Source organism: Cinclus cinclus, chromosome 29 (assembly GCF_963662255.1).
Source record: "Cinclus cinclus chromosome 29, bCinCin1.1, whole genome shotgun sequence".
Lineage (NCBI taxonomy): Eukaryota > Metazoa > Chordata > Aves > Passeriformes > Cinclidae > Cinclus > Cinclus cinclus.
The window spans coordinates 4,663,284-4,724,231 of record NC_085074.1 but is presented as its reverse complement, the minus strand read 5'-3'; the positions used below and the strand labels follow the sequence as shown (position 1 = coordinate 4,724,231).

Genomic DNA, 60,948 nt, shown 5'->3' with positions numbered 1-60,948 from the left:
GGAAAAAGTGATGATAGGCCTTCAAGAGTAAATCAGATAAGAGACCACAATTTTTTCTCTCCTCTTGACTGGAAAAAGCCAAGTTGATGAACTCTGTTTCCTATGGCACTCCCTGTTCTCTATTAGGCAATAGGAAAAGAGTGTGTACAGGAATTCCAGGGCATTTCCACCACTCTCCTGTGTGATAGGGACACATTCAGCATGTGACCCCACCTGGAGGGATTCAGCTGCTTGCAAAGCATTTCCTTAGGAGGTAATTTGGCTTTGCATATGTCTCTGGTGTCAGTTATGGGTTGCTATCCTCTAAAATTTAGTGCAGCATAGTTAGCACCTGTCTGGACATTGCCAAAATCTGGTGTCAGTCTGATCGAATTGATTTTTCATTGAGCTGTTACAGTCACTGAAACTGCTGAGAAGGATGGCAACCATATGGCACAAGGTATTGCAAACGAGGTCTCCTGTGACACAGTGAGCCATTCCTGGAGATGCAGAGGCCATGGATCTGGAGCAGGGAGGGGACTTGGCACTGCAGTGTGGCACCGGAGGCCATAATAAAATCCACTGAAGGACACAAAGCAGTTGTCATTTCTGGTAGAGGCCCCGTCATGTCCCCACCTGGGGAGGAGGACACCAGGATTTCAGGTGTTTATACCTCAATGTGCAGACCAGGTGCTTCTGCTCAGCATGACAGTGTGTGTCCAGGTGACAGGGTTATGAACCCCGTGTTAATTCTTCAGTCCTCACCAAGAAAAGTCTCTGAGAGCATTCAGGGACGTGTCCCACCCTGCTCAGCACCTGTGGCTGCCCTTGAGTGTCTCTCATAGCTGAGGACGTGCTGATGGCAGGGAAACCTCTCCCTTCTGTGCTGCATTTTGACAGATGGGCTGTGAGGTGAGATCTGCTGAGGGCTGGTCAGTCCTGGAGTAGTTAGGCATGTGTAGGCAGGGAGAGAGTCACAGTGGGATTAAGTGATTAGAAATACATAAATATTAATTGCTTATGAACTCCCTCTATCACACTTGCAGGCAGAAGAAGTTAATAAATCGCAGCTTGGATTAACCCACAGAAGGGTAGTGCAAAGCATATCTGAGATGAGACAAACAGGGAGGGAGCTTTTCTGGAGAGGGGGCAGTGCTGGTTTTAGGCTGGGCACCCGCTGCACAAAGCTGTGTTCCTTTCTTTTTCAGGGTTTGTGTCTGGAGTCTGCCTCTTGCTGCAGAGGGGAGCCCTTGCAGCGATGCAGAGGAGCCATCATCCAGCCTGGCTGTGGCATCTCTGCACCAGTCCCTTTGGAGGAAGCAGACGTTTGGTTCCTGCACAGATCCCCAGGGAAATTGCAGCCCTGGACCTTCCCTGAGGTCTGGTGCACGACCAGCCGGTGCCAGCCTGGGGACTGAGGCAGCTTTAAAAGCTTTGTGCTGGAGAGGGGCATTCATTTCACTGCATGTTAGCTGGGCATTCTTTGGCTTCTCTTGAGGAGGGGAAGAGACTTTTTGCTCCTCTGTTGCGTTTCTGTGGGACAGGTAATTATCTGTTTTCTCAAGTCGATGGCTGGTGCTTGAATTTAAACTTGTTCTGGGGCTGTCTTGGTTTCAGTGGCAAGTTTGCAAGGGTGATTTCTGTAAATGGGTGCTGGTAGAGGATTGCTTGTGTGGAAATCTTCCACGCTAAGGTGAATCTATTATTTTTTGTCAAAATTTAATTTTGCCTAGAGCAGTTATTGTTACCAGTGCTTTCTAATTATTTTAAGTAGCCAAGCTTACATATGCTCGAGTCCTCATAGCAGTTTAGCCTAATTTATTCATGCAAAAGCATGAAGGAGGTATTGCTTCCATTTGTTCTTTTGTTCTTCCTAATCCCCATTCCTCTCTGCTCTGCCTTGCTGTACTTCTCATCACCATGAAAAAGCAGTGCCTGGAAAAAGCAGCAGTGAAACCCTCTGCCAGAATCCCAAGCGTGAAGCCCCCCAGTTACACGTCTGCAGTGGACAAGGGGACCCTGCCATTCTGCAGGCTTGGCCAGTCTCGGGCTCGCTGGGCTGCCTGGGGGCACAGGGAGCTTTCAGGTAACCAGGATCTGCCACTGCTCACCTGTGCATCCAGACAAGGAGAGCTGGTCCCTGAGCTGCCCTGGGAGGGAAAGGGCCCCCCATCCTTCCACCAGTGCTTCCATGGGAGTGTGGACACAGCACTGGGATCCAAGGGGCTGCCTGGTGCCAGGCTGTCCTCTGCAGAGAGAGGGATGGAGCTGTGTCTCACTGAGCTGCTCAAGTGACACTAGGCAGAGCAGTGTGGTGCTGCCAGCGGGGAAGATGCACCAGGACTTGGGAGCAGGGCAGAAGAGTGGGAGCTTCTGTCACGAGTAACTGTGCTCTGGGTGTGCTATGTGAGGCTCTCCTGCTCCACAGACACTTTTGTTAGGTAACTCGACTATTTACACGTGGATTGTGGTGCACAACAGTCGCATCAGCAGCAGAACCACCGTGTTCTCCTGGTGCTGAACCTGTGATATCGAGGGGAACACATCCCACACCTGTATCAGAACTTACTGCTTAGAGAAAAAGCCTGAGATCCAGTTCCTGGATAAGCCTGTTCAGCCCCTGCTGCTACAAAGGAGGACAGACGATTCCATTCGAGGAAAATAGACTTGTGCTCTGTTATCAGAGCACAGAATGCTGAGCTAACGCTGAGAAGCTTTTGATTTACTCTGATTTTTGCAACGAAGGTTTGTACTAGCATTGCAGGCTGCATGCAGATGAAGGTGTTTTTACCTGTCTCTGGCTTGGTTGCTGGATTGAGGTTTAATGAGATTCTTTGGTTTGCTTTGTGTCAATCTGTTGGAGTTAAGTGCGATTACTTCCTCCCACTTTGTTTTGCCTTTGATGCAATTTTGCAACACTTCTTGTATTCCTAAAAGGGTCTTTTGGTGTCTTTGAAAGTTTTTCAATGCAACGTCTCTCTGGACAGAGTAAATGAAGATTAAAACTAGGCAGATAGCAAGAGAAAACAAGCAAACGTCTTTGCAGAATCAAACAGAGAGCAAGTGCAGCAGCAGAGGAGCTCTGAGATTTGTGTTTTTGTCTGGTAAACCAGAACACCTGAGCAGACCTTTTCCTGGAACTCAGGGCCGGCTGGCTGGTGTCTCCAGGCTGGCAGTCTCTGGTGTCTGCTCAGCTGCTTGTTTTCATAAAATATGCAGAGGCCACAATAACCATGGGATGGCAGGACCTTGGGGATTTGGCATAACCACCTCCAGCTCTGCTGCACAGCCCGGCAGTGACCAGCCTTTCTCCACCTGACTTTGTCTGCTAATGAGATCTTATAGCCTGGTCATTGCCATGTTATTTTTCTTCCCAGTCAGTGGAATGAACTCTACAAAACCTGTATTATCAGTCTTCACTGTGCTCAGGTTTGTTATGATTGTGAATTAATAGATTTTATCTTGGCATTAATGAAGGCACCAGACTTTCTTTCCCCCCTTACTTTGCATAGGGGTCGGTTTTAAATATTTTCTCTGTGTAGCTGTTTCTGCTGTTTTCTGGCTCTGCTTGGGTCCAGTCTGTTGTAAGCCTCAACCTTCCTGATATAACCATTGATTGTGAGTTCAGGTCTGTATACCTGCAGGGGCACAAGGAGAAGGCTGTGAGCAGAGGAGCAACATGTTCCTGTGAATCAGAGTGCTCAGCAAGCTGGTTTTAAAGGTGCAAGTGTCCTCGTAGAAAGTTCTGGGGAACTGATAAATATTTAAACAGCTTCTGGAGAACATCACAGCTCAGTAAATCATCCAAACAATTCTCTTCCACGTCCAAATTGAGAAATGCAACAGAGTGCTCTTTCAGCTTAAAACCACCTTCCTCCAGGTTGTGATGCTGTTTGTCTTCTCTATAAAAGCCTTTATAAGCTCTTTTATTGTTGTATAACAAATGGTCAAACATGTTTTGAGCCATGAGCGATCTCTGCCTCAGCTGGTTTTGTGTGTGGTGTTTCTGGATAGGAAAGGGGATGAAGAGCAGCCGTTCACAAGCAGCTCACACGTGGCAGGACAGCTGAGCCACGGCACGTGTGCCGTGTCTGTGGCATTCAGAGCATGGCTGTGCTCGGGCACACCTGGCTCCTTGTGTCCCCAGCAGTGCCTAGGGCAAGGAGCACTTGACATGGGCTGTTGGTGCATAAACCTGGGGACTCCGAATGGTAGGGCTTGGGGATGTGGTGTGTGTGTGTCACATTTGGCCCTGAATAACATTGGTTTCATTCCCTCATGGTGACAAGAGCTGCTGGGCTCAAGTGTTGCCTTGCCCTTGGCTCTGTAGGAGCCTTGTCAGACACATCTGCCTGCTTTCTGTAACTGATTCTGCTTCTTGTCTCTTCTCTCTATCATGCACAGATGAAATCCTCTGACATCGACCAGGAATTGTTCACTGAAAGTTACTGCAAGGTGTGCAGTGCTCAGCTGATCTCCGAGTCCCAGCGCGTTGCCCATTACGAGGTAGGCTGTTCTTGGTCTGTAACTCCACCACTGCAGTTCAGCTTGGAACGCTCAGCATTTGAAGAGCTGTTTTTACTGGTGGCATCTTACCCTGTCAGTGGTGTCACTGCAGTCGTGTCTGCTGCGTGTCTGGCTTTCTCTTCTGTTTCTGCCAAGTCAGCCTGCAATTTGATCGGGACTGAAGGAAACACAGTTAGCAAGGAGAGCAATTAAGAGTGCAGCAAAACAAGCTCAGGTTGTATTAAATGTGCTGCACTGTGGCTTGCTGAGTAGGAATCACTGATTGTGCAGAGAATAGATTAGAATTTGTGAATGTATTTAAGCACTTAAGAGGTAGTGAGCAATGAATAATTAGAAAGGATGGATTATTAGAGACATGTTAGAACAGCAATTAACAGCACTGCATATCTCCAAAACAAACTTAAGCACATTCCTATTAACCAAGGAGGAAATTATGGAGGGATATGATGCTGTAAAATCCTTCAGGGAAGGAAACCCACTGCCTGGGTGAGGGGCTCTTGGTGTTCACCTGATGGGAGAACAGAGATTCTCGGGTTGAAATGCAGGAGAGCTGCAGGGTCACTGCGTGGTGGCTGGGCATGAGGGTTCATCCTCCCCTGGAGGCATGGGAGATGGTCCAGCCTGTCCTGGGGGACTGCAGAAGTGATGCATGTCTGCATTATCTATATTACGTAGTTTGTGTATAGAGAATAAACTAACATTGACTCTGTATATTCATCATATATAATATAGAGATAATATAGATGTTTGGATAATATGGAATAATTTGGTTTGATTTGGTGGTCTTGGAGGTCTTCTCCAACTTAAACAGTTCTGTGATTATGTGTGATGAGCCAGGGGATGAGGGGCTTCACTCATGGAAGGTGTGTTTTGCTTCTGGTTTTGGTTACATGAAAACTGCCAGTGTCTGCAAAGTTCCAACAGATGCAGAATTTGTGCACGGGGATCTGGAGGATGAAGTTACCCCAAGCATTTGCTTGACTCGAGTGTTTTGCAGCTGATACGTGAGGGAGACAATTGTGAGACAGTGGAGAATGTGCAGGAGGCTTAATGTACATGATCTGAGGATGCTGTGCTGCATTAATTATCAATGGGAACAAGAATGTACGTTTGCTTGTAGGGCACTTTACGTGTCTGTTTTGGTGAATTTCTTAGGAGCTCTTCTGTAACTGCTCCTCTGTCTGCCCTCTGTATGCAGCAGAGGTCCCTGACAGCTCTGTGAAGCTGAAGGCTGCAGTTTTAGAGACACCTTCCAGATCTTGACACTGGGCACCTCAGATGCCCAATTTTGCCTACAGGAGGCAGGAGCACTGCTGCAGAAACAGGAGCAGCGCCGGGTGAGGCACAGGGTGCTCAGCCAGTGTCGTCTCCTCCGCGCCTGCCATTGTAGGTATGAGCTGAATCATTAATTCATAGCAGATGTTTTTGAAATGTGGAAAATAACACCGTTTTCTGTTGTATATTTTAGTGTGAGGTGTTGTGCTCGTTTGTCATCCGCTGTGAAATCCCAGCAGATGCTGTGGATGTTTGGCACAATAATGTCATTCCCGAACCTTGCTGGTGGGTTGCATAACGCAGAGCAGAGGTTTGGAGTGAGTGAGCTGTAAGGACGAGTCAGGGTCCCCTCGGGTGGCCCAGAGGCTGGGAGTGCCCCTGGCCCTGGCTGTGCCACACTTTGCTGCTCCCCACAGGGAGCAGTGTCCCTTTGGCGCATCTGTTCTGGTCACCACTCCCGAGTGTGGTGCTTGTCCTCCTGGTAACCCTCTGGCACCCTGGTCCCAAGAGGTGAGGGGGTGAAAACCTGCCCTGAGGTTTTCTGGGGAGGTGGAGCTGGGGGCTCCATCCTGCCTGAGGCTGCCAGCCTTTGCTGCAAGCCATTAGTTAATAGCAGGAACGTAAAATTCGCTGTTTCTTTGTAATTATCAAAGTAGTTGGTCACAATTTTTACACCTTCCTTTTTTTTTTTTTTTCTTTCTTTCTTTCTTTTAAAAAGTGCTGTGTAGTTAAAACCTGCCTATTTTCATAGGGGAAATACCAACTTCAGAAGACTAAATTTTCTGCAAATCAATTTTCAGGAGTCCTGGGGGTGGCCACCCCAGCTACCCATGGGTGCTGAGGACCCTTGGTGATGGTGCAGCCAGGGATGCTGGGTGCCAGGGCTCTGTCTGAGACAGGTTTGTCTTGGTCAGCAGCACCCTTCTCCTTCCTGAGTGAGCCTGGAGAGAAAGGGAATTGATCCACTGCCTCACTAGCGCAGTCAAGTGAGCTCTGCAGCCCTTGTGCCAGGGACTGGGATCTTGGCTCTCTGTGCATGCAAAATAAGACATTTCTCTGTAAGAAAATAGAGGGAAGCAGCCTATGAAAGGGGGACGTTTTTATCTTGCCAAACAGGAATAGTCAGTTCCAATCACTCTCATCTGCTTCTCCAAATCACCAACCAATAACTTTTCTTCTGTGCTACTTTGCCAGGAATAAAAAATGATTTTATGTCAGTCACGCAGTATTAAGCGATATTATTTCCAAGGGCGAGTGTAGTGAAAAAATGACAAAAGGATCAGAGTGTTTGCAGCAGTTTTTTGCTTCCAAGTTGACATGCAGCAAATACTGCCTTTATTACATGTGCTTCATGCAACAGTTTTTCTGGCTTTGTCTGATGCACCCTGGCTCTCCTTCCCATCCTGGTGAAATTGCCAGGTCCTGCCCTCCTCTCCAGGGGTCACCCCAGGACACCCCAGAGCTGAGCCCAGCAGCTGCCTTGGGATCGACTTGCAGTGAGTTGCCAAAGGAGAAAATGCCTTAACGAGCTCGATGCACGCTGTGGATGTGTGCATGTCCAGTGTCTCCAGGGGCTGATGCTGGGCAGCTTTTGTGCAGCCATGAGGAAGAGATGAGGCAGATCTTACTGCTGGGTGCTGGTACCTGGAAGAGCCCACATTTGCATATTTTAATTCTTAAAGCAAATTGGTATCTTAATTTGTCCCCTGAGGTATCAGAAAACTCTCTTCCCACTTCTGCTTGTGGAATAAAGCAGCGAGGTGCAGATGCCTGAGGCAGTTCCTGGGTGGCACTCACTGTGCTGCTGTGCCATGCCCAAGTGTCCCTGAGGTCCTTGGCTCTCCTTTCCTCCTTGGGAGGAGCAAAAGGGAACAGGGTGAACAATGCATAGCTGCAGGTGAGGGCTGGCTGTGCCAGACACGGGGTGATGGGGAGGCTAGGGGTGACAATGTACTGCACTTGCTGCAATGCCATTGAAAGTTCTGTGCCCCAGAAATTAATTTTTTGTTTTCTGTATCTCTGCATCTTTCCTTCTTCTGGAGCTGGAAGCCTCTTTGGTGCTGAATTCTCTGTGGATTTACCTGTAATTTAACACTTCCTTCCAGCTCTGTCTTTGAGAGAGGTTGTATTAATCGCTTTGGTGAGCTGCTTAGTAAGTTAAAAAGCTAAAGCAAAGAGAGCTAAGGTTTCTTAGTTAGATCTGAGTCTGCATCCCTATGTAGGAGTGTTCACAGCCATTAGGAAGATATTAACATTTATTTTCATGTTTCCCCTTGAAAATCCTGCAGGAAAATTACCTCATATGCAAAGTTGCTCTCAGATTTCACCCTGAGCTGCACATTCATCACCACATTTGCTCCTCAAGCTGCTGTAATGCTCTTCTCCATTTTCTCCATAATCTTTATTGCTTCAGGTGCTCAGAGAGTGCCTTGTTTTTCTGTTTGAAATGAAGGAAGATGCCAGGTCTGGAGTTAGAGCAGCCCAGGAGGGGGCCATGCAATGTCAGCTCACCTCATGGGATGAGGGAATGCTGCTTGAATGCTTGTGGTGGAGCAGCAGGGGAGGGCAAAGTGTGTTAAAATTCAAATGCAGAAGAAACTGGGGAGAACAGGTCAGGTGCCATGCCCTTTGGCTCCTCTCCGGAGCCGTGCTCTGTGGAATTTCTCTGGAGCAAGCAGGCGAGTGCCATCCACAGCCTCATCAATACTCCTTGTCTGCACGGGCTGCAGTGGTGCTGGGGTTAATCTGCTTCCACTGGGGCTTCCTTGGCTGGAAACAGCACGAAGCCATGGCTTGTCTGAAGGAATAATAAACATTGTTTACTATTGGCACATTAGTGCCTTAAGGATCAAGATGTGTGCGCTCGGAACGGCAGTCCTGTGTCTGAAATATTAATGTGCTGCAAGAGCACATACTCTATTTAACAAAATAAATGCTGTGCTAGAAAGCAAGCAGCTGGAATGCTGTGTTTCTGCTCCCAGTTCCCTGTGTGAGATGCTGCTAGCATTGCAGGATGGAGGAGTGCAAAGGATGTGCTTTAGCTGTGAATAAAGGCTGCCCAGGGCTCTCGGTGTCAGCTTCTGCTGCTGGCAGTGATCGTGGATGGGAAGGTGACATTTCCTGGCCATCATCTCTCTCGTATGTTCTGCCACTGTTGCTGCTCACCTGCCATGATGTGTTTTGCTTTGGTGGCAGTGACATGTAGATCCTTCAGAGGATGGAGGAGGAGGGGACACCCACCCGTTGTGTCCATGTCCTTCCCCCACCACTGCTGGAGTCTGCTCTGCTGTGGCTGCTCAACCATTACTGTTATCCTGCAGATCCTGCTGCTGTTTGACAGAAGAACCTTGGCTTGAGGAGAAAAAGCTAGAGGGAGCGTATTTGTGTTGCAGAGATGATGAGGGTGCTGCTCTGTTCTTTTTGTGTGCACATGAAGGCCTTCTGTGGATATTCCTGGGCACTTTGTGTCATGGTAGCAGCCCCAGTTAAAATACATGGAAGTAAATGTGGCCACCCATGGCATATGAGGTGGGTGGCAGGATTTTAGGGGACGAGGCTCGTGCTTCCTCTCTGTACACAGGGCAGCAGCAGCTGCTGCATCACAGTGGGCTGGGGGAACCAGTGGGGATGGGATGGGACTTCACAAGGCTCTGTGTTAGTGCTCTGTTGTCAACGTTAATGGCCGAACATTATTTTTAATGCACTTCCAGTGTCAAAATCTATTGCTAAACAGCAGTGACAGCAGAGCAGATGAAGCCCTGTGCGCAGCTCCTTTCCCAGGTACTTCTGCACAGAGGTCTACTGCTGTCTAAAAATAGCTGAAGTTAAAAGGTCCTTCAGAGCAGCGGTAAAACACCCTGGGGAAATGGGACCCCAGGGTTAGCAGTAATGGAGAGGCATAAGGGATGTCACATTAAAGCTACATGGAATGAAAGCAAAGCAAGGTTGCACTGGCCCAGCCTGGCCAGTGTCCCTGGGAGACAAGTTCTGCAGTTCTTACCCTTCTGCAGCATTCCTTCCTCATCCCGCTGCATGGGAGGCACCTCTTTGTTCCAGGTATTCACTCTTGCTTGCCTTCAGTATTTTAAACTTGCAACCCATGTTTGCATTGGGGTTCTGGGTGTTTGAAAGCAGTCTTTAGTGCTGGTGGTGTGTTGTGACAGACTCGCCCCCGTGCTCGGGGCTCCCAGCAGTGACTGGCGCTGGAGCAGGGATTTGTTTCACACAGGGAGGATGGAATGGGAACAGCAGCACTGCTGCCGTGCCGTGCAGCTGGTGCTGGGCAGCTCCTGTGCACAGCAGACACTGCATTTGTGTTAACCCTTCTGTTGCCTGTCTGGTGCTGGCATGGGGGGGCTGTACCAGCCCACACCTCGAGCATCAGTGCCCGGCAGCAGTGTGGCCCGAGATGAGGGACTTGAGCTGCAGGTGAGCAGCAAGGATTTAGCTTGCTGTGTGGAGCCCATTTCAGAAGTTCCCAGCCTGCTCGCTGTGTCCTTGCATCCCCCTTCCCTTGGCATGTTTACAGAATCATAGAGTGGGTTGGGTTGGAAGGGACCTTTAAAGGTCAAGTCCAACCCCTGCCAAGAGCAGGGACACCTTCAGCCCAGTCAGGCTGCTCGGGGACATACGTTGCCTGGAAAAATCCCACAAGACCAACAGAGAAGGAATTGCATGGTTGCATTTGTGTAGATGTTAAGATCCTCCTGCAGAAAGAATGTGAGGGATTGATTTAAGAAGGGGCTACCAGTGGGTTTGGAGAGGAGCAGTGCCTGTGGTGGCCCCAGGTGTGGGGGGCAGGTCTGTGGGTAGCAGCACCGTGTGAGCCAGGTGCTGAGCCTGGCTGCTCCTGCCATGCTGCTCCAAGGAGAGCTGTTCCCTCTCCACAGGGTACCCAGCAGTGTGTTGGACAAGACATACTTTAACTACAGTCAAAACCAATTTAGGAAGCAGTAAAGCTAAGGATCACAGCTGAAATGGTGATTCCTGAGACAGAAAATCCTGCTCAGGATCCTCACTTGGAATCAGCCCGTGAGCCAGGTGGAATGATCACAGATACAAGGAAGTGGAGCTAGTGGGTAAATACCCACTGAATAGATCCTCAGTAGTTGCCTTAATGTGTAAACAAATCAATGTCCAAAGCAGTGAGGTGCCTCTCTTTGCTTTGGAGCAGCCAGTTTGATGGGGGTGTGAATTCATCTGAGCACTTGGGAATTGCAGACACATCTGTGTGCCCAGGAAGGCAAAAGCATGAGTAGACACTTTTTAAAACATTAACTCATGGAGGAAAAAGGGTAAGTTGATAGAAATGACCATAAATTATAAATTAGGCTTTTCAAAAATTACAAAGGGAGAAAAAGGACATTGGCATCCAGCAGTGTCTGGAATAACAGCCGGGGAGTTCAGCTCTGCAGCGAACCACAGGGATCTTGACAATGTTTGTTGTGTGGGTAGTAGAGGCAGAAAAGGGAAGGCATTTGCTGAAAATACTTCTCCTGTCTATTTAAAAAGTGCAGAGGATGTTGTTACATCATAGAGGAAGAAATGGATTGGTTCCATTCCAGTAGAAATTTGGAGGGTTGTTAGGCAGCGATGACAAATTCCAGAACGATGTCGTTTGGGTCAGCAGGTCCAGTAATTCACAACCGGGTGCTTGAAGTGTGCTGGCCACGTGCAGTGCACTGTCCCTGCTGGCCTCCGTGGGTGTGGGCAAGTGGAAGAAGTTTCCAGGAGAAAGGGAGCACAGGGCCAGGCAGGGCAGTGCTGGGGAGCCAGGCACAGCTGATGGGCACGGCTGGGGAAAGGGGCTGGAGGGTGATGTGGCTGGGCTTCTGCACGAGGGTTGGAGAACGGGGCCAGCCAAAATAACTTTCTCTCTTTCCATGAGATTACAAGTAGGGCCAATACAGATAATAAAGTTGGTATAATCACGTGACTGCGTGTTGCATGGCAATTTAATTAAGAAACTGCCAGCACACAGAAAAATCAACACAGTGTGCGCTAAAAGGATTAAAACCCAACCAGTGGCCTTCTGAGAAAGAATTTAATACAGACTGAGAGAAGCTGCATCCATTTGAGCTGCCGTGGTGGTTCCTTCCTTCATCTCACGCCTGTGTGCTGTCTGCTGTGCTCCTCAGTGCGGGGTCCCTGGCCTTTGGCTGCAGAAGATCTCACAGAGGAGGAGGAGCAGGAGAGGAAAGCAAAACTGCCCAAAACCGTAAAGCTGCCAGCACAGGAGGGAGCAAGGACTGATGAAGGGATATATGGGGAATAGGGAAATGAGATTATATGCTAGCACAGCCTGGGGGAAGCTGCAGAGATAGTTGATTTGGACCTGACAGGAGATGATAAGAAGGCCCTCCCAAGCAAAGTGTTTCAGACTGCTGGGTCAGCTTGAATGGGTGGCAAAAAGGGGGAGCAGCTCTGGGGCTGTGGTGGGGCTGAGTGAGGGACTCCTCTCCCAGCCCCACGGCACACGCAGGGAAGGAAGATCTGTGTGTGTCTGTGTATCCTGGCCACCCTGGGCTGCAGTGGCTCAGCTGGCAGCTTCTGGCCGTGTGCAGGTGATGGTCAGTCCTCCCCGGAGCCACTGGCCCATCCACAGGGAAGGCAGGGATGAGAAGCCCCTCCATCAGACAGGGTGAGCGGGGCTGTGCGTCCCAAGCTCCCGCGGCGCTGCCAGCTGCCCCTGCTCCTGCGGAGACCTCGCCGCTCGCTCCAGGCAGAGCAGGCTGCAAAACCCAGTTCATGCAAAAGCAAATTGCGTTTCGTAGCACAGTTTAGCTCTGCTTTGCCCTTTTATGTTTTAGGGTTGAATTGCCAGAACTTTGCTGTCTCTGCCACGATCTTCAGTGTTAGAGTAGATTTGATAAAGATAGAAGTGATCCATTTGTTTACTTTTATTGATGAGCCTTACAGTAGCAAATGAGCTTGAAATGCAGAACTCTGCAGCAGCTATGTGAAAACAGACTCTGAGCTCCCTGCGTAGTCAGGGCTGGTTTTTAAGCCTGCAGTATTAAACCAGACTTAGTGCCTTTAAAAGGTGCTGTTCCCACTAGAGACAGGAAAGTGAAAATGCCTTTGGCATAACACTTCATACAGCTACAAAAGAAATATTCATGGGCACAGAAACACCCTTACTGCACCCAGAATGAGGTTGTGGTGGCTGTTGGAGGTGCCTCCACAAGGCAGTGTGCTCATTCTGCACTGTGGATTTACACGTGGGACAAGGTTTTGTCTTTCCTGAAGCTTGTGCATGCGGTGAGATGCACAGTTTATCCCAGTTTATCCCAGTTTTCTGACTCCTGTTCATGGTTCTTCCTTTGCCCCTTTGCTTTGTCTGGCACTTGCCCTCCTTGTGCCTTGAAGCTGCAGGTTTTCAGTGGGGAGGGGATAACCTGCAGTGCTGTTTGTGAGCAGCACACCAAGAATAATCACTGTGCTCCTGCCGTGCTCCTGCTGGGGTGTTGGGATGATAAATACACATGTAAATGTAGAAAATGCCAGAGATAAAATGGATGACAAATAGGCTGTGCTTCCTCTGCTCCACAGAGGGAAGGAGATGCTCACCACATACGCGCGGAGGCCAGGGATGATTTTAAGCTCTGCTTTTATGATCCTAAGATAATAAGGTTGCATAAGGAGCTGTGTAGTTTTGAATTATGCCAAACACAAGGAGTTTCTTTACCTTGGCTTTAACAAATCCAAACAAATGCTCCAAGGAAGGTGAGAGGTGTTTAACAGAAGGCTGAAGCTCTGCTGTCTTTTAACCCCGACATCTGGGCACCACTTCTGGTCCAGCTGAGTGCCACGGAGCGGAATCGTAAAAATGATTCCTCTTAACATCTTCGCAGCTTACACACACCCAGCAACCCCTCGCAAGCGTTTCTTGCCCTCTGAGCCGAGCGGGCTGTGGCTGCGTGCGCGTGGGCTCGGTGACGTGCTGGATGCAGTCAGCCCAGGGAAGGGAAGAGCTCGTGACTGTGGGCAGGATGACTCGAGGAGGATGACTGCTCTGCCGGGCGTCAGTGCCCAGGGGAGAAACCCAGCTGGGAAACTCTGGCCACAGAGGATGTTTGACTGGTCCTGTGTGGTGCGAGGCACCCGCTGAGCATCGCTTCAGGCAGGAAGGTGGGACTGCGGCCAAGCACCACGAGTGGCAGGTCACCTCTGTCCCGTGCCTTTCAAACATCTGTTTTGTCATTTTCTAATTATGCAGTCCTTCTCTGGGTTGCTCCTCTGATAGCTGGAGCTCTGGGGTTTCCTGCACTTTGCTCTCACCGTGGAAGGTCACATTTGCTATATGCAGCAGGAAGACAAACTGGGGACAGATATTTGACATTATTTATCTTGACTGATTTGCTCCGTGGAAAAAAATATTGCATAGTCACATTTCTGCATGTGAATACAAATATAGCTCCCTGCAAATTTAGCTCCAAGTTTATACCACAGGAAAAAGAATGTTCCAGAACATGCTAATGATAATTGAATATTTTTCAATTGCAGCTCTGTGATCTGAAATTATAACATTATGGTGCTGTTGTTCTTTGGGGCTGTTGGAAGGGGTGATACAAAGGAAACATTTGCATGGTAACAGCTCCCCATGTGTCTGCTGCCCATATGCTGAGTGCAGGTATTTTGTGGCTGCAGCCTTTTTCTCCCTGCATCTGGTGGAAGACAAGACCTGATGTAAGTCAGGGTTTTGAAGGTTTGTCCGTGCTCCTGCTTTAAAATCTTCCTTTAAGTCTTGCAAGTCCCAAAGATTTGCTTTGGCTGCTGCTGCTGGGCATCTCTTGTCTCTTGTGACCTCACCTGCCTGTGAGCTCCAGCTGTGCCCAAAGGCAGTGTGCAACCTGCTCCTGTCTCCCTCGTGGGGGATTTTTTACCCCCCTTGTGTTTTATCATTCTAGCAGCACTGGAGCTGTGGATTTGGTTTGTGGGTGTGCCTCTGGCTGAAGCTCAGTAACCCCCATCTTTTAATGTGCCCACCGTGGAAAGGGTCTAACAACAAGCACTGTCCTTGCCTTGCTGTCTGATCCCTGCTGTGTCTTGGAGGGCCTGCAGCCAGCAGGACTTGGAGAGGGGCCAGGGTGGACCATTTCTTCTGCTAATGGCAGGTTTCATCCCACAGCTCGTTTGAGCTGGGTGCAGAGCTCTCTGAAAGTTCTGAGAAGTGCAAATGCTCCTCACCTGGATCCTTCCCCCTTTTCTCCTCCGGTGCTGGATGTGAAATCCAAGGGGATGCGAAACCTGACTGTGGGCAGGTGTAGTGAGCACAGCAACAGAGCCTCCTGCTCCTTGTCACTTCAGTTCTCCTTCTTCTTCTCTTTTTGCCTTCCAGAGTCGGAAGCATGCCAGCAAAGTCCGTCTCTACTACATGCTGCACCCCATCGACGGAGGCTGCCCGGCGAAAAAGCTCCGGTCAGAAAATGTGGGTACAGTGCAAGTCCCTGTTTATCCAGCTGCTTTGTGAATCATTGACTCTGGGCTACAGCGTTCTCTCTTACAGCCACAGATGATCAGGTGCCCGGAGGTAACATTTAGATTAGCTGAAATGCAAAGTAACTGGAAATAATTTTCAATAAACTACACAAGAATTATTATGTGCATCAGCAACAGTAATTGCGTTTTTAGTTACTTGAATGTTCTTTCATAGGAAAAAATATGCTGACAGCAAGTGCTCAGGGCTTGCTCCATTTCAGTGTGATGGCTGGGTCTGCTGGTGAGCAGCTGGGGCAGGTGATGGGGCAATGGTTGTGGGAAGCTCGTGCCTCCACGTGTGGGGTGATGGCCAGTCTGGGCTGCTGGATGGCCACTCTGGGCTGCTGGATGGCCACTCTGGGGTGCTGCTGGCAGTGGAGCAGCGCTGGGGTCACTGGGCAGTGTCTGGGGACAGTGGGGTGGCAGTGGTGGGTGTGGAGCTGTGCATGTGCAGAGCTGCTGTGGGTACACCTGCCAGGCAGTGCTGTGTCCTCCTGTTAGCAGGAGAGCAGGGGGTGCCACGGTGCCACCACAGTGTCATAGCTGAAAACCCCTGGGCTGAGCAAGAGGTCCCCAAGAGCAGTGTCACCTCCCCAGGGCTCTGTGGCCTCCTTGTTCTGGGAGTTGATGTGCTTTATCTAAAGGCTTCTCGCCCATGTTTGCTCTCAGTCTGCCAACTTAAAGATTGGCCATTGGCTTCCTCAGCTGTGTTCAAATAAACAAGGGAAGGTGAGGAATTAGACCAGCTCACAGCCATTTGTCAGGCAACAGAAAGAAGGAGACTGAATTTTTAAGAGATGGCTTCATGGGGAATTATTCATTTGTCTCCTTCCCGCACTCTGGGGCTGTGTGAGAGCTGCAGCGAGGTTCCCAACACACAGCATCCAAACCAGTTCAGTGTGACTGGGGCTGAGTGCTATTGATATTCAGTGTGATATCTTGTAATTAAAGGGAGAAGCACACAAGTTTTGCCCAAGGAATCTGAAAACTCATTTACGTAGTAATTAAAACACTGGTGAATTTTCTGTTGCACGCAGGCCAATTGCAGGTGCAATCTGCCCCTCCACAAGAGAATCTTGCAGTGATTTTATTGAGTTATTAATGGCAGTGTGGGCAGTGCCATGGACAGGTGCATACACACAGGGAACAGGGTCCTCTGAGGAGTTTGATTGCAGAACAAGGAACCACATGCTGCATGTGCACCTGCGCATGGGATGTGGAGCACAGAGAACTAATCAGACCTCAAATAAGTCAAAGTTGAACTATTTCCCACTGCTTTCGTGAAAGGCAATACGGAGAAGGAATGAAATTCTGTGTTTGCTGATGCTTTTGCCAAGGGCAGCCCTAGTGGGGGTGGATTAACGCGTCCTCATGTTCTAGGTGAATGCTAGGCTAGGCCAGACCTAAATTCTAAAATTATTTGTGTTATAAAAATATAGCAGGGAAAATCTGCCAACGTTTACAGCTCAAAGTAGGCCTGTTGCTGATCAGATGTTATACAAGCCTTTGCATTTAGAGAGAGCAGAACTATTTAGGACATCTCTAATGCTGCACGAGAACATCCCTACCATGTACACGTGCAGGGCAGTGCCCGATCCTGGCAGTGTCACTCAGGCCACGGCACAGCGACTTTAATGAGTGTTAGAAACAACCCGTGAAAACCTATTAAATGCATGTTATCTGCAGCTAAAAGGGAATGCTAGCCTTTTCTTCATCAGAACTGTTACATGGCTCTGTGCCATTGGGTTTGTGTCCTGCTAACCACAGAACTAACACCTTGTCCTTCTGCCAGGTGGCAGCAGGAGGGAGAGGTGTCTGCAGCTGTGGATGCTCGGTGCAGTGGGATGGGAAACAGCATTTGCTTCCTGATCTTTCTGTCAGGTGAAGGGAGGGGTTGGCTGCTGTTTGAGGATTGCAAAAACTGCTTTTCCAAAACACCCCTTAGCCCTTTGGAGTGAGAAGTAGAAGTCTTATACAAGTAGTGTTCCAGTGCGTAACAACTCGATTGTTGTGCTCTTCATTATTGATTTAATTTGGTGTGGAGAAGGGGAAAAAGCTCATGTCTTGATCTTTCATGAACTGGTACTTGCTCGTTTGTGCTCATGACAAAAACAGGCTCCAGAATGGAAATGGACTGAATTTCCTATGGAGCAGCACAGAAAGCAGCTTTTTAACAGCAGCACCTTCATGCACCGAAAATTAATTCAAATTTAAAAGTTACTTTGCAGCACTTTAATGCTGTGGTTTATACCGCTGTGTTCTAGGGTTTGTATAATCTTTTCTTCTTAGCAAAAGTTGGGAAATGAAGTTAGCAGATTTGTATCTGTGGAATAAAAATCCTTGCTTTTCCTGTGGATTGCTTAAGGAACATCCAGTAAAGGATTGCAAGTGCCTTGCCCTGTGTGAGGATTGTGCCTTTTAGCAGCTTGTTAACAGGCAGCCAAATACCTGGAGTTAATTCTGTTGGATATAGGAGACTGAAGTTTCTAATATTACAAAAAGAAGCCCTATAAATTACCTGTGGAGTGGGGATGTCAGTGCTGGGAGATGGATGCTTTAACTCCAAGCCAGTGATGTGTTCTGTTGTGCTTCAGTTTATAAGAAGCCAGTGGCTTCTGTGCTGCAATGTAGTGAAGGTTTCAGAGGCAGGATCACCTGGAGAAAACTGCAGAAACAAAATGTAGAAATATTCCGTGGCTGGGTCTGGCAGCACGGGGTTAAGGAGCTGCCAGTGGATTTACAGAAGCTCAGAGGAGCTGTTAGTGCTGGACTGTGGTGAAGGAGGCACGGGTGGGTGCACAGGGTGCAGAACATCCCCAGGGAGCAGCTGCCTGCCCTGGGCAGAGCCCTGTGCCCCAGCTGGGTGAGCAGCCCTGTGATTTGAGCACAATCCCATCAGTGGTGTCATTCAGCAGGTGACAAAAGGCACCCGGATCAGCTTCCCCCTGCCTCTTGGGTTTCAGGTACAACAGCCCCTGACAAATGAGAAGGTATAATTACCCTTTAGGGCTGGATCAGCCTAGGACACCTTTAGCTCTGTGCAGGGGCTTGGTTGGTGGAGGAGGGAAGGGAGGAGATGCTGCTATGGGATGGTCCAGACCTGGGGAAATGTTTGATAATGGCAGAGCCCAAATACCTGGTGCATCCCACTTACAGCTCATGGCACTGGGTGTAGAAAAGTGGCTGTTACAGCAGAGCTCTGTCGTGTGTGCAGAGGGGCTCGCAGACCCACCAAGGTTTTGGGGACACCCCTCTGCTGCTGGTGGCTGAACTCCTACCCACACATCAAGGTTCTCACCCAGAGACTTGGGTGGCCCCAGGTGAGCTGCACAGTGAACTGTGGGTCGGTGTAAATGGGACCCTGAACTCTGCATGAGGTATTGCAGGGCTCTTTGAGGGGTTTTAATTTTTTTTTTTTATTTCTAATTGCAGTCTAGCTGAAAAAGTAGGTTGAAAAGGGAAAAAATGTCACTGAAGAGCAGTCCTGGCAGAGGAAGAGACCCTGGTGCATTAACACCGAAGTGTATCAGCTTTTCAAATGAGCTCTGTTGGAGGCTCTTTATATGTTGCCACTGATGATCAATAGATACTGGAAATTTTCTACTCTGCTCTTAACTTTCAAGTGACTTCCCTTTGAAGACATAAAATATCTTGAGAGAAAGCTATTTAAAAGAAGTGCAAATTGCACTCAGAACAGTACTAATCACCCCTTGAGATTCCTCCCTAAGGTTTGATTTACAGTTATCAACAACAAAAAAAGTGATGGAAATTGGTCTATTTTCTAAAAGTGCATTTTTTGGGAGAAAACATGACCTTCAGTGGTGGGTCAGGTGTCCAGTCTGTGTTAGGTTCACTCAGGCTGGTGTTAGATCTGCTGGAGGGACCTGTGTGATTCCAGGCAGTTCAGTTGCTTCTCCCACCTGCAGGGAGGGTTGTGACCCCAGTTGTGTCTCCTTGCATGTTCTGGGGTCTGTTAAAAAACTGCGTCGGAGGAAGCATCGGCGTGGGAGGGCAGGGAAAGCTCTGGGTCTGTGACTCCCTCCAGAGAAAGGAATAAAGGCTGAGGGAAGGGAGATGTGCCAGGAGCTCCACAGGGACCGGCTGAGCTCCCAGTGCAGACCACACTGGAGGTGCTGGGGAGCTGGGGATGTCCCCAAGCTGGGCAGGGCTGGGAGAGATGAGGATGAGAAACCCCTTGGCAGCCATGGCCTTGGCATAACAGCCTAAATTCCTCCCTGCTGTTCTTCTCTTCTCTCTCTGTAACTGTGCTTAGTGGGCTTATGCACCTCTTTTTTTTCTTTTTTTTTTTTTTTTTTTGTCTGTGTTTTTGTCTCCACCCAGGGCAGTGATGGTGACTCAGTGGATAAGAACAAATGCTGCACACTATGTAACATGTCCTTTACCTCAGCAGTGGTGGCGGAATCGCATTACCAAGGGAAAATCCATGCCAAAAGGTTAAAACTGTTGCTAGGGGAACAACCAGCACTGAAGGCGACAGGTAGGTCCAGAGGAGCAGGAGGGGCTGGTGCACAGTGGGCTCAGGGTGCCGAGGGGCTTGGCCAGGTGCTGGTCTGTGCGGGCAGAAAATGGGTACAAGGTGGAGAGCTGGGCTGGCAGAAGCAGCTATTCCTTTGTGTTGCTGTCATAACAACCTTTAAAAACTCCTGATGCTCATTATTGTCTGCTTTGTTCATGTAGATTAGGGGTTTATCAGCTGGGACTGGCCCCGGTGTGAGAGCCCTTTCTCTTGTTCCACAGTTCCAAAGTGTTTTCTCAGTGGAAGATGGTGTCTCCACTGGGTGCAGATAGCCAACCCTGGCTTTAATTATCAGTAGTTTAATTATCTGCTCAGCTAATATGTTTAATAAACCTTTGGTGTTACTGTACAGTACAGAGCATTATCTGCTCTTACCACAGAGGGAAGTCCAGGCTTGAAAAACCTTTGCACTGATTGTCTCTTGATTTTTGCCCAGATGGGTTTCATGCTTTCTTCCACAGTGATTCTAATAATGCAGCCTATTAACTTTCACGTTTAAAAAGTCAAATGTTGAAATCGGACAATTTAACCATCTTATTGTTTGCTTAGCCATAAGTCTCTGAAAACCACTAATAATCTGTGAAAAGAAAAACCTCTGCGGTTGTGGAAGCAGAAAATGCTTGAACAAAGCACTCACCTTTCTCCAGGAAGGATTGCTGGGCTGAGGTCCTGCAGACAGATGTGACCCAGAATTGCTGCCAGTGGCACTTCCTTCAGCACAAAATACAAATGGAGCTGTGTGTACTGGACCCTGCCTAGCATGTCAGTCCTGGATGTGATTAGATAACGGGGGTTGGCACTCTGTATGTGGTTTTGTTGCCTTTTTAACTTCACAGACTGTAGATACTGATACAGAGAATATGATTTGTCCTTAGCCAGGGGAGCTGTTGGCCCCTTTTCCCGAGGGAACGTGGGCAGTTGTTTTAGGTGGTGTAACTGGCCATGCTGGGCACCAGAGTGCCCTGTGGGAGGTGAAGGTAAAGCCCTGGCCACCTGGGGACCCAGGCCTGGGTCAGCCAGGAGGAAGGCTCTCTCTCCCATGAGCTGTCATGGTCATGCAGTTCACTCAGGCTGGGCTCTTCAGGCTGCTCTCTGCAGCTGGCACACAGCTGCACGGGCACAGGGCAGCAGGGACTCGGGCTTGCTGCTGGTTTGTCCAGGGCTTGCTTAGAACTTGAGCCCCATCCCTCACGTGCAGCTGGCCAGCAGCTCCTCCTCTGGCACCAAAGGACCTGCCACAAACCCTGGTGTTCCTGCTGAAGTCCAGGTGAGTGATGCTCATGGGAGTGCTGGATCTTGGAACAGTGCGCGGACTGATTCCCGTGCAAGCTGACAATTTGGATTCACCCTTCAGCCACAGGGCCTGGCCGAGGCAGGGCTTGCTAAGAGCTGCAGCCTTGCATTGTGGTTTTTGTCTCACCTTTTAATCACCTAGATCAGCCTCAGGAGGCTCGAAGTGAGCCATGCTGCGTGCTCTGCAGTAATGGGCTCTCCAGCCATCCTAATCACTAGGAAGGAGCAGCTCGAGGACTCATCAGCTCTTACAGGCACTTGATCTGGAAGATGAAGCTGAGCTCAGGAATACATTAATAAGCACCTCCTTGCTCTCCAGGAGTTCTCAGAAGTCTGCCCTTTGGACACAGCATTTTTCTGGGCTTCCTACAATCACCCAGCAATTTTCACTGGATTTTGTTCCAGTCCTCTGTGGCTGTCACCAGGGAGCATTAAGTCTCTCAGAGCTTCAGAGACTCCAGTGCTCATGAGTCCTGAGAGCCAATCAAGCACGGCCCTGAGCGTGCTGGATACCCCTGGGGAGGTTATTCTGCTGCTTGATATTCTGGAGTTTCTGTCTCATCAGTCCCAAAGAAAATCACATCTATTCTTAGACCCCTTACAGAGATCTATGTTCTCCTTCCCAGTTACCATCCAGATGGAGCACACGTGTCCCATTCTCTGCCAGTGCTTTCAGGAGAAGAAGTGGCCCAGCAGTCGGGTTTCTCACAAAAACCATGTCTCCTCAGGACAGCCAAGTAGTTGTGATCTTTCCCGTGGCTCTGCTGTACAAGGCTGTAGCCCTCAGAGGCTTTATGTCACCACTGTTGCTGACGAATTCCTCTAGTCATTTCCAACATCCTCTGCCAGCTTGCATCCCATCATCACCACGAGTTAAAAGCTGAAGAATTGTGGGGGGAAATAGCTGCTGTCTCCATTAATCCAAGTGTGAGGACCTGTAGGCATCATTCCAGGAGAGTGGCAATGGCCCTGGCTTTGGGACATCAGAAGGGACTGAGTAAATGGCTTTTTGGTTTGGGTACAAGGATCTGTCCAGCAGTGGCTGGAGTCATAGTCCTAGATTTCTGGGACTTCTTCTGAGGAAAACCGAGTTTCCAAGTGCCCCCTTGTTGTGGCTCACTTACTTTCTTGTCCTCATGCTGAGTTTCTGGAGTGTGCCTGTGGAAAAAGCTGGGTGCCATTTAAATCCAGCTTGGAATAAAAAGCTTTGGATGTGAGAAAAAAATCAAGCATTAGTTCATTGCTGGAGTGCTAAAGTGTTTCTAACTTAGTATTTTGCCTCTTGCAGCAGAGTAAGACTTTCTCACTTCCCTCCCACAGCGAAAGGGAACGTAAGGCAGACTGTCATGAGCTATTTAGCATTTTGAAATACTTGAAATAGTCAAACTCACAGCTTTTATGTTTGTGTTTTAGATGGAGAAACATTTTTAACTTTTGACGTTTTGTGAGTGTTTATTATTAATTTTCATGTCGCTGCTCAGGGAATGATGGCATTTGCTGTTCTGTAGCAGTTATGTAGTGCATATCAAAATGATAAATTCACATTTGTGGGGAAGTCAACTTTCATCTATTTTTCTTTGGGAGAATTTGGTAGACTTGGGAAGCTTTCGTTAATTGGCAGTCTGGGCTCAGCACACCTTAGGACTGGTGGGGGTTGTCAGTGGGACCTGAGGAATGTGACTTTAAAGAAAATACTTAGTACTTTGAGTGCTAAGAGGAAATCCTTGCCTGTGGCAGCCCCATGTGATGCAGGCAGAGGGGCTGTGCTGTGCAGCTGTTGCCCACGGTCCCGTGGCAGCCAGGTGTGCTGTGGGCTTGGAGCAGGGCTGGGCTGGGCATGGGGGGCTCTGCTGCCATCCCCTGCTGCAGTCCCCCAGCAGCCTCCCTCCTGCATGGCGTGTGGGGCAGCACAAAGCCCCAGCCTCACAAAGAGGGGCTCAGAGCAGCCACGGGGCTGAGAGCAGAGATGCTTCTGTCAGGTTTCCTTAGTGAGCAGGAGATGTAACTGCTGTGGACATCACCAGCTCTGTGAGCTTCAGCCTCCCTGGTCCCCCTCGGGCAGCAGCGTGCATAGAAACAAGGAGAAAGCTGGCCAGAAGATTGGATAGATGGAACTTTATAGCCTGGGGCTTGTGGAACAGCAAGTCAGATCTGTCGCAGAGCTCCTGGGCTGCCGAAATTGCTGGTTGTTTGTGATGCTCCAAACATCTCTGCAGCTCAGTCTGGCTCCCTGGACTCAGCCCTGTCCCGGGGTGCTGCAGAGGGCTGGGTCCCCCTGGCATCACCAGGGCTGTTCCAAGTCTGTGTGGCATCCCTGGGCTCTGGGCATGGACCCCTTCCTGCAGGGAGCTCCTTGGGCAGTGCAGGAACACGTTTGCAAGAAGCAAGCTCTGCTTGCTTTTCATGGGTCAGGCATGTGCAAAGTCTGTGTAATCCCAGTTTGAACAGGAAATATTGCAGTTCCCTAATAAATCCCAGTCTGAACAGGAAATACTGCAGTTCCCCAATATTCTTCCTAATGACTGTACTGGCCGCTGGCTTTGCTCTTTGCTCACACTGGCAGTTCTGCTGCATGCACCTTGGAGGGGCTGGGCTGTGTCTCTCCTGCTGGAACCATAGAAAAGACTTTTTTTTAGGAGCAAAATCCAGCCAGACCCTGCCTGGCCCTTCCTGGAGCAGCTCTTCAGAGGCAGCGTCATCACTGCTGGAACTCTGATACCTTGGCAGTCATCATCAAAAACAATAGAAGGTTATAAACCCCTGGAAATTGATAAGGTTGTAAGTAATGTTATATGTAAGATAGAATTTCCTTGAAAGGTGTCCCTTACTGAGCAGGTCAGCCGAAGATTTGTAACAATATTAACTTTCTCAAGCCATGGAGTCAATCACAGGCATAATTATATATCTAAATATATCCCTGTGTTGTTGTCCCTGGTGTCAGACACTGAGGTGGGTTTGGCATTTGCTGCCCTGTGCGCTCATCAGGGCTCAGCTGGATCATCTCCTGATCAAAGACAGCCACCACACACCTCTTGCCACCTCCAAATGTGCCTCTTCCAGTGCCATGGAGAGAGCAGGTTGTTAATTATTTAAAGAGCAGACATTTCATCTGGAAAAGAAAATAAAAGGAAAGCTACATAAAAGGGAATTTTTGAATGAGGTGTGATAATTAAGTGCTAGTCATTGTATATTTTTGTATCCCAGTGTTACCTGAACTTTATTTTACTTCAGGCTCTTTTTTTCCATGGGTTTGTGACTTGTACGAAGTTGGGAAACTCTGTTGAACAAAGTGCATTCCATTATATAAAGACTAATAACTCACTTTTCTTTGGAATGATTTGGGGGTCATGTTTGTGTTTCTGGATGGACTTTTGATGAATCTGAAGGACGAGAGAATTAAGTGAAGGTGGCGTGTTGCTGGTACCTGACAACAATTCATAATGTGAAGATCTTTGAAGAAGGGGACTTACTGTTGAGTATCTTTTTTTTTTTCATCTGTGACAGTTTGCAATGACTATGGCTTCCCCTGTTCTGAGACCAAATAAATTGAAAAGTAAGAATCCTGAGATAATGATAAATATGTGTCTTTATCCTGAGACGATGGCTCTGCATGTAGTTTTTATTCTCCACTGACGATTTTTCCTGGGAGTAGCAATTCAAGCAGGATAAGTTTAGCAAATTTAGTCAAAACGGTGATAAGACGTGTGACTGCACTGAGAGCATCCTCCTTCCCCAGTTAGTGAAACGCAGAGAGCTGAGGGACTGCTCCGGGGCCGTCCTTCCACGATGCTTTTTTTAATGAGAAACTGTAGCTTTCCAAGCAGCGCCGTCCAAAATACCCACCGGGACCGTGTAGCTGCAGCTAATTACTGCCCGTGTGGGATGTGGGACGTGGCTCGGGGTCTGCCGTGGCTCAGGCAGCAGGAGCCAGCAGAGCTGACGTGTGATCGTTCCCTTTGCAGGAGCTGCCCTGGGCTCACACACGGACGGTGCCCCGGCGGTGCCGCCGCAGCCGCGGGCGCAGCGCAGGGACTCGGACAGGCACTGCCAGCTCTGCACCGCCTGGTTCAACAACCCCACCATGGCACAGCAGCACTACGACGGCAAAAAGCACAAGAAGAACGCGGCCAGGGCCGACCTCCTGGAGCAGCTGGGGAAGACCCTAGACCTGGGGGAGCTGCGAGGTGAGAGAGCTGCACACGGAGGGCAGGGACCTCTGGGATCCAGGGACCTCTGGGATCCAGGCACCCGTGGGATCCAGGGACCCCTGGGATCCAGGGACCTCTGGGATCCAGGGACCTCTGGGATCCAGGCACCCGTGGGATCCAGGGACCCCTGGGATCCAGGGACCTCTGGGATCCAGGGACCTCAGGGATCCAGGGACCTCTGGGATCCAGGGACCTCTGGGATCCAGGGACCCCTGGGATCCAGGGACCTCTGGGATCCAGGGACCTCTAGGATCCAGGGACCTCTGGGATCCAGGGACCTCTGAGATCCAGGCACCCGTGGGATCCAGGGACCTCTGGGATCCAGGGACCTCTGAGATCCAGGCACCCGTGGGATCCAGGGACCTCTGGGATCCAGGGACCCCTGGGATCCAGGGACCTTTGAGATCCAGGCACCCGTGGGATCCAGGGACCCCTGGGATCCAGGGACCTCTGGGATCCAGGGACCTCTGGGATCCAGGGACCCGTGGGATCCAGGGACCTCTGGGATCCAGGGACCCCTGGGATCCAGGGACCTTTGAGATCCAGGCACCCGTGGGATCCAGGGACCTCTGAGATCCAGGGACCTCTGAGATCCAGGCAACGGTGGGATCCAGGGACCTCTGGGATCCAAGGACCTCTGGGATCCAGGGACCCCTGGGATCCAGGGACCTCTGAGATCCAGGGACCTCTGAGATCCAGGGACCTCTGAGATCCAGGCAACCGTGGGATCCAGGGACCTCTGGGATCCAAGGACCTCTGGGATCCAGGGACCTCTGGGATCCAGGGACCCCTGGGATCCAGGGACCTCTGGGATCCAAGGACCTCTGATGGATCCAGGCACCCGTGGGGATCCAGGCACCCGTCAGTCACCGTGTAACCCACGACAGTCACCGGTGGTGCAGGGAGCCCAAGAATGCTCTGGCTGCTTCATGAGGTTCCCAGTTGTGTAAAACAATCCCCTGCTCCGGATTGCCAGCTTGCAGCTTTAGCAGCATGCTTTCAAAGTTGTTTCCTAGGTATCTTTTTTGCCTCCTCCTAAAATAGTCCTTCCCATTAGTGCACGCACCTGAGCAAGTGTAGCCTGTTGAGGAGAGGAGAGGAGAGGAGAGGAGAGGAGAGGAGAGGAGAGGAGAGGAGAGGAGAGGAGAGGAGAGGAGAGGAGAGGAGAGGAGAGGAGAGGAGAGGAGAGGAGAGGAGAGGAGAGGAGAGGAGAGGAGAGGAGAGGAGAGGAGAGGAGAGGAGAGGAGAGGAGAGGAGAGGAGAGGAGAGGACGGTACAGCTCAGCCCCATGCAGAAGTGCAGACAGGATGTTGCTGGAGGCAGAGTACTCCCTGTATCTCCCTGATGGAGAGCAGGACAACTGCCTCCCATGATTTAATTAGTGTTTGTAAAATGCTGCGATGGCCCCGGGTCAGCAGCAGCAGCAGCAGCTGAGCATTTGCCACAGGGATGGTAAACACAAGTTTTTTGTGTTCCTGCTGAAGGGAGAGCAGCCTTTCTTCACCTGTCAGTCCATCGTGGTGGCCTCACAAAGAGGGGCTCTGGCACCTGCGGGGTCCCTGTGGGAACTGTGTCCTGGGCTTGCACCCCTCTGGGAGCCACCCTCAAGCAGAGCAGAGCCACAGGCAGGCCAGTAGTCCCAGCAGCTGGAGCCCCCCAGCATCCCCCAGCCCTCCTGAGCTCGTGATGGAGAGGTGCAGTTTGTGTCAGCTGAGGATGTGTCCAGGGCTGAATCCTGACAAGTACCTGGTTACTGTGAGGTGTAGGCACAGGAGAGGCACGAGGTAACCCAGGTCTGGGTGACAGTCCCGTGTGCTCACAGGGACCTGGCTGAGGCAGCTGAGGAAGAAGAACAAGTTTGATTCAGAGCTATGTTGGAGAGCTTTGGTTTGGCAGCAAGGCTTTGCAATAACATTTTGATCCACCCGGGGTTTTCTTCCTTGATAAATTAAATAATTTTTCTTCAGATACTAATGACTATACAGTATATTGTGCATTTCTTGATCTCCCATAAACCTTGTAATGGTTATCTTGAGCCTCCTGTGCTACCTAGCGTGACTCACGGTGCCATCAATGATTCATGTTGGCTGAGTCACTGCCTGCTGCTGGAAATATGTGGGAATAAAACCTGGGACAATAACACAGAAGTGCTCAGGACTTTGTGCCAAGTTCAGGAGTGGCTGAGGATGTCATTAACTGTAAATAAATCGTTTGTGAAGTGTTTTATGCATTTAGCTCCTGGGAGAGTTGAAATTGGAGGCCTTCACAGCCTCATCAGCTGCTGGTTTTTACCTTCACTGTGGTGCTGTGCATGGCTGAGGTTTGCACTGGATCCAGTGTGGTCCTGCCAGTGTCCGTGGATGACGGGAGAGGGGACAGCAGAGCTGTGTCCAGGCTGTATGTGTGCCTGGTGTAGTGAACAGGGGTGGTCCTCTGGTTGGACACTTCAGGGTGCAGTTCCAGGGGTTCAGTCTGCAGTGCCCCATGCTCCACAGCCCCAGCGAGGTGCCCAGGGAGCCAAGGAGGCTGTCCCTGAGCCTGCCAAGATGGGAAATCTTTAATTTTTCTAACTAGGTCGTGAGCATCTGTCCATCTGTGTCCATCTAGAGATGCTCTCCTAGATGCATTTATCTGCAAGTTTAGAGCTGATCTTTGCAGGTGTTGAAATCAGTCTCTGCAGTGGCCAACACTCAGTGATATCCAGCTTGTGCCCCAGCAAACAGCCTCACCTCAGCAGGTGACATCATGTCTGCTGCAAGGTGACAGTGGCAGCAGGACATGGCTGTGGTGGGGACACCGTCCCCACACTCTCCCTGCACCACAGTGTCTTCGCTGCCTCAGTTTTCCCCGGACTGCAAAGTCATCTCCTTCCCCTGCATCCCCGGTGGCTTCTCCCATCAGAGCTGAAATATTAATTCTATTTTGACTAGTGTGGGAGATGAACATTTGATTCATTGTGTGAGCCTAGAATAGGCAGTGTCAGTTGAAGTACAACATTTCAGCAGCCTTTGATGTTTTGATAATGGCTGTAATAAAATATTTATTGATAAATAGGAATGTATATTTGGAGAAACAAGAATAGAGATATATTTTTGGACAATTGATATTTATAGGAAACAAAAACATTGATTCTTCTCACCAAGTGTTCATCCTGCAATTCTGAAGTCTTATTTTCTTCTCAGAAATAAGAATGAGGAGAGGAAAAAAATAAGGAGCCGCGAGCATTGTTTCTGCAGTCTGCGTTGAGTGAAAGCTGCAGCACGGGGCACACGTATCCCTTTTCCTTGGCTGAATGGAGTGCAGGGTCCAGGCCGCTCTCAGAGCAGTTGTGTGTGGCTTTCAGCCGTGGCACAGAGCTGCTTTGGGACCCACCTTGCTCTGTGGCTGACCTGGAATCCCTGCTGCTCCTGCAGGGCTGCCTCCCCTGGCTGCCCCTGCACCCTGGCACAGATTGTAGGAAGATAAAACCTGGTGGGTCCCAACCCCCGAATTCCAGGCTCTGCTCTGACAGCTTGTGCCTGTTCAGCAGCACGGAGGGGCCATGGCTTGGCTGGGGCTCCATCTGATAGCTCTGGCTCTCTCCAGCCTGTACCAGGCACAGGCAATGGCAAGTTTCCAAATCACATCTCAGCAGTTTTAGTTCATGTCTGGTGTCCCCCGTGGGTTCCTCTGGAGTGGCAGGTGATTTGTGATGGGCTCTGCCTGGTGCTGGGGCCGAGGCAAACCTGCAACAGGTGCTCTGAATCCCTAAAATAAAGCACAGCAGGCTCTGCAGTCCAGATGGACAGGGGCACAGAGATGATGTCACTTGGAGCCTTTGTGTTCTCGGGTCAGCCCCTGGTGCTGCAGGTGCTTTCTTCCAGACTCAGGCAAAGAGCTGTTTCCTTTTTCATCTTAGCTCATAATTTCTTTGTATGCCTAATAAATACTTCTCATTCTGTGCTGTCACTTGTGGTTAGTAAGAAGCAGTTTAACAAGAACTCCCCTGGAATGGGTTGTAACGTATTTTATGCAGGGTGACATTAATAACTTGACTTGTTAATGTATTATTTAATGGGGATAGGAGGACATTCAGTTTTACACGAATGAGTACCACGCTGCAGGGGAGGCAGTGCTCATGTGTCTTGAGGATGCAAAAGGGGATGTGAATACAGCCAGAGCCCAGCAGCTGCCAGGATATAATGCTCAGGCTGGGACCCCCTTCCCATCACTGATGGCCTGGAGGGCTGAGCTCAGCCCCAGCCCACTGCTTGGGGAGTTTTATGAAACCAGTTTCAGCCAAGTAGCAGCTTTGATAAGCTCCAGTGAGGTCAAATTCTGGTAATTTTTATATCCTAGAAGTGATTCTCACCTGTGGTCTCATCCTGCTGTTCATTCGAGGCTGGTTTCCTCTCTCTATCTCCATCCCAGCCTGTGGGAAAAGCTGCATCAGGGAACAGCACTGAGTTCCCTGCACAGAGCACGGGGAGGGGGAACAGGATTCCCCCTGGCTCATCACTGTGAGTAGCCTTGACATGCCGAGGGAGAAAATCATCATCCCCAGTTAGGAGCTGCATTTGCTGAGGGCGTTCCCACCTACACCAGTAATTAAGACTCACTGAGGCTGCTGTTAACTTGCTGCTAAATTGGTTGAGCAGCAGAACCTTATTACCTTAAATTAAAGTATTACCTGTTTCTTAGTTCCCCAGTCCTGCTCTGCCATGTGGAGATCCTGGTGAGCTCCAGGTTCTCAGTCTGCTGCGATGTGCTGACACACCATGCCAGCCATGCACTGCCCTTCCCATTTCTTCCCCTGCATTCTGGTGGATTCATCTGCCTTCTGGTGCCTGTTGGTTTAATAAAGGAAACAGGAGCTGCCAGCAGTAGACAAAGGGCGTGACTGTAAAACCATCACTGCTCCATCAAGAATAGATTCTGTAAGGAGAAAATCCATTGCGCATTTGCAAATTGATTTTTGTTCTGTGCCACATCGTGGCATAGAAATACAGAAACTACTTAAATACCTCTGCAGTTGCTGGCTTGTTGTTTTCAAGCACTCATCTGAATGATTTTGAAATATTATTTAAAGATGATTTTCATGTTGTGCCAAATTCCTGGGTAAGAGATATTATGAAGTGTTTGAGAAAAGTGGGGCTGTTGGTGTAGCTGGTGTCTGGAGCACAAAACAAGATAAGGGATTTTTTGAGAGCCTGTAGGTCTAGCTGGGGAGAAGTCTCTGTGTTTATTACCTGTGCAGTTAATTATGGTGAGCATGGACTGATCAAATTTGAGAATGCCACAGGTTGTTTGTTCTAAATGAGTTGTTTTAACAATTTTGGCAAAGAAATAATACTGTAGAAAGCCAAAAGAGACTAAAAGGAATATGAGAACTGTTCCTGAGGAGCACAGCAGTCCCTGCTAGGAATCCTATGGCTCCAGTGTTTTTTAAGCAGAGCCCTTAGTTCTGCTGGGGACAGTCTGTACTGCAGCCAAGAGAGCCCAACAGGTGAGAGGGCTCCTGCTCTGGCTTTGGGTGGCTGCCTGGTGCCTCTGCAGGCTGCCAGCCTTGACCTTCTGCCAGAGGCTGTCACAGACCAGCATCTGTGCTTGGCTGCTTCACTTTGGTGGATGAACCAGAGTCGATCCCTTTGGGGAAAAGAGAGTTCCTAAGTGATCTAGCTAGCTGCTCAATGTACTAGCAGGGAATTGCTCTGAAGTGTGATCACTGCCAAAAACTAGAGGGATAAATGGTGCCTCGAGTGCTTGCTTGCTAGTGTGAGCACAACAATGATGCCCTGAGGAGGGCACAGGAGAGATGCACCACACTCTCAGGAGGGATTAGCCTTTGAACCTGGCTTTCTTTTGCTCAGTTCTAAAAAATATTCCTTTAGGTTTCTCTAATGCTTGGATACCCTGGCCTGGAAAAGCAAATAGATGGGTCACTGTAAAGAGAAATGTCTCTGAAACTGGAAATGAAATGTGGGATCCAAGTACCTTCTAATTAACTAGGAGTTTGCTTGGAGCATAGGTTACTGCTCTTTCTATTTTTATTATTTTTTATTTCTCTCCCTTCCTTCAGTCATTCTCACTTATTTGTACTTTCTAGCTGTCATTTTGACTCTGAATAGTCTATAGCCCAGGCACAGGAGTGTTTTCCTCTGGTGCAGCCCTGTGTGGCATAGACAGAGTTAATTAACACTTAAGGGTTCATTAACAGTGGCTTTTCTTCACAGGCCTGAAGCGCAGCTACACCTGCAACATCTGCAGCGTCACCCTCAACTCCATAGAGCAGTACCATGCACACCTGAAGGGCTCCAAACACCAGGCCAAGTGAGTATTGCTGTGCTTCTGCTGCAGCCAGGCTGTGTGCCAGGGTGGAATGGTCTGGGACTGCCTTGCCCTCCTCCCTGGCAGCAGAGGAGCTCCAGGGACCCAGCTGGGCTCTGGTTGCTGTGAAAACACAGGTACCAGAGGCACCTTCAGGTCCAGGAATGCAGGGCTGAACCTGCATGGGCTTGCTGGAGTCCCGCTGACTCCCGGATAATGGTACTGAGTTTGAAGCTTCTTTCATGTGTGGAACCTCAGAAGAGACACCATGAGCCTAAGGGGATTGATTCGGTGTTTCCCAGTGAAACAGCTTTTGCTGTGATTTAGAGCAATTATGCATTACCCAGCTATGAGAACTGGGGGGAGTCTGCTCTGTCAATTACTACAAATTATTAAAATGAAGCGATGGAGATACATGATACCAGAGACTAGATTAATGAACTAATTGCTCTTAATGCACTTATATGTGAGCTTTGGGAACCATTTCGGGCTGAATCACTTGGAACTGCCCAGATTAGGAGAGGAATATAAAGGGATATACCTGAAGTGCTTCAGGTAGCTTTGAGGGTAGTCTGAAAAGTGAGCAGGATGAGCAGGACTAGCAATGACTACTAATGGCTCATTTTGCTTGAGCCAGCAAAGGATAAGCCCAGCCCTTCCCCAGCTGGTGTCAGACCTTCACAGGTTCCTGGGATTATTCACATTAGCTCTGTTCTGTTTATTCAGGGAGCATTTGAATGTCTTCCAGATGCAGGGATCCAGCACACCTGCCAGTGCAGGTGTGTTGTGGAGCAGTGGGCTGGGGCCAAGTGAGTGAGCCAGCCGTGGTTTTGGGCTGTGCCAGGAGCAATCTGTGACCTTTGCTGCCCCCATCTCCCTGCTGGGGGATCCCTGGCCAGCCAGGCTGTGTGGGAACAGCTGGGACAGGGCTTGGATCCACACCCAATGCAACAAATTCCCACTGCTGGAAAACAGAGCCAAGAGCTCTTCCTCTTGGAAACCTGGAATGGCAGCATCTGTGCTATGCTGCCCTGGCCCAGAGCTGTAGTTTATCCTTCCCTTGCCAGTCCTTCCAAGTCTGTCTGATTATTGCTGTGGTTGCTGTTGGTGTTACTGTGAAGGATAAAGGAGTTTATCTCAAACCAGAGCAGCCTCGTGGATGGGAGAGTGAGATGTGCAGAAAGACTTGTCACCAATTCCCCACACCAGAAGGGTGCCTGGTCCTCTGGGTTATCCCCACACCTTCTGCTCCGTTGTGCAGAGTCCTGCAGTTAGCAGAGATTAAGAACTCTTAATTCCTCGTGCTGTGAATGAACACCTTGGGAAGTTCCTTGTGCTTTGACTGTGGTAGGAGTGACAGATGACACGTGTGCCCTGGGCTCAGCCCATTCTCAGTGCAAAGGAATGTGCTGGGCAGCACAAACAACAGATTTTGGCAGGGCTGCATCTATGTCTCAATAGCTTTTCCAAGCAATTACCTCTCCTATACAGAGAAAGGGACTTTGGAAGTCCAGGCCTGGCTCTTTGCTGAGTTTCCCCAGCCGTGATGTCCCCTGGGTCACTGCAGCACCGTGGCTCCCAGGTGTGCTCCGTGCTGGGGGCAGGTGAGGATCGTCCCCTACTTGTTCCTCAGCCAGTGTTCCCCCACGGGTTTCTGCTGTTCTCGTTATTGTTGGTTAATGTCAAGGCTGTCCTCTGCCTCCTAACTCAGGCTGAAGCCACTGGACTGCAGTTGCCAAGGCAACAAAACATTTTATGTAGCTGTCATACTTCATATAGTTAAAAACTAAACAAACCTGGAGAAGGGGGCATTTTGTGAAGGATGGGGCAAAGGGATACAGGGGTTTTGCTCTGGGACAAAGAGCAAAACAGGGAACAGTGATTGCAGGATGGAAGTTGATACCACCCGAAAAATAGCAGGCAGATGAGTTTCCTGGAAAGCTGCTCCAGTTCAGGAGAGAAGAACTTTTATGAGGAATGAGCTGTGTTGTGGTTATTTATTACTGCTCCTGAGAGCTCTGCTGAGAGCAGCACACTGAGAGCCCCAGTTAGAGCTGCCTTGAATAACACACCATGAGCTTGGCAGCTGTGTTAGCAGGACCCTGGCACTGCCCCGTGGAGGGCTGGGGGTCCTGGGGCTCCATGGGCAGTGCACAGTTTGAGGCTTGTGCCCTGCAGCTGAGCTGCTCTTCCTTGAGTGGTCTGGCCAGGAGAGATGAGCCATTTGTAGGAACTTCAGGGGCTACCCCAAGTGCTTCTGACTGCCTTTGTTTGACCAAAAGAGGGGAGAAATAGGGCTTTGGAAGGAAGCTCAAAGTGTCCCGGCTGGTATTTTGGTGTTGAATAAAAGATGCAGGAAGAGGGAGCTAGTACTGAGCTGGTCCTTTATCCCTCCACCTGTGCCTATACAAAGCAGGTATATCTGCCAGCTCCCTTTTTCCTTCTCAAGGGTGCAGGTACTTGAGCTTAATTTGAAAATTAAGGTTAAATGCCACACTGGATGTGTGGGGAGTGCAGGGCTCAGCTCAGGCTCGGATGGGTGATGCCCCTGGTCTTGGGCTGGCACGGAGCAAGTTTTGGAATGTGGATGGACTCTGGAACATCTGCAGCGGGGAGGAGCACTAAACCTTTAATGGGGGATTTATGAACTGTGTAGAGATGATTGAGTCATTGTTTGATTTGCTTTCCAGAAATAGATTTATTTATTTTTTAATCTCCCCCTGTGAAGCACAGAGCAGCAGTGCTGGGCAGGGTGCCAGGCAGGGCCAGTGCCCACTTTGGCTGAACCATGGTGGGCACCAACAGCTCCTTCCTGTGGGGACAAGCAGCAGCCAGAATCCCAGTTGGGAATGTTACTTCTGAGAGACTGGGAGGGAGGCACATGCCAGCCTCGCTCCTCACTGCTCACCCTGGGCTGGCAGAAACAAAACCCCCCCTCTCTTCTGCTTTATCCAAACTGTGAAGATGAAAAATCACTGCTCAAAGTGACTTGCAGCAAACAACAGGGATTAAAGTCCCAGATATAGTTGTGAAAGGAGACAGAGGATGTGCAGAGTTCGGGGTCAAAGCAATTCATGTGCAGAATGTTACCCTGGGCTTGGCAAAAAGTGGTTCCTGGGGAGGGGCTTGGAACAGGCTGGGTCATCCCTGTGGCTGGAGAAAACAGCTGCCTTTAGGGGAGCTACTCCAGAGAGCCTGGATCAGCTGGGAGGCAGAGGGAGCAGAGGTGCCTTTTGCAGAGCAGAGAGCCCAGAGCCAGGTCTGGGGTCGGTGTTGTCCCTGGGCCAGCTGTGGGTCTGTCACAGCCCCAGCAAGGAGCTGAGAGCTGAGCTCCACTGCTCAGCCTGGCAAGGCTGGGATCCAGCCCTAGTAATGAGCAGTCTGACTGTGTGGGGACAACGATTCCCACTGCCATAGAGAAGAATTCTGTCTCCTCGCCTTCACTTTGTCTCTTTGATCAGCCAGACCTCTCTGCCACATCTAGAGCTCACGAATGTGTTCCAGGGTTTTATAAGCACTCATTTACACTTTCATAGATGCTAATACAGGTAAGGGTTTCCCCTTCAGACTCAGGCTTCCTGGTTAATATCTGGATTTTCACAGAGAGGGGACCCAGTCCTGCAGCCATCACTGGGGTAAAACCAATTGAATGGCCAAAATAAATTCTGAGGGGTTTAGGAATGGTCATGGTGGCTCTGCAGCCCTTCCTGCACAGCTCTTAGCTTGACTTTGGGCTGCACCCTGTGGAAGCCCAGATGGTTGATGTCCTGCTGAGGAGCAGAGACAGCAGGCTTGGGCCTGGGCAGGCTCTTCCCTCTTTTCTTTTTTATTTTCAGGCTGAGAACACAGATGTCTAATTGGAACGGGGTATTTATCAACATAAGCTGCTTGGCTATTCAGGAATGAGCTAATCAAAATATTGTTAATATCATGGCTGGAGAAATGTCATCCTTGCCCATGGTTTTGTTTACATCACTTTCCCCATCTATTTAAGAAGGTGTGAACAAATATTGACAGCCTGTTGTGGCTGAAGCATGTCCCAGGGTCTGTGTGTCTGGCACAGCCAACACGTGGGGAGCTCTGGGGCTGCCTTGGCTCGGACTGATTTTTTTTCGGGGGGTCAAATTTAGTGTCAAATGGTATTTCTGTTTCTCCTGTCCCTGGTGCCAGAAGGCTGGGCTCTTTCTGCACATCCTCACTTGGAATAAAGGTGTTCTCTGATAGAAGATTTCCAGTAAACTTCTGGAAATTGGAGTAAATGAGTTGTATTGCGCACTTTACATCTAAATCCAAGGCTTTTGTTCTTACCTTGGTGGCAACATAACACTTGGTAATAGTAGCATTTCTGTGTGCTTTTTATAATATATGGTAGCTTATGTGTAAAGAAGCCTTAAGAGCAGTAACAATTCCAGAAGATGAATAGTTACAGAAGGTAGATGGGATTGATAGGCATTTTAATTTGTCATAGTTTCAGTTCCAGGGAGCAGCTGAATAATTACACTGCATGTGAAGAAAAAGAATGTAATACTTCCCCTCATTATACATCTAACTTGTCTCCATTCCCTTTTCATGTAAGTGGAAATGAAGATATCTCTGATATCTTCTGTTTTGATCATAATTTGAAAGCCCCAGAAGCAGCCTGTACAGCTCTGTGTTGTGGTGTTGGGTGTGCAGATTAATTATTTTAATGTAAAACCCAAACACTGGGTTAATTGCACAAACCTGAGCTTGCCAAAGCAAATTCCAATGAGGAATTCCTCATCAGCTGAGCTGTGCTGGGCCATGGAGGAGGCGAGTTGGGTGGGAAAGGAGATTTTTTCCAATTTTCTGTGGTGGTTTTCTTCCATAAAATACACCAGGATGGAGCGTGACTTGGGCTTTGTTTCTCTCTTGCAGCCTGAAGAACCAATAGTAGCTCTTTATTGGAGAAGAGGATGAGCACTAACGCTGCTTCTGTGGAGGGGAGCAGGTCAGCAGGAGAGGAGGCTTTCTTGGACAGTGATCCTATGTGGATTCAATAATTAACATGTAACTAACCTTCGCTTTGGACAAATACATGGATTTTTTATTTTAATTTTGTGGTGAGTTAAAATATTTCGATGGATTTTTTTACCCTTTCAAGACAATATTTATTCAGCACAGAGTCTAGAGTATGATAACTATCCTGTAAATACAGCACTTACTCATCAGTCATCTTCAGGGACAGTGGAAACAAACTATTTTACTTCTTCATATTTATTCCTAGATTTCTCCCAAGAGTATAAGATTATTCTACTTCATTATCCATGATAGTGATGTAATCAGTCTTCAAGCAGAAATAAACACACTTTCTTCACCTTCTCCAGCATGGTTTGTGTCAACACATACAGAGCAGCAGCCGTGAATCGTGGGGATTGTGTAATGGATGAGCTCCTTCCTCCTCTCTTTGTCTCTAGAGAAACAAATGGTTCCATGAGTAAAGAACGCTGAAAAGAAAGTGTGAATTCTTTTTCCTGCTGGTAGGATTTCTGCAGGCTCAGCTGAAGCCGTTTGCTTTCTTGCCCTTGCCAGGAGCCCTCTCGGGGAGCTGCAGGAGCACGGTGGGAGCAGGGGCTGGGCAGAGGCTGAGCCCCTGCCAGGTAAGGCTGGGTACCTGTGCACCTGCAGGGAGGCGGCAGAGACACGGAGTTCTCCCTGCTCTGCCCCAGCCCTGACTCTGCCTGCTTTGGGGTCTGAGCAGAGAGAAGGGGCCAGATCAGAGGAGAGACCTTCACTGTTCTGCACCCAGGGGCTGGCCCGAGCTCTGCTGGCCACGAGCCCCAGCCCTGGGCTGTGCTTGAGCCTCCAGTGCTGTGAGGGGACGGCTGGGGTGTGCTGCAGCATCACCTCCTTCCCTCTCTGGGCACACTCAGAGCCACTGCAGCAGCTCTGTGTGATTAATCTGTGCTCTTGCATCGATGCCTTTCATGTGTGGAGGAGAATGGGTTTTTCACAGATGAGTAAACATCTCCTTGGGTTTCATAGCTGTGGGGCAGTTTCATTTATTGTGTTTTGGGTAATAACACAAGCTGCCAGTGTTCGTGAAGCTGAACTGCCTCTTTACAGAGGGAATGATTGACACAAATAGGGCACATCAGTCATGTGGGTTCAAGCCTGACTTTTCCAATCTCCTTTCCCCAAAGGAGCCCTCCCCCAAGCAGCATCCAGGGTGCTGCAGAGGCGTTTATGTCAGGAGACAAACCCAAAAATCTGTGTGCTCTGGTAATCACTACAAGCTAATTGCAGCAAATTAATTACAGCACAAACACAATTTCTTTCCCCAGGCAGGCTTGGAGATGGCTCTGCAGTGAGCTGGGCTGGACCCAGCTGTGCTGGGCTGGCTGTTCTCCCCTGGGTGTCCAAGCTGGGCTGGAGCTGGTGGCACTGCAGCTCTCGGGTGTGCCTCATGGCACTGCAGAGCAGAAGGGTCAGCACTGCTGATGGGATTCCCACCCCCCAGCCCAGGTGAGTGGGAGGCAGGTGAGGTGCCCCATCACACCCCTGCCTCTCCAACTTCTGCCTGGAGTGACAGAGCAGCCCAGTATTTCCATTTGTTGCCAATATTGTCCAGTCCAGTCAAGCAGGCTTTGGTCCCTAAATCCTTTTAATCTCTTGCTTTTCCTAAGTTCATTGGGCTTTCAAAGCAAGACGTAAAAAGACAAATCGCCTCATGGTAAGTCAGTGATCCCTGCAGAAGTGCTGCCAGGTCTCTGATGTCAAGCCTGGTCCAATGGCCCCAGGCTGAAATGTGTGAGAGGATGTATTGGAGAGCTTTGAGAATGGTTCAGTGCAACCACTGTGTCCCCCTAGGTTACTTTAAACTGAAGGGTGAAAACATTTGTGTATATTTTCTTCATTAAAAATAAATTGTAAACACACTCAGCATTTTTCATGCAGAAAATCTACATGTAGCAATTTGATTTTGTCTGTTCTGGCCAAATGTTTTACTGGTTTAAAATTCTGTGCAAGATAGTCTGTAAAGAAAGTAACTCTCAATAATTTATCATCGGTCTGGGCGGGTCTCTCCCCAGACTCAACTTTGCAGTCAATGCTAACTGGAATACAGGTGGCACAGGGAGACAGCTGCAAATGTGGAGGCTGCCAGCACTGCAGCTGGAATGTTTTCGATGGGTTTCATTAGAGTTTGTAGCCCAGACTAATGCACCTTTCCAGGTTCTGCTGTGTCAGGTTGTGTTTCAGGGGCAGGACACTGACTTTCAGTGGTGAGTTTTATGCTCAGACATAGCTCAGTACAAATAATGCCTGGTTTTATCTGGCTCCTTATGTGGAGGCAATGGAGCTCTGTGGCAGCAGGGTGTAACATGAGGCTGGTACAGAGATTAATCATGGGAGAAGAATGCTCCTGCTACGTAAGTGGTGCTTCCTTTGTTAAGATCCTGTTGCATCAACTTAATTAGCAAGTCCTGACCTTTAAAACCACCTTCCATAATCTTCAAATTAAGTATGTGGACGTCTGATTCTTCCTCTGGGCTGTGCTGGCCGCTCCCTGCAGCTGCCTGAGGTCAGTGAGCTGCTCCTGCAGCAAGAGGCTGTGGAACCCCAGGGCTGGGGACAAGCAGGACCCTCCCTGAGGGTGACAAGCGGGACCCTCCCTGGGGACTGAGCCTTTGGGAGCTCGAGAGACAGACAGCAAGTGTCCCTGAGCCCTGCAGTGTGTTCTGCTGAAGTTACTGCACCGGGCTCCAGTGTGAGATTGCTGAGCCATGTTCCAGTGGGCCACTGCTCCCTGACTGAGCCCTGGCACCCACTTGCAGTCTCTGACAAGAGCCTTTCTCTAACATGTTTTTAATCAGTGTGTGCGTTGCAATTTGCATATTAATAGCAAGGAGCTGTTATTACAGCTGCTGTTGATAAGATGGTGTCATGCCCATCTTCCCATCTGAGGAAAGAAAGGAACTGCATCTATTATGTGAAGAATGACATTGGCAGAAAACATGTCTGAGGATCGTCCGTTCTTTGTCTCTATCTTCCTTTATCTCTGCCTTTATTTTGCTCTTAATGGCTCGTATGGATGCATTCATTAAACTTCTTTTTTCTCCTTAGAACAAGGATCATTTAACAAGAGATTGGGACAGGATTTTGTGCCTGTTGTGACAGCTCCAAGCTAAATACAGCAGTCTTGTTCAGTGTTTCTGACTTGTAAAATGGCAAAAGGTGGCCCTGCTCTGGGAGCCATTTTTTTGCAGCTGACCCAAAAGAGTAATGAACTTGCTGGAAGGAACCACGGCACTGCTCTACAGCTTCCAGCCTTCCACAGCTCCACAGGTGCTGGCTCCAGCATCCATCTCCATGCCAGAGACTGGGCCGTGGTGGTGCTGATGGCACAGGGGCAGGTGGAGCGTGGCTGCTGCTCCACAGAGGATGCACAGGAGGAACGGGACAAGGGAGAGCTCGTGGAATGGCTCAGAGCACACCGTGATAAATGAGAACTACAGAAACAGAAAATGCAAAGAAAAAATCCCGAGGAAAAAGCACTGCCCTCCAGCCCAGCTCCACTGGCTGTCAGCGTTGTAGCAGTGAGGATCTAAGGCTTTGAGATAATAAGGCTTATAGTGAAATTAGAGTATCCAATAGACCAGAGACTAGACTGGCTTTAGGGCAACAGATTCTTCTTTGGATCTGGAATAGGAACGACAAGCTTCCAGCTAGATCTAGACTAGAAAAAAAAAACCTGCTTCAGTTTAATGTTATTATGGCAAGAAATTAGACAGTGTGGGGGGAAAGTAAGTCCCTGTAAAATTAAGTGGTATAAACGTCATGCACTTGTATATGAAAATGCCCAGTGTGGTGATTTCTGTTCTGAGAACAGGATATTGTTTGTGCCAGTTCTGAAGCAAGCACAAACATAGGCGTGGATTGCAAAAGGAATGTTAAAAATAAAATATTTTAAACCGTCCTATATAGTTGGATTAATTTTGGGTTTTGAGGATTTATTTCAGCTGCGTCTCTTTTTTTCCCCAGCCAAACCCTGTTCACCTCTGAGAGGCTCTTGCACAGCAGGATGCTTTGTTTGGGTCACACCAGTCTTTCCCTCTCCCACCTGCTCTTCCCTGAGGTTTCCTCAGAGCAGGAGCCCAAATCCCCTGCACCTCTGCCAGCTCCAGGGGTGGGAGCGTGGCTGTGCCCAGGGCAGTGTGCCACTGCCAGGGGACATGGGGCAGCAGTGCTGGGAACAGCAAATGCAGCTCAGGAAATAATCCATCACCCTCTCAGCACTGAGAGCACCGTGCTGACAGCACACCCAGCCCTGCCTCCCCTCCTTGCCTCACTATATTCATGGTGATGAGTAATAAAGTAATATTTTAAATTCAAACCCAATGGTTCAGACCCATTTCTCTGCATAGCAACACCAGGCTCCTGTCCCAGGAGAAGCATTTGGAAAGGCCTCAGAGACATTTAGCAGAATTTTCTCTTGCAAGTCAACCTAGAGAACAGCTCTGGAGCCATTCCCTGTTGGTGGGCTTCAATATGTGTGTTTTAAATAGTCAGCTGCTGTGCGAGTTTAATACAAAACACGAGCCTTCTATTTAATTAAACATGCAGTTAAATAATAGATCCAGTTTGCAGAGGGATGCTCTGTGGCTCCTCTGCCCCTCAGTGTGTCACCAGGGTTCTGCTGTCTCCTCCTTGCTGAGCAGGGAGCTTCAGCAGTGCCCTCGGGGATGATGCTGGTGCCCAGACCAAGTCACTCCCCTTTCCTGCTGGGAAGGACCCAAGGCTTATTAAGTCTTTTGGGCCCTTGGGAAGATTTATTCCTGTGACAGAGCAGGGATGACGTGGCTCTGCCTGTGCCATGGCTGAGCCTCACACCCCAGCAGGGCACCCCTGGGGCCTGGAGCTGCTCTTCTCTCTGCTGCTGGATCACACTCTCAGGCTGGGTCATTACATAGCTCCTGGGCTTTCTCCCCACAAACTTCTCCTCATTTTTCTTGGCCTCCTGCGTACTAGCTTGGGTGACTTGTGAAGAGAAAGCATTAGCCAGAGAATTGATGCGGAGTGCAAAAAGTGCAGGTTTTGATGTGCTGTCTGTGCTAGTGTTTAACCATGCCTCAGCCAAAAATAGCAGACTTTGGGGATAGTCAGTAGTCTCCTGCTCATCAGCTCATAGCAGTGCTGCTCCTGTTGTGTGGCAGAGACTGTCTGGGCTGCAGAGCAGTTTCTGCCAGCTGCAGTAGATGCGGGGATGGAGCAGGGGTCCCGTCCCTGCCTCTCGGGGGGATTTCCATCTGGCTGGGGATGCATGTACCGGGTGGGAGCGCCCCACTTGTGTGAGTGCACCCACCCAGAGTGCCCCAGGCTGGGCCAGTGACATCCCAAAGCACAAATGACTCAGGCCTGCAGCCTCCATGCTCAAACCACTCATATGAGCCACCCCGGCAGCTTCTGCTTTAAAGCTGTGAACATCGTTTTGCACGCTGAACGCTGCTGCAATAGCTGTGATGGTATTTACAATCCAGTCAGCCAAAATCTCTGTTGTGTGTGGTGGCCTTGTGAAGTCAGTCTCTGCTTTCACTCAGGAGTGAGAACACAGCACTCTCAGGGCTTGCCACGTTGGTCATGGCTGTATAAAAAATGCTCCTTAACTGGCTTATCCCCCTGAATGGGTTCTCGTGCCAGGCACTGGAGGCTCCAGTTGGCACAGCCAGTTCTGCTGGGCTTTTGCTGGAAGGACAGAGAATCTGCCTCTGGAAACTCCTGCATGGAGAAATTTCTTGTCTGTCCTCACCACAAGTCACTGCCACAGAACTGCAGCCAGGCACTCTGGCTCAGTCAGGAGAGCATGGTGACAGCACCTGGAGTTAATTAAGGAGGAATTAGGGAATGGCCAGGGAATTCCTACTGCAGCAGAAGCAGAATAGCAGGTCCCCTCTCATCTGACCCAGGTCCTGCAGGTTGGTCTGTTCTGGGGGGCTCTGTGTCTTTGGCTGCAATGCAGGATGAAAGCAGCTGTGTGTATAGAATTGTTATATTCTGGCAGGAGCTGTTAAACCAGCTGGGGCAGTGATCCTTATCTCTTCCAGGGTCCATCCCTCATAACTCCAGGAGGTATCTCCTGTTCATGGCCCACTGAGTCCCACTGCATGACTGATGAAATTCCATCATCCCAGAGGGAGATGCTCCAGCCAGGGGGAGGAGCCGAGCATTTCCCACCCGGATCAAATCTGAGATTTGGAACGTCAGAGCAGCCTTTTCCCACTGGATTCTAGGGGAAAACCAGACCCTTCTACATCATCACTGGAGCTTCAGAGGAAAAGTGCACCTTCCCCAGGAGCACTGCTGCAACAGAACCACATCTGTCACTGCAGGAGGATGCAGCCACCCTTTAATGGGACTGCTCCAACACCCTGAGTGACTGACGGGGGTCAGCTTGGATTCTCACTCTGCCAGTGGTTTGGTTTTTTGTATTGCTGTCTTTTCATTTTAAGTTTCCTAGTAAAGAACTATTACTCCTATTCCCCTATCTTTGCCCAAGAGCTCCTTAATTTCAAAATCATAATAATTTGGAGGCAGGGGGTTTACATTTTCTGTTTCGAGAGAGGCTCCTGCTTTCCTTAGCAGACACCTGTCTTTCCAACCAGGCCACTCTAACCCGTGGAGCAGGCTGGCCTCGTGCTCTGCTGGGGCACAGCTTGTCTCCAGGCTGCGGGATGGGGACAGGTGAGCTGGAGCATCCCACAGCACCCTGCAGCTCATTTCCCTGCTGTGCATCATTGGCCGTAACTGGAACCAGTGGGATTTGTGTGACAGGCGGGTGAGGGTGATGCAGCAGCTCTAGGAGGCAGTGACTGTCAGCTCACAGGTATTGCTGTCCTCCCTGGGGTGACAAGCAGGTGACAAGCAGGTGACACGATGACCCAAAAAGGTCCCTGTATGTCTGCACCTGCATTTTGCAGCAATATCTCAGTGGCAAACCTGCAGGTTTCAGACTGTCCTTCTGTGTGTCTGGTGCAAGTGCTTTGCTGGGATGTCTTTAATGTTCAGTAAACGATCTCATTTGCTTTCCCTCTGTCAGTACCTGTGTGCCAACACACGCTGCTTATTGCTCCACAGCAGCAGGGGTCCTGCTGGTTTCACTGATGGCTGCCTTTGTTCCCAAGTGGATTCCCAGCAATGTTCCCTGCCCAGGGGTCAAGTCTCTGCCGTGTGTGGACTTGGGGACAGTGCTTGAGCAGAGGCAGGAAAGCTTCTACTCAAAAAAAAGTAGCTGCTGCTTTTTCACTGAGTTGAGCTGAGGGGTGTGAGAAAGCAACATTAATGCTTATTAATTTTCAGGCGCCCAGCTTTGTAAATCTGGAGGCTAAAACTTGTCCACGCAGCAAAATGAGTTTCTACAGCCCGGTTTGCTCTGTGCCCCTTCAGTGCACTCAAACTCGCGCTCCCTGTTCCTCCCCGGTGCCTCTGCCCTGCTGTGTGGAAGGAAAGCTGCTCTGTTTTGTTGTGCTCTTGCCAAGCCTGTGCCTCCTTAACAGACGAGTGGGCTGAGGCAAAGCCCATCTGGGGGAGCTGGGACCGAGGGGAAGCGTGGGACGAGCAAATGCTTCACATCATCAGATAAACTCGGTGACTTTGCCTTAAAAGCTCCCCGTGGCTCCAGCACAAGAATCCAGGCCAAACCCGAAGCAGCCTGGAGATCTGTCACCGGAGTGCAGAGCTGGGGGCACCTGGCAGGGCGTCCTGCTCTGGTGCCCAGGGAGCTCCATCGGCACAGAGCCCCTCAGGCTGGCCCTGCACAGCAGCCCAGCCCCTGTGGCAGAGTCCCCTGGAGGTTTGGGAGCCTTCCCTTGGCTTTGGAGAGCTTCTCCCAGAGGAGAAACTGGAGTGTGGGATGGGACATCCCTCTGGGTGATTGCTGCAGCCATGGGGAGAAGTCACAAATTAATGAGGGAACAACTGGATATGGAGCAAGACTGAGAGCGATGAGAAGCTCCTTTGTGTGAGCCTGTTCTGAGTCTGTGCAGGGTGACTTCTCCCCGAGGTCTGGGTTTGGGATGACACGTGTGATTCATATAACAAGAATGGGTGTCTTCCTTCCTGGCTTTCTTATGAAAATATCTTCTCTTCATAGCACTGCAGAAAGTGGGATATAGTTTATCTGAAGGTACAATTATGTTGTGGGTTTTTTTTTTTTTCTTTTTTAATATTCCAGAGCTGTCATCGTCAGGGAATCTGGTGGTTAACATTCAGGGCCACAGGCCTCCCGAATTTTGAGTCACAACCATTTCTTAGTGTATGAGGCAAGAGAAGAAGCCCTGAGTGGAGAGTGGCAAGCACAACTTCTGTCTGCCTCAGGACACCCCAGCTGGGCTTGGAAGTGTCTGATGGACCTGGTGGAGCTTGACCATTCGAGCTGCAAAACCTCTGGGCAGGTCTGAGCTTGCTCAGCCTGGGAGGGTGTTGGGTGAGAGTTTCCCTGCTGTGTCCTCCTGAAGTCCCCCTGTGGCTCTTGCCTTGGGGCCCAGCTTTCCCCGAGTGCCCTTGTTTAGTGATATCATGGAGCAGAATTTCAGGGAAAGTTCCCTAAAATAATGAATTGAATTCTTTCCAGCTCAGGGTTTTTACCATTGCTTCTCAGAATTTCAGGTAAAACAGATCAGTCTGTGAGCTCTGCCATAACCTGTGGTTCTCGTTATGCCTCCAGCAAAAGTGTGACCTCATTTTGAAAGGTCTGAATAACTTGCATTTGGCCCTTGGATATGACACAGAATCCGACTCCTTCCCTCTTTATTATACCTGTGGCAATAATTATTCTTCCTCTTCAAACATAGCATTTTCCTCTTCAAAAGGGCTTTTTCTCATTCTCATTTCTGTCCTGGAAGTGCTGGTTTCTGTTCTATTTTTAATGGAAAGGCTGGAGGGCAAATGCAATTAAACCACAGTGCATGAACTGTAACTTGAAATAGATTTTTTTAAAAAACCCCAAACATCACCTTGTCACTTGCGGAGGTCTGGCTTTCTAATCTGGGCTCCAAGCCCAGGTTTCAGTTCTTGTCATCAGACCAAGTGAGACCAGATCACAGAGGATTTGGGGTGAAGTGAATCGAGTGTGCTAACGAAGGAGATCCGGGCTCCAGTTACCCCAGGGCTGGAACTGGCTGACAAGGCAGCACTCAGGATCACTTCTGGACTCTTTCTGGAGGTGTCAGGGTGGTCCCTGAGCTGCCCCATGCTCCAGGAGGTGTCTGAGTGCAGGTGCAGAGGGTTTGTGCTGCAGCAGTGCTGCTTTGCTGCAGTGCAGGTGCAAGGCAGAACTGCAGGCAGGTAATAAACTGCCCCATTTACCACCCGATTAAACACCTATTTAAAGGCTGACTTGGCCGCTCAGGCAGCAGAAAACAAGGTAGCACAGCCTGGAACAACTGCTCCATGGCCATTCTGCAGCTTCTCAAACGTTCATTGCTGTTAATCTCCAGAGCATGGTTTCATCTGCTTGCAGCAGCTGCCTTTTGCATGTCTTTCTAATGTTTGTAAGACGTTCCTATTTGACTTAAAGTTCACAGCATTTAAATAATGTGTTTGAGCAGATTAAAAATACCACAAGATGCTGCCTCTCTCCAGGCTGTGGGAAAGACTCCAGTTAACAGGAAAATCTCCCAGTCCACCCTGCTGATGCCAGACTCCCCCCCTGCTGTACTTCATGCCACTTCATTTTTTAAATTGGCAGCTTACTGAAATTAAATCATTGCATTTGTGTGTGTTGTCAGTAGCATTTAAGCTGTTCACTCTTTGGAAATCTGCTAGCCCTCCACAGGGCAAGCACAGGGATAAATTCCAAATAATAGGTGGACGAAACAGTCTTTCATCCACACAGTGAAATCCTTCCAAGAAACCTGCTTTACAGGTAAAAAACCTTTAAAAGTCATCCAGAGCAGCTGTGAAAACCTTAAGGGACCCACACTTAGCCTGCAAGGTGGAGGAATAAAAAATACAGACTCTAACAGGCAGAGCAGTTTCTCCTGCAGTGTCTAATAAATGACTTCTCATTGTGGGCTGCCAGTCTGTTGTTCACCATCAAAAAAAATTTGGATTTATCCCTGGCATTTCCTGTGTGCTCTCCTGAATACACAGGAGGAGTTGTTAAAAATAAAGGCTCCCTGCACTGTGCTCTACAGCCTCCTAAGAGTATGTGCAGAGCAAGCAGCTCTACAACCAGGGTGGTGTGTGTTAAGTAGGAGGGTATTTAAAAAAAAGTGAAAGAAAAAGAGCTGGTCAGAGGCAGCGGAATGTCTTCAGTTGCATCCTGCTATGCCTTACAGCAGAAAGACTTGGTGGAGGAGTGTGATGATGTCGAGAGCCCGGACCTTGCAGGGGCAGCAGAAGCTGGAGCAGAAACTCTGGGGAGCCGAGCAGTGTGAGGATGGTCTGTGCAGGCAGACCCAGTGCAGACATGTCCCAGTGTGGGAGCTGGGACTGCCATCTGTGCCTGTGCATGGCTGTCCCCCTGCCTCATTGATTCTGTGCCACTGGCGGGGTTTAGTGCTGCACAGCTGCTCCAAATGTGGCAGCACCTCCACACTGTTCCCTCTGAAACGCTGCTTTGCAGCTCTGGCTGGCACCTACTCAGGTTTTTATTCAGTAAATGCCTGATGTGCTTGTGAAGAGAAACAAAACATTAGTAACACTCTGCTTTGCCCTTACGGAAAATAAATATGTGAAAAGTTATTGGTAACAAATTGCAGGAAAATGATAGGTGTGTGAGCCAGAGAGGAGCAAATTATACAGGCACAACCAAGTTGGTTAAAAGTCTCCAGCATTGTTGTCCAAGAGTTTGGCTGGGATACAAATTGGTGAGTGAGACCCTGCTCTAAATTCAGTTTTAAGCCAAGCCAGGTGCCTCTGTGTTTGTGGTCAGTGGGTGCCTACCCCTGGGGTGCCCTGGCGATCTCTGGGGGGAGTTCTGTGTTGTCCCATGCTCTGCATGAGCAGCTGGGAATTAAATTCACCTGTTCCTGGATGAAGGCCATTTCTAATGGAGTCAGGGGTTTGGAGAGGGAAGCGCTGCTGACCCAGTGCATGGGGCTCATCTTTCAGCCACTTCACTCCCATTCACGTATTTCTTCCCTCATAATTAGCCTTTCCTGCCATGACTCAGGGCACATGCATTATCCCCCAGAGGGCCTGTGGGCTGGAATTGGTGTTTTCCTGCTGCTGGTGGAGCTTTGCTGGAGGGGGGTGGTGGGGGCTGTCTCCTCAGGTTCAGAGCTCAGCTGGAGACACCTGGAAAAAGAGCTTGGAGGAAAGGATGTGCTGGAAAGCAGCTCACACTGTCAGGTTTGGAATCAAACAGAATAAAACTGATACATTTTAAAAATTCATGGTTGTGTTAATGCACTCAGTCAAGTGTAATTAAAGGCAGAGACTCAATGGATTAATATAAACACTCAGTGGGAGCCTGTCAATCTTCCAGGGAAATGAACCCCCAAACAAATGAACAAAACTTTAATATCTTCAGCTCTGCCTCTTTCAAGAGCAGAGCTGGGGGCTCTGGAGAGGCATCCGAGGGCATTTCCAGGGGAGATGCTGCGCCTGTTAGTCTGGAGGGCTGAGGGACAACTCCTCTCACCTTCTGCTGTACACACCTTGTGCTGCAGCACAGACCCACAAATCCAGCAGCAGGTGGAGATGCTGGGCTTGGCCCTCAGCTACACCCACCAGGAATTCCTCACGCCCCCGCCTTGTCCTTCAGCAGCTGCTGGAGGTACAGCCCCAGGAGCTGCTGGCCAGGGCTTTGCTTTGCTGCATCTCTCTGCTCTGGTCCTTTACCTGTGGAAACACAGACTGCCTGATGGAAAAGAGTTGTCCCAGCTTCAGAATCTGAAGAGAAAGAAGAATCAGGGAGAGGCGGGGGAAGATGCTGATGCACAACTGAGCAATGGAAGGCTGTCTCAAAGGTGAGCATCTCCACAGGAGAGGTTTTCTCCTACAAGCTGCACTCACTACCAGTAAGTGCTGGGAGCCAGGTATGTGCAAGTGGCACTGAGCTGCAGAGGAGCCCACCTGGGCCCGGGTCGGGCAGGGGGTTCTGTCAGCCAGGGGAGCAGGACAGTGCCCTGTGCCCCCGTGTCTCCATGCCCCCTGTGCCCAGGCTGCAGGGCATCTTCTGCTTCCTACACACCGAGCAGGGCACTTCTGGAGGCATTTCTCCTGAACGTCTTCTTAGGAATTCCTCTGCGGTCACGAGCAGAATTGGGAAAATCATCTACAGCACAGTGAGAAAGGGAGGGTAAAACAATCCCGAGCTATCTTTTTCCCCCTATTTGTAGGGCTTTTTTCTTTCTCATTCATTTTCTCAGTTGAATTCTCACCTTCTCAAAACAGTTGTTGCGTATCACTGTAAACTTCATTTAATCCTTTTGTGAAGTTAAAGTAAATATGACTGAAAGGCAAAATACATGCTGTACTTGATGGAAGACTGATGACACGTCCCCCAGTTATCGTCAGAGGTGAAATAGCTATAATCAGGTTTAGAGAGCAGCTGTGTTACTCAGCACTGCTGACAGGGACGCAGTGAGTTAGAACTGATGCTGCCTCTCGTTAATCCAGCAGCCCGATGGCCCCATGGGGATGTGAGCACCCAGCCCTGGCACAGCCCCACACATCACCAGCAGCACGGGGCCATCCCCAGAGTCTGCTCTGCCCCTCAGCCTGCCACTGCCACCCTCTGCCCCAGAGCTGCTGCTCCCAGCTGGGTCCTAATCATCCCAAAATGTGGAGGGAGGTGGGACACAGCTCCTGGGCATCTTGTGCCTGCTGGGCTGCCATGCCCTTCTGAGCCATCACTTTGTGTTGCCCGTTCCTGACAGCTCCAGCAAAGCAGGGAATTTCTTCTCTTGGACTTCAAAGTCAGCCAAGCACCTGAGGTACTTTTATTTTTATTTTTTAGCTTTAGCACAAATAGTTATTTGAGTGGAGGACTCATTTCAGCTGTCTGTTTTCTCAAAAAAAAAAGGGAAGTCTCTGCAGCTCCCTGCTGTCCTGGCCACAGCAGGATGAGTCCATCAGCAGCAGGGAGCCCGATGGTTCAACATCCCCAGAACCTTCTGTGGTGCTCTTGGGTTTTCACAGTCAGTCTAATAGTGGTGTTCAAAATAATTGCTATGGAGGGAAAATGTGCCTTATCACAGGGAGCAGAACGTGGACAATGGAAGCGTTTCAGAGCATATTTTTAGGACAGAAAAAAAATCAATCTAAATCTTATACTTTTTCATCACATGCCTTGAGCAGTGAAAAGGGGGGAAAGGGATCAGCATTTTTGCTGGTTGGATGGGGCTGCGAGAGACATGATCTGGGGGAAGGCGAGCCTGGGGTCAGCAGGGGCCAGGGCCCAGATGCACCCAGAAGGAACAGCAGTGGTTTTGCCTCTCCTTGGTGCCCACTTGGGAAAGTCAAATGTTTATGTGTAACCTAAAAGAAAAGCTGTTCTGCTGGTGTGAGCCATTGGGTAATAAAACCAGGAAAGGCACTGCAGTCAATAAAAGTAAATTAATAACTTGAGACAACAAACCCTGCTTCTCTGACTGGCATAAAGCAATCCTGTGCTGAAGGAAGAAAAATATCACAGTTTATGAGGAGGCAGGTCAAGTCCAAGAGAAATGGGCCATAGCATTTTGTGGGATATTTGTGATCACGGCTTTTTTTTCCTAAACCTGTGGGGTTTATTTGCAGCACAAGCCAAGCAGCTCCACAGAGCAGAGGAGATCCCAAGCCCCTCGGCGTGGTGGGTGCTGCCCACACCTGCCCTTGCAGTTGTACTGCTCATGCAGTGCAAATTAGGAGGTTTAATTATTTCAATAGAGGTTAATTACATTAGTCACTACAGCAAATCTCCCGTTCATGCCATGCTTTCCACTTCATTTAATTCATTACTCCCTGTGACTTTAGATTTCTGCACAGAACTGCTCCTTTATGCCCCAAGTCCCTTCCAAGAATGATCCTCCACGTTGGTCCTTTACTTGCTTTTGCTCTTCTTCCTCTCAGTGTTCCTGGTGGCAGTGACAAAGTGCTTTGGTGGGAGCAGCCTGGGACATGCTGTGCCCCAGGTGAAGGGGTGGGGAGAGCAATGCTGTGCCCAGTCTGGCACTGGGGACAGGCTGTGAGCCCCACACTGTGTGTGCCCTGTGCTGAGGCTGAGCAGGTGGTGACCCTGGATTGTGTACATCATCCCTTTCCTCGTGTACATCACCCTTTTTTCTGTGTGCACATCATCCCTTCCCTCGTGTACATCATCCCTTCCCTTGTGCACATCACCCCAATCTCTGTGCACATCACCCCAATCTCTGTGCACATCACCCCATTCTCTGTGTGCACATCACCCCATTCTCTGTGTGCACATCACCCCAATCTCTGTGCACATCACCCCGATCTCTGTGCACATCACCCCATTCTCTGTATGCACATCACCCCAATCTCTGTGTGCACATCACCCCAATCTCTGTGCACATCACCCCATTCTCTGTGTGCACATCACCCCAATCTCTGTGCACATCACCCCAATCTCTGTGCACATCACCCCATTCTCTGTGTGCACATCACCCCAATCTCTGTGCACATCACCCCGATCTCTGTGCACATCACCCCAATCTCTGTGCACATCACCCCATTCTCTGTGTGCACATCACCCCGATCTCTGTGCACATCACCCCATTCTCTGTGTGCACATCACCCCATTCTCTGTGTGCACATCACCCCAATCTCTGTGCACATCACCCCATTCTCTGTGTGCACATCACCCCAATCTCTGTGCACATCACCCCATTCTCTGTGTGCACATCACCCCATTCTCTGTGTGCACATCACCCCAATCTCTGTGCACATCACCCCATTCTCTGTGTGCACATCACCCCCTTCCCTTGCTGCATCCTTGCCCAAAAGCATCACTTGCAGATCCGTGTCCTCTCCCACCTGCCAAGCAGGGTGCCATGCTATGCTGGTCTTTGCCCATGGGTCTGCTCCCTCCTGACTGCCCTGGTACCAGACTGCCCATCATGGGAAAATTCAGCTGGTTGTGCACCCCTTGCAATGATTCTGAAAGAGCTGTTCCTTATAGTTTAATGTGTTTCTGTAAATGGCAGAGGAAAGTTCTCGGGTGGCATTTAATTAGTTTTACTGCGCCTTCCCTACTCGGTAGAGATGTATCATAATAGCTGAAGGATTCATTAAAAAACATGTTTTAATCAGAAATTCAAATGAAAACCAAGACACAACAACAAAGATCTGAAAATAAACCCAGAATTTAAAAAATTGCCCAGATGAGACTCAGTGCCACAGGCACGTGGAGCTGCTGTTAGAAGCAAACCAGTGAGCTGCTCTAAGGTCTGGACGGCACAGCTCTGGACAGCTCTGGGTCTCAGCTAATGCTGGATGGCAAAGCCAGTCCTCTGGAGACGTGGTGATGTTGGGAAGGGCATTGGCTGGGCTGCTCCAAAGGCTCACAGGCACTCTGGAGAGCTGCTCCCAGATTGGGGTGAACTTGGTGCACACTGCCATTTGTTTGCATGTTTGTCATACCCTGGACTGAACCAGAGTTTAATATGTGGCCACTGCCAAGGTGCCTGAGCAAACGTGTGTGGGCTGCACAGAAAAGGGTGTTTGCCTTCCCAGCACTTCCCAAACCCAGGGAACAGGAGCTCCGTGCCACTGCTCGCCTCCATCTCTCCTCCTTCTATTTTGTTTTTAAACCTGGGTCATTCCTTTCTCACTGCACCTGGGAATTCATCACTCCCGTGTCTCCAGCTCCTCCACCCCCTGCGTGGGGGGAGATTTCTGCAGTCGTGCAGCCCCGGTGCCCAAACTGTGCCTGCTGACATGTGCAAGGGGGAAGTGAGACATTTCCCACCTGTTCAGCTAGTTTGCAGCTTGGTGGGATATTTCCTATTTTTAACTATAGCTGCAGTTAAAGGAATAAATTTGTGAAGTCAAACATAAGGTAACAACCAAAGGAAGTAGTTTTTGAGCTGCAGATCTGTCTGATTTAGTACCTGCTGAACATTTTCTTTAGCATAATGATATTTCTTAGGGTGCATGATAAAAACCTGCAGTAATCAACAGACACTGTTCTCTGTTTTCAGTCTCATCATTGGCATTTTTCTATCATTAACCTTAACATGATAAATTGCTATAAAACAGATATTTCTCTGTCGGGCATTAGCAGGTCTAATTGTGAGGAGTGGTGTGGAATTTGGTCTGCAGATTTTTGCATCATGAACTGTGTGTGGTTCTGCCACTGCAGGTCAGGCCAGTGTAAATCAAGCAAATGTTCCCAGATTTTAATCTGAATTGCAATTTAGGGATTTAAAGATGTTTAAACTCCTAGCCAGGTGTTTACTTGGGCTAGAAAACAATCAGCCTTCTTGTCTGCAGGTGGAGGGTCCTTCCACAGAGGTGGAAGCTGCTCTGGCTGTTGCAGGTAGGATTCTGCCCTCTCTCCTTTCTGCCATTTTAACCCTTTTGCTCTGGCCGGGTTTTTAGTGATGCTCCCTGTGCATTTTTGGCCACGTGTGCCAGTCCCCGTGGCTGCTGGCATCCTGCTCGGAGTGCTGCAGAGCCAGGGTCCAGCCAGGATGCTCCCCGGGATGCCAGCCTTGGCTGGGAGCACTGGAGGGGCGCACAGAGCACTTCAGCTGCCAGAAAATTAGACTCATTTATTTGGAAATCTGTTGTACACAAAGCACTTTAATAACCACATTCATCTAAAGGCCACATCAGGAGAAGCAGTACTGCCTGTTCCCTCTCGGATGCCAGTTTGTGGGAATGCTGCTGCTAACATTTAGCAGGAGCTCCAGGTCACCTTGATACAATCGAGCTAAGACACATTTTAATGCCTGTTTAATTAGATTTACCATAGGGAAGGTGCCATGGAAGAAGGCTGCATTCCTGCTTCTAGTGCTGGTTTAAATAAAAATGCAGATAAAACACTGCAAGTCATAGATAAAGATGAGGGGGGTTTTGTCCCCCTGTTCAGTATAATTTTTTACCTTGAGTGATGTGTCTGCTGTTTCCCTACACTTGCAGGGCTGGAAAATCTCACACCCCCGCAGACTGATGCTGTTTTCTGCCTGCCACAAAAATTTAGGGTCTCCTCAAGGTGTGATTTTCTTTTAGGTGACCTGGACTTTGAGCACCTCAGTGTAAGGCTCCCACATTCTTCAGAAGCTGTCCCTGTGCTGCAAACAGGATTGAAGCAGAAGGGAAGGAACCCATCTGATTTCCAGTGGCAACATCTGAATCTTATGCTGAGCTGGTCCCTGTATCAGAGAACAAATAGCTCGTGTTCATCTCCCACCAGTTTTGATTCCTTCATGAGGCTGTCGGAGACTCCGAGGAACGTTTTGTAAAGTGGCCAGCTGTTCCTCCATAGGGACTAAAACATTGAATCATATTGCTATAAAGGATATGTCATCTCTCCCAATGGATTTATTAAGAAGACCACGAGAGTAAAAAGTTATAAAACCTGCTCCAGTCGGCAGTTCAAGCTGTGTAATTGATATCCATTATTTCCCATTGACTGCTCTGCATGACTTTGCTTTCTGTAGCATCAACAGATTCTGCCTCTGAGCTGCTGGGGCTTGGCAGAGAGCAAAGCCAATAGCAAACCTGGAGTATGAATCCCAGGAGAGAGCCAAGGTGGTTTTTCTCAATTTCTTCCCTAAATACACACCTTTATCATAATTTGCAGTTTCTCAAGTCACTGCATTTGCACGGGGCAATACAGATCTGTGTCTCTTGGTTTGGTGTCCACAGTGATACAATTTCTTCTCATCTGCTTCATTTCATGGCAATTTTATGTTCTTTACAGAAATAGGGTAATTATAGTAAAGAATTTGCCGAAACAAAACAGGCAGAAAAGGGCCATCCCCACAAATGCAGATTTATGCTGTTCCAGAGTAACCCCAGGTCATTCCAGGCCCATCAGTGTCTGTCTGTCCCCAGCATTTGTCTGTCAGCTGCCAGCAACAGCACACTGCTTCCTCAGTGCTTGCCCGGCTGCTTTCAGCGTTTGTTTTATTCTGGTGGGTGCTGGAGCAGCCGGGACTGACTGAGACAAGGATGCTGCTGGCTGCTCTGTGCCCCAGGCACTGCAGGACCCCGAGGAGGCTGAGCACAAGGCAGAGCCCCCTGCCCGTGCCCCCACACAGCTCCCATTAGGCAAATCCATCACCTTTCCCTTATTACTCAAAGCTGTTCTATGCCATTGACCTCCTGCCCCTATTTCCTGCGAGTCATTTGCTTTTCCAGATGCTTCTGTATTAACTTGTACTATTTCTTTCTTTCCTTTTTTTTTTTTCTTTCTCCTTATCTCACCTCAAGAAGGAGAGGGATTACTTCATTTCCACTGCCTCAGAAATAAATCCTCATTATGGATTTGTACCTGGGGAGGAAGAAGCTGATTTCCACTCCCAGCCAGTTCTGGGCATATATTTGAAGGTAATTGTTCAGTCCAGGGACATCTCGCTTGTCTAATAACCATAAAGAGCACTTTTATTAGAGCTGGTCTTGGGGTTGGGACCATTGAGAAGATACTTATGGGGCAGATATAATTCCAGAAAACTAGAATATGGAGATCAAATGTATGTTTTTATTTTAAGGTGGAGCAAAGGGAAGGACCCAACATGCAATAAATGTCTTAGTGCTGGTGGGGGTGGTTGCACTGTCCTCCCAAGAGAGCTACTACCTCACAGGGCTCACTGGATTGCTTCATATTTGTTCAAAATCATCCTCTAAGATGGCTAAACCCAGCAGCAGGTTTCTCCTTGTGCTGTAGTTGTGAAAACTGATGTGAACTAGCAGACATCAATGGTGTTTTTACTCAGGATCCAGAAGGTGTGTGTGGGTTCTGCCTCCCTAAACATGCTGGAACACGAGGCTGAATTGAGTGTGTGATGCAGCCCTTTATCCTGGCTAATTGCTGCAGGATGCAATAAGGGTTGGAGTAAGATGTGGTTCTCTGCTGAATGGTTGCTGCACCCAGCTGCCAGGCTGTTTGCTGCAGCCCTGAGTACATTGACTGTGGCAGCTTTTGGATGCTCCGGCTCAGGGCAGAATTGTGCAGTGATTCCTCTGGATTTTGTCAGAGCTGGGGCTGAGTTTCTGCCACACAGCCATCAGGGATGGACTAGACACAAAAAACCAGCCCATGAGAGCTTTGAAGAGGAGAAATGTCTTGGTTCAGTGTTGCAGATTTACCCCAAGATACGCCCAGACGAGCAGAGGTGTGGGACAGACAAAGCTCCCCAGCTCTGAGGCTCTGGAGCTCTGGCACTTGCAGTGTCTTTGTGGATGTGCCCTGCACAGCTCTGGGGGTGCAGGGACCCCTCAGCCACACTCAGCATCCAGCTGGTGCTGAAACTTTGATCAGAGCTCCTTAATGATCCACGAGGAATGGCATGTCACTGACACAACCCATTCCACCGTGGGAGCGCAGTTGTTCAGTACTTGGTGATTCAGGACAGTGAGTGCTCACACCACGAGCTCTCCCCAGGCTCTGACCCAGCCCTGGCAGAAGACACAGGGTTTGTTTGTACAGGTCTGATCCCAGTGAAATGGAGAAGGTGTAAATCAGACTCAAGTGCCAAACCAAACGCCGTGGAGGAGTCCTGGCCGTGCTGAAGCACACAGCAGCCTGGTGACCCAAGGGCTCCAGCCCCTGAAAAACCCTTCCCATGGCTGTAAGACCCAGGCACTGGGAGCAGGGATTGGGAAGGCAGCGTGTCTGCTAATTAGCTGCTGCCTCGCATGATTGATTTCAGGAACTCTTTTCTCCTGCTGCCCGCCTTGTTGAACATTTTCTGCTCCTGCCTGATAGCACTGGCCTGAGCAGTGATTAATTACCTACCTGGGGAGGTGCCTTTCTGCTGTGCTCGGGGATCAGGGGAGCTGCAGGTGCTGCACAGTCCTGGGGCTGATCATTGCAGCTGGACCTTGGCCACCACGGGACCAGCAAAGGAGATGGAGCCACAGAAAGTGCAGGAGGAGCATCCCCTGCCCCGTGTCCTCACTCCAGAGCTCCAGGCTCTGCCCAACCTCGTGTGCCTGGGACTGGGCTCCAGCCCTGAGCCACAGCCTCTGGAAAATCCGTGGACTGTCTGACAGCAGGAAAGGTAGCAAAGAGAAGCAGTTCACTTCAGTATCTTTAATTCCCTTGACTTTTTTTAGAGGTCCAGAAATAGAAAAACAATAGAACAGCATCACAGCTGCACAGCAGTGCCTGTGCCATGGTGAAGGGCCTCGGGCCCTTCAAAGTCTCTGCAATCTCCTCTGGACTTAAACTGTTGTGATTTTGTGTTGTCCAAAGCCTGTATAGCATTCCCATTTTTGAATAGCCTGTGCACAGAGCAAAGCATTAGAAAGGTGTAAAGCTGGATTTTTTAAAGTTAAACTGAATCCCAGTTATGATTTTCTTCCCATGGAGCAGTTTTAGATATAAAGAAGATGATAGATTAAGTTATGTTTGACTGACAGATTTAAATTGGGGCTTCTTTCTGCAGCCTCCACATCCGTGCTCTAAATAGGAGGCTTGGGATTAAGGCCATTAAATTACTTAGTTTATTGGAAAAATAAAATATCAGGAACAGATGAAAATGAAAAGAGAGAGAAACGCAAACTGAATGAGTGCTAAAAAATTATTGAGGTAACGTAGCAAATGAAATAGAATAGCACTAAAACCAGATGGCATGTAAGAAATTCTGCAAGTGGCAGTGTTGTGGAGTCTGGTTTTCAAACTGTGCAGTTAAAGACAGGTGAGCTTGGTATTGCCCAGAGCTGCCCCGTGCCCAGCTGTCTGCCCCTGGGCATGGGAGAGGGATGGAGATGATTGAAAGCAGGTCATGGATGGAGCTGATCCTGCAGCTGTGCCTGCTCCTCCTCTCTCAGTCAGTCTCTGAGCGCAAGGGGATGTGTCCCAGCAGTGGCTGGATGGCCTCTCCAAACGTGGCAGTTCCCCCAAATCCAGGCAGGGATGGGTTTGTCTGCTGGCTCTGGGGAACTTGTTGAGTGCCTGTACCTGTACTGCCTCCCCCCTGCAGTAACTGCACACAGGAGAGAGCTCAGATCCTGCCCCTCCTTTGCATCCTTGCACTGGCTCTCACTGCACTCCTGAGCCTCCTTAAAGGAAACAAAACAAACTGCTGCAGATGATTGCAGGCAAAGCCACGCTCCTGAGGACCTGCCCTTTCTAGACTGCCCTGTACATGAGGAGTGAAACATTTCCTGGAGATTTGATTTCATCTCAGTTCTGGGGAAATTCTGCAGTTCTACACACAATCCATCAACACCTGCCCAGAGAGGAGCAATAGATTAATCTTCTTCTGGAACAGCAGAGCAAACTGCCCTCTCTGCACATGGAAAAGTGCCAGATTTAGGTCAAAGGAGCAGTTTTTCAGCTTCTCCTTCCCCGCCCACCGTGATCCGTGTGAGCCCAGCAGCTCTGCTCCCTCATCCCCGTACAGCTGTGCTGCTTGGCAGGAACTGGAATTGTTGCTGGCTCTTGCACAGCCTTTGCTTTAGACTCACTCTGAAGATGGTTGTTAAATCTCTGGAGCAGCAGTGAGTGCCCACTGGGTGCCATCAGCGTGTCCGTGCTGACAGGGCAGCCTGATCAGTGAATGTCACTATCCCCAAATGCAAAATGCCTTCAGGTAAGCACAGGACTTGTGCTGTGTCCCAGGGCAACGCTTCCCAAACCTCCTCATCCTGCTCCTGCTCCTCCTCCTCTCTGCAGGGCCAGCTCCTAGGGTCACTCACGGGCTGTGACCCAGGACTGGATGTCTGGGACGTGCCCGAAGAGGCAGACGCTGCTGGGTGTCAGCACTGGTCTGTGACAGGACAGCTCCAGGGCCAGCACCAGAGGGAGAGGATGGGGATCCAGCCTCTCCCTCTTAAACCTCTTCAAGTGGTTTCATGACATCACAGCAGAAGGGAAGAGTGTGAGAAAATGTGGTAAGAGAACATATTCTCTCATGTTAAATCACCACTCTAGGTCCTGTTGCCATTGGCAGCCCGAGGGATGTTTTTCAGAGATGCTAAAACACATCGTAAATTAGGAAAACAAGAGAGAAACCAGACCAAAACACCATATTGTGTAAGATCATATCTCTTGATACCAGAAAAGCTTCTCAGAATGAACCACCTCGTTCATGTTTACTCTTGTTTTGGGTTTTTCATTTGAAGAAATGACATAGATGTCATTTCTGTTTTTCTATACAAATAGCTGTTGTCATTGATGTCACCTTGGTAGTCTTGCCTCACTGCCTGCAGAGGTCAGCAGGGCTGGAGCCCTGGTGGAATGTGAGCAGCCCTGTGCCTTCCAAGGCCAGGAAAAGAAGATAAACATTTCACTATCCTTTAACTTGTTAAATGTAAATCTTGAAAAATCTCACACTGAAATCTCAGCAGCCACAGGTAAGTTTTCTTCAGCCAGCTTTGTTATTTTCTCTGCAGAGAAAGTTAGTTAAGGAGGGATGAATGCAGCCCATAATTACTGAATTCCAGTCTATAATTCCTTCAGGAAACAGCAGCAATTCACTGGAGAGCACTCAGGCTCACGCTGAAGGGAAAGAATTGCAGGTGTTCGCCCTTTTGGAACTGGTACAGGGGAATATGCAAAGCAGTCCTGAAAAGGGGAGGTGGGTGCAGCCAGCACAGGTGTGGGGACACACAGGTGACAGCCTCTCACAGGGTTCTGTCCTTGCCTGTGCTCCCAAGCAGGCTTCAGGGACAAGGAGCCCTGGGTGACAGCTCAGCACCATCACACTTGCAATCAACCACTCTTGGTACCTCTAATGCAGCTGGTGTAAGCTTCCCCAGAAAAGCTGCAGGAAAACAAGGGGAGAGCAGATGTGGCATTCTGGACTTTGCCTGTGGAAAGCAATCAGGGGAAAAAGTAGAATAAAGTGAAGTACAGAGGGACTCCTAGTTGTACTTGATATGCTGAAAGGAGAAGAGGGAAGCACAAAATCATGTGCAGGTGTGTTTTATACAGAACATCAAAGGTGGGAGTGACTGGTCCTGGGCATGGCCAGCACAGGAGAGAGTTTAGAGCACCCAGAGAACCCAGCAAAAACAGCAAGAGCATTCACAGTCGGGAGCAGGGCTGGATCCAGGGTGGGCTCAGCCCTGCGGGGGGAGCTGCAGGCTCCAGGGAAGGGAAAGGCTGCACCAAACACAGACTGGGACCCCTGCAGGTCCCTCCACTCTCTGCGGTAGCATGAGCTGCTCTGCCATTAAAGGCCACCTCCTGCTGAGACCTCATTAATGGAGAATGGCTGAGGCAAATTATTAAATTGTAAAAAATAGTGTCAGGGTACAATTAAAAGCAGCATCTCTGAACTGGGACTGCTTTGCCATGAACTGAACGTGCCTAAACCTAGTCATGGCTGAGCAGAGCTGCTCCACTCAGCATTGGATAAACCCAACAGCAGAGTGCCCAGAATCTGATTTAATTTGAAAGACCACAAAATTATATTTCTCTGCTGATTTTCCAGGTGGCAGGATTTGATACAGAGTTTTTTAGTTTTTCACCACTTCCTTTTAACTCAATTTGACAGAAAGGGCTTTTGGCACAAGGCAGAATTTGCTGCAGCGGGGATAAGGGAAAAATCAGAGAAATGGCAAAGCACAGCTGGGGGAGATCAACCCTCTACCTGGAATGCACTGGAATGCATGAAGGCCAAGTTTTCTGGAAGAGCAGAACTCAGGGGACATCTCTTGTGGGACATTCCCTGGCCCACCTCCCCTGCTTCTGGGGAGACCAAGAGCTGCAGCAGGATCTGTCGGGTTTGCTGCGTGCTGGCCTCGGCGAGGGATCTTTGTGTGGTTGGCCACAGCAGGACGGCTGCAGGGGAAGGAAGGCTGGTGGCCAGAGAGCAGCCACGGGGAGGAGGAACGGGAGCTGCCCTTCCTCAGGCTTTGCTGATTAAGGAGCTCCTTTTCTTGGCAGGTTGAGCTGGAATTGAGACCTTGCTGGGAGAGACACACTCGGGCAGGAGAACAGCTTGTTCCCAGCTGGCTCGGCACTTTCCTGCTTGCGCTTCCACCTCCCAGAGCTCAAAGGATGCTCCCCGAAGGCAGCCGGGTGCTGGGAGGGTTCCAGTGTGCATCCCGAAGGAGCAGCTCTGCAGCTCGGGCACCGCAAGGCTCTGCTGGCTTGGGAGCTCGCCTTGGCTGCTGGGCGCTTGCGGGGGTCCTGGAGGCTTTGTCCCCTGTCCGGGGAAGAAAGGAGGTTTTCGACCTGACCTCCAAACTGGGGGAGCTGGGGGATGGTTTAAAGGTCAGGTTACTCGAGTGCTGCTTCTGGCCCCCTCGCAAGCGCCA

General features: G+C 49.5%; 1 protein-coding gene across 1 annotated transcript; it reads left to right on the top strand.

Moving 5' to 3' along the window:
- Nucleotides 1-4,374: 4,374 nt before the first annotated feature.
- Nucleotides 4,375-38,448, top strand: ZMAT4 (zinc finger matrin-type 4). The gene is made up of 7 exons (XM_062510479.1): nt 4,375-4,485; nt 15,122-15,211; nt 19,603-19,759; nt 25,054-25,275; nt 31,512-31,608; nt 37,767-37,845; nt 38,434-38,448. The coding sequence occupies exons 1-7, from the start codon at nt 4,384-4,386 to the stop codon at nt 38,446-38,448; spliced, it is 762 nt and encodes a 253-aa protein (XP_062366463.1). The 5' UTR covers nt 4,375-4,383.
- The last annotated feature ends 22,500 nt before the right edge of the window (nt 38,449-60,948 follow it).

Bases quoted from the DNA above. Each gene is read 5' to 3' on its own strand.
- ZMAT4 (XM_062510479.1), top strand. From the start codon at position 4,384: ATGAAATCCTCTGACATCGACCAGGAATTGTTCACTGAAAGTTACTGC. The intron at 4,486-15,121 runs GTAGGCTGTTCT...TTTGCCTTCCAG, and splicing joins AGCGCGTTGCCCATTACGAG to AGTCGGAAGCATGCCAGCAA. The intron at 19,760-25,053 runs GTAGGTCCAGAG...TTCCCTTTGCAG, and splicing joins ACCAGCACTGAAGGCGACAG to GAGCTGCCCTGGGCTCACAC.